The sequence below is a fragment of the Erinaceus europaeus genome, chromosome 16, assembly GCF_950295315.1.
Source record: "Erinaceus europaeus chromosome 16, mEriEur2.1, whole genome shotgun sequence".
Lineage (NCBI taxonomy): Eukaryota > Metazoa > Chordata > Mammalia > Eulipotyphla > Erinaceidae > Erinaceus > Erinaceus europaeus.
The window spans coordinates 73,510,413-73,582,501 of record NC_080177.1 but is presented as its reverse complement, the minus strand read 5'-3'; the positions used below and the strand labels follow the sequence as shown (position 1 = coordinate 73,582,501).

General features: G+C 41.2%; 1 protein-coding gene and 1 pseudogene across 5 annotated transcripts; both read right to left on the bottom strand.

Moving 5' to 3' along the window:
- Positions 1 to 21,038: 21,038 nt before the first annotated feature.
- Positions 21,039 to 60,305, bottom strand: BRMS1L (BRMS1 like transcriptional repressor). Of its 5 annotated transcripts, none has more exons than XM_060175436.1 (10): positions 60,037 to 60,305; positions 55,207 to 55,297; positions 49,718 to 49,845; positions 47,294 to 47,373; positions 33,795 to 33,891; positions 30,223 to 30,306; positions 29,338 to 29,402; positions 28,041 to 28,080; positions 24,488 to 24,635; positions 21,039 to 22,617 (listed from the first exon to the last, which is right to left on the bottom strand). In XM_060175436.1, exons 1-10 carry the CDS (start codon positions 60,176 to 60,178, stop codon positions 22,500 to 22,502), a joined length of 993 nt encoding a protein of 330 aa, XP_060031419.1. In that variant the 5' UTR covers positions 60,179 to 60,305; the 3' UTR covers positions 21,039 to 22,499. The 5 variants fall into 5 exon arrangements, with proteins under 5 accessions (XP_060031419.1, XP_007530309.1, XP_060031420.1 ...); XM_007530247.3 differs by having other exon boundaries at positions 24,488 to 24,614; XM_060175437.1 differs by lacking the exon at positions 60,037 to 60,305 and adding an exon at positions 58,175 to 58,236.
- A 10,783-nt stretch (positions 60,306 to 71,088) lies between these two features.
- LOC103119920 (histone H2A.V-like) lies at positions 71,089 to 71,987 on the bottom strand (annotated as a pseudogene).
- Positions 71,988 to 72,089: the final 102 nt, after the last annotated feature.

The window sequence follows — 72,089 nt, the reverse complement described above, 5'->3', positions numbered from 1 at the left end:
CAATAACCACAATAAGGATAAAACAACCAGGGCAACAAAAGGGAAAAATAAAAATAGCCTGAGGAGCAGTGGATTTGTAGTGCAGGCATGAGCCCCAACAATAAATAACCCTGGAGGAAAGAAAGAAAGAAAGAAAGAAAGAAAGAAAGAAAGAAAGAAAGAAAGAAAGAAAGAAAGCTGTGGTACATATATGCAATGGAATACTACTCAACTATTAAGAAAGATGAATTCACTTTCTTCAGTTCATCATGGATGGAGATTGAAGGCATCGTGTTAAGTAAGATAAGCCAGAAAGAAAAGGAAAAATATGGGATGATCTCACTCATAGACAGAATTTAAAAAACAAGAATAGAAAGGGGAAACACAAAATAAAATTTGAACTGGTTTGGTGTATTGCACCAAAGCAAAGGACTCTGGGGAAGGAGGGAAGAGAGAGCTGGGGGGTAGGGGGCCTTGAGGGCCACATGAGTACAATTTTTCATGATGGTGGAAAAAGACCCAAGATGGGGATGAGAGCATTTTGCAATTACCTATCATGGCAAGATAAAAAATTATACCCGTGTGCCACCAACTGTACTGTAAACCATTAACACCCCAATAAAATGATAAAAAAATAAATATTTCTTTTTTTTTTTTTTTTGCCTTTAGAGTTATTGCTGGGGCTTGGTGCCTGCACCACAAATCCACTGCCATTTTTTCCCTTTTGTTGACCTTGTTGTTTTTCATCATTGGCTGTGGCTATTATTCTTGTTGTTATTGATGTCGTTGTTGTTGGATAGGACAGAGAGAAACAGAGACAAGAGTGGAAGGTAAAGGCAGGGAGAGAAAGATAGACACCTGCAGACCTGTTTCACTACTTTTGAAGTGACTCTTTGCAGGTGGGGAACCAGGGGCTCAAACCTTGATACTTAGTCTGTCCTTGAGCTTTGCACCATGTACCCGACCCCTAAATATTTCCTTTTTATCACTGGCTTTTATATATAGTATATTTACACACTTTAACCATCCCATGTTTTCCTTAGAAAAGTCACTAATAAAAAATGCAGTTTGGGGAGTTAGACAGTAGCGCAGTGGGTAAAGCCACATGGCGCAAAGCTCAAGGACCTGTGTAAGGATCAGAGTTTGAGCCCCCGGCTCCCTATTTGCAGGGGAGTCACTTCACAGGCAGTGAACAGGTCTCCAGGTGTCTATTTTCTCTCCCCCTCTCTGTCTTCCCCTCCTCTCTCCATTTCTCTCTGTCCTATCCAACAACGAACGATAACAACAATTATAACTACAACAATAAAACAACAAAGGCAACAAAAGGGAAAATAAATAATTTAAAAAATTATAACAAAAAATGCAGTTTGGGGGACAGGAAGTGGCACACCTGGTTAAGCGCACACATTACAGTGAGCAAGGACCCAGGTTCAAGCCTCTGGTCCCCACCTGCACGGGGGAAGCTTCTCCAGTGGTGAAGCAGGGCTGCAAGCGTCTTGTCTATCTCTCTCCCTTTCTACCTCTTCTCCCTTCTCAATTTCTCTCTGTCTCTATCCAATAATAAATAAATGACTTTTTTAAAAAAAATGCAGTTTGGGGGCTGGGGAGACAACATAATGATTATGCAAATGGCTTTCATGTCTGAGGCTCTGAGGTCCCAAGTTCAATCCCCATCACCACCGTAAGCCAGAGTTGAGCCATGCTCTTGTTAAAAGAAAAAAAAAAAAAAAAACAAGCGGGAGTTGGGCCTTAGCACAGTGGGTTAAGCACAGGTAGCACGAAGCACAAGGACCAGCATAAGGATACCAGTTCGAGCCCCCGGCTCCCGTGCGACCCACCTGCAGGGGAGTCGTTTCACAGGCAGTGAAGCAGGTCTGCAGGTGTCTGTCTTTCTCTCCCCCTCTCTGTCTCCCCTCTTCTCTCCATTTCTCTCTGTCCTGTCCAATGACAGCAACAACAACAACGATAAAAACCACAACAATGATAAAACAACAAGGGCAACAAAAGGGGGAAAATGGTCTCCAGGAGCAGTGGGTTTGTGGTGCAGGCACTGAGGAGGAAAAAAAAATGCAATGTTTAAAATGTTATGGCGTTAAGAGGAAAAAGCAGTAGCTTAGAAAAGGAGGGAGAAGACCAGTGAAATAGCTCACTTGGATAGTGTATTGCTTCGTGATGTGCACAACCTAGATTCAAATCTGAAGAAATGGCTTCATTGGAGAAAACGTCAGTGTTGTGGTCGCGGTCTCGGTCTCTCTCTCTCTCTCCCTCCTTTGTCTCTATCTATAAAATAACAAAAATCAAAAAAAGAGGGTCGGGCGGTGGCTCAGTGGGTTAAGTGCATGTGGCGCAAAGCTCAGGGACCGGCCTAAGGATCCCCGATCCCCGGCTCCCCACCTGCAGGGGAGTCGCTTCACAGGCGGTGAAGCAGGTCTGCAGGTGTCTGTCTTTCTCTCCCCATCTCTGTCTTCCCCTCCTCTCTCCATTTCTCTCTGTCCTATCCAACAACGAACAACATCAACAATGGCAATAATAATGACCACAGCGAGGCTACAGCAACAAGGGCAACAAAAAGGGGAGGGGGGAACGGCCTCCAGGAGCGGTGGATTCATGGTGCGGGCACCGAGCCCAGCAATAACCCTGGAGGAAAAAAAAAAAAGGAGGAAGAAAGTTTACCAATGCATAGTTGGCTTATTTATACTAAGCATCTTTATTGAAAAGTAGAGTGTTCACTCCCTAGTTAACTACAGGCATTGTCAACAAATTTTCAAATTATTATCAATTATTTTTCTGATTCTTAACTCAAAAAAAAGAAAAAATACAATAAAGTTAAGCTACAGAATAAGTGTTCCTGTAAGTACTGCTACTGAAGGACATAGTCTATTTGATTTTAATCTGGACTAATAAATTTACTTCAAACATAATGCTTTAATTAAGCTATCTATTAACCCAACTGCATTCTATATTCTATCAGGATTACAGATTTCTATTGGGTTTTTAAGATCCTTTCTACTGAAAAAGCAGAGTGTTTTTATATAATCACTTCTAAAATCACAATGGTCTCAAGAATTTCATCAAAAGGCAGTAAGTATTCTCAAATAAATTCATTGTTCCAACTCACCCCCCTAAAGCTAATATTGGTTGGACTTTGGCCAACTCCTTATTTTTTAACTAAAGAAACCCTGTGGATATTTTAAGTTTAAAAAAAAAAAAAGGAAAAAAAGAGGCTGAGAGTTGAGTAGGTATTAGCTGTATAGCTATAAAATGAATTTTGGCAAAGCAAGTTTGTAATGTAAGGTAAAATATTTCCATATGTCTTTGAAACTTTTTTTTTTTTTTGCCTCCAGGGTTATAGCCGGGGCTCAGTGCCTGCACCACGAATCCACTGTTCCTGGAGACCATTTTTTCCCCTTTTGTTGCCCTTGTTGTTTTATCACTGTTGTGGTTATTATTGTTGTTGTTGCTGTCATTGGATAGGACAGAGAGAAATGGAGAGATGAGGGGAAGACAGAGAGGAGGAGAGAAAGACACCTGCAGACTTGTTTCACCGCCTGTGAAGCGACTCCCCTGGAGGTGGGAAAGGGGGGTGGGGGGAGGCACGCCGGGCCTTGCGCTTTGTGCCACGTGCGCTTAACCTGCTGCGCTACCGCCGGACTCCCATCTTTGAAACTTTTATTATTATCTTTATTTATTTGATAGAGGCAGTCAGAAATCGAGAAGAAGGGGGAGGGAGACAGAACGGGGAGAGAAAGAGATGACCTTTTTATTCCTTGCTAAATCATCTCGGAGTTCATAAACTGAGACCAACAAAACAAAAATCAGAGGGAATAAAAAAAAAAATGGCACAAATGGCTTTACTCATCTTAGGAAACAATTTGAACAAATAACCTAGACTCAAAGTCACTAGTGTCTTGGAATTCCAACATATAACGCCAAAGTGTCCCCTGCTGGCGGTCGGTTTTAACTACCACTCATCAGAATTTACCAAAATAATGTAGACTTCACTGGTACATATTAAACTTAAGCAGGTGACACATACGGAGTCAGGTCTGCATTTTCATGTCTATTCTCCAACTGAATGATGGAATCCAAACACCTCAAGTTAAAATATCTCTAAATAGTACAGAATCTACAGTTAAAAATTCTTTTTTTCCTACAAATATTTAAGCGTTACAAACAAATCTAAACACAATTTGAAAAGAAAATGGTCTGGTCTATTATAACTATTAAGAATGATTTACATTAAAAATAGCATGGTCAGCAATCTGGGGCTAAGTGTTGGGATCCTCAAGCCTAAGGTCCTGAGTTCAATCCCTACAAACACATGCACCAAAGGGATGTTCTGGCTCACTTACTCTCTCTCCTTTGCTCATTTTCATTAATAAACAAACCCTCTTTTAAAATAACAGGAAAAATGTTATTGCAAACAGTTGTTAATAATTCAGGAATAAATATATGCCACATGCCTGCACATTACATTTTCTAATGGTCAGAAACAAACCTATGGCCAGCAAGACAGCTCATTTGAAGGTGCTTGCTTTTACCATGCCTGCAACACAGGTTCATGTCCCCAGCACGAGGAAAAAGCTTAGGTGTTGTGTGTGTGTGTATGTGTGCATGTATGTTTCTCTCTCTCTCATTCTCTCTCTCTCTCTCCATCTCTCCCTTTCTATCTCAAAGGGTCAACCTGGAGCAGTAAAGTCCCAATGCCAATAAATAAGACTACTTATAGACATTGTAAACATTTTCGTGGCCTAAATTATATGATCAAAAATAAGAGTAAAAATGCTCATGTCCAACAGAGAAGCAATTACAGAAGTGAAACCTTCCACCATAAAGATCTTTGGTCCATAGCATAAGAATCCCCATTCAAGCCCCCGGCTCCCCACCTGCAGGGGAGTCGCTTCACAAGCAGTGAAGCAGGTCTGCAGGTGTCTATCTTTCTCTCCCCCTCTGTTTTCCTCTCCTCTCTCCATTTCTCTTTGTCCTATCCAACAACAACATCAATAACAATAATAATAACTACAACAATAAAACAAGGGCAACAAAAGGCAATAAATAAATATTTTTTAAAATTTTTTTAAAGATCTTTGGTCCATATTCCCAGCGGACTAAAGAATAGGGAAACTTCACAACTCTCTGTCTCTCTTTCTCTCTATCCCTCCTTTCCCTCTTGATTTCTGGCTGTCTCTATCCAGTAAATAAATAAAGATAATAATAATAAAAGAATATGGAAACATTCCAAATGAGGGGAGGGGATAGGAACTCTGGTAGTGGGAACTGTACCCCTCTTATCCCACAATCTTGTCAATCATTACTAAATCACTAATGGAAAAAAGAAAAGAAAAGAGAAAAAGGGGAGGGGAGGGGAGGGGAGGAAAGGAGGGGAAGGGAGGGGAGGGGAGGGGAGGGGAGAGGAGAGGAGAGGAGGGGAGAGAAGAGGAGAGGAAAGAAGAAGAGGTTAGGAAACATGCCTAATGTCAAAGGCAAATGCAGTTCAAGCTATGTGTAACTACAATAATTAAAATGCAGTTCAGGCTATGTGTAACTACAATAATTAAAATGCAGTTCAGGCTATGTGTAACTACAATAATTAAAATGCAGTTCAGGCTATGTGTAACTACAATAATTAAAATCAAGCTCCACCTTCTTCTGTCTCCAGTTTCAACCCCTACTATGAACTGAATGTTTATGTCTCCCCAGAACTGCCATATTGGAAGCCTAGCCCATTCCTGCAGTGCTATGGTATTTAGAGTGATGTCTTTGGAGGTGACTATGTCATGAAAAGACCCCAGAGAGTGGCCTCCCAATCTTCAGAACTGTGATAAGTAAATGTCAACTGTTTATATAGCAAAAAAAAAAAAAAGTTAAAAAATTATATGGAACAATTAAAACAAAGCTTGAATTTACTCTAATTGAATATCTTGTTACTATAGTATGACCATTAGGTTTAAAACAAAGTTAAGGACTGGAGAGATATTTCAATGGGTTAGGTTTGTGACTTTTCAAGTACATACCCCAGACTCAAACCCTAGCACTATATGGGAGGTACTATAACACCAGAAGAAACTCTGGTGCTAATCTGTATCCCTGTATCCCTCTCTCTTCTTCCTCCCCAGTGAAAAAGTATTCTGAGACAGGGAAATTGCTCATGCATAAGACCCAAGCTCCACAAATAAAAAGTTTAGGTTGGGGAGATAGTCCAGTGATAAAACATACATAATGTATTATGAGATCCTGTGTTTGATCCCCAGCACTTCAATAATAACAACAACAAAAACTGCATAAAAGGGCAAGGGAGAAAGCATAATGGTTATGCAAACAGACTCTAACGCGTAAGGCTTTGAAGCCCCAGGTTCAATCCCCAGTGGCGCCACCATAAACCAGAGCTGAGCAGTGCTCTGGTAAAAAAAAAAAAAAAAAAAAGGAGGGTGGTGACAGGAGGTGGTGAACCCAGTTAAGTTCACACATCACCAAGCACCAGGACCAGGGTTCAAGCCACCGCTCCCCACCTGCAGACCTGCAGGGGGATGTTTCACAAGGAGTGAAGCAGCAGGCCTGCAGGTGTCACTCTTCCTCTCTATCCCCCATTCCCTCTCAATTTCTCTCCTGTCAAATAAAAGAGAAAGAAAAAAATGGGAGTGGCTACATGGAGCAGTGGCTTCATGGTGCATGCACTGAGTATCAGCTATAACCTGGTGGCAAAAAAAAAAAAGAAAAGAAAAATTTTAAAGTAACAGATTCAAGCTTCCGTCCCCACCTGCAGTAGGGGGAGCTTCAGAAGTAGTGAAGCAGTGCTGCTGGTGTCTCTCTTTTTCTCTCCATCTCAATTTCTCTCTGTCTCTATCAAAAAGAAAATGAAAGAAGGAGTGGGGGATGGCCACCAGGTGTGGTAGATTTGTCTTATAGGCACTGAGCACCTGCAACAACCCTGGTGACAAATAAATAGAAGGACAAAATAAAATCTTAAAAATTCAGATCCCCAGATCAACAACTTCTAGACTGCCAATTAGTCCTGCACTATCGTAATCACTAACCTCCAATTAAAATATAAAAAGAAAAAATCAGCATCAATATTTCACACATTATCTACATACTTTGTTTTACGCACTTATACAGTACTAAACATAATACCTACCTATTTCAACTAGAGAGAGTACAGAAAGCCTAAGATTCCAAATTTTCATAACTGTTAACAATCTTGTGTCTATGTACTAAGGTCATTAAAACCTTACTATAACTTTGGATATAACCTATGAACTAGAGATGATGGACGTACATCCAAGGTAAGGAACTAACTCGAATCGAGTTTGTTTGTAAGTGCACTCAATCCAGTGCGCAATGATGCAGGTTCAAACCCCTGGTCCCCACCTACGAGTGGTGAGTGGTGACGCAGGGCTGCAGGTGTCTCTCTGTCTCTTTCTCACTCTATCTCCTTTCCCCCTTCAATTTCTGTCTGTACCCGGTAACAAACAAATATATATATATATATATATTTTGAAGCAGAATGAGCTAGAAACTAGCAGAAGAAACCATGGTGAGGGGGAGCTACAATGGATGAAGCCCTGGACTCGTGAGTATGAGGTCCAGATCTGACCCCCCAGCACCACATGTCCGTTACTGGTGTTCTGATGATGGCTTGATGACTCTTTTTCTCACTCTTTTTTATTAACAGAGAAAATAAGCCTTTTTTTTTTCTCCAGGGTTATCTCTGGGGCTCATTCCTGCACTGCTCCTGGAGGTCATTTTTCCCCCTTTGATGCCCTTGTTATTATTGTTATTGCTGTTGTATAGGACAGAGAGAAATCAAGGGAGGATGGTAAAACAGAGAGGGAGAGAGAAAGATAGACGCGGCAGACCTGCTTTACCGCTTGCAAAGAGACCCCCCCCCAGGTGGGGAGCCGGGGGCTCCAACCACGATCCTTGCGCTTCACTCCATGTGCGCTTAACCCGCTGCACTACAGCCCAGCCCCCGAAAATAAGCCTTTTTTTTTTTAGAGAGAAGAAGCAGACTTTAGATCAAAATCTCTAGTAAAATACAACAGAAACAAACACTTTCTTTTTTTTTTTAAATATTTATTTTATTTTATTTATTCCCTTTTGTTGCCCTTGTTGTTTTATTGTTGTAGTTATTATTGTTGTTGTCGTTGTTGGATAGGACAGAGAGAAATGGAGAGAGGAGGGGAAGACAGAGAGGAGGAGAGAAAGATAGACACCTGCAGACCTGCTTCACCACCTGTGAAGCGACTCCCCTGCAGGTGGGGAGCCGGGGTTCGAACCGGGATCCTTATGCCGGTCCTTGTGCTTTGCGCCACCTGCGCTTAACCCGCTGCGCTACAGCCCGACTCCCACAAACACTTTCTTAAAAAAAAAAAAATCATGGGAGATAGCGCGGCGGGTTAAGCACACGTGGCGCAAAGTGCAAGGACCGGCATAAGGATCCTGGTTTGAGACCCCAGCTCCCCACCTGCAGGGGAGTCGCTTCACAGGCGGTGAAGCAGGTGTGCAGGTGTCTGTCTTTCTCTCCCCCTCTCTGTCTTCCCCTCCTCTCTCCATTTCTCTCTGTCCTATTCAACAACAATGGCATCAGTAACAACAATAAAAAAACAAGGGCAACAAAAAGGAATAAATAAGAAATAAACACCAGAAAATAAATCTAAAAAAAAAATTTAAAAACGAATCAATGTTTACTAATTTGCTAATTGTAAAATTGCTATATTAAATTACCAGTTCTTTTTTTAATATTTATTTATTCCCTTTTGTTACCCTTGTTGTTTTACTGTTGTTGTTACTGATGTCGTTGTTACTAGATAGGACAGAGAGAAATGGAGAGAGGAGGGAAAGACGGGGGGGGGGGGGGGGGGGGGGGGGGGGGGGACACAGACACCTGCAGACCTGCTTCACCGCCTGTGAAGCAACCCCCCCCTTGCAGGTGGGGAGCCGGGGGCTCAAACCGGGATCCCCCCACCAGTTCTATTCTGATTAATAGTAACCTAGAAATTCTTTTTTTATTACCATTTTAATTGGGGAGGATTAATGACTTACAGTAAATACGGTTGTTGATATATGTGTAAAATTTCTCAATTTTCTGCAAAACACCCAACCCTAGGTCATCTTCCACCATCATGCAGGACCTGAAAGCCTCCCTTTCCCATAGAGTCCTTAATCTTGGGACATAGAAACTTTATTGATTATAAATAGATCTTTGGCTAACACACATATTGAACATAAAACTGGGGAAGCAGGGGGCTCATCAGGCAAATATAAAACTGTTTCTAGATACATCCCTTTAGAGCCCTTTGATCTGTATTGGAAGTTAGAGTGTTTGCTTTTGTTTAATTACATCACCTGTTTCTGTAGTAAATACAAAGCATATAATCAGTTGCAATGTTTCTGAACCTTTTACATGGGGAATTCTTTGCAGTTATTATACAGTAACAATCTAGTCCTTGCTTAGAACTTTATCTTCTTCATGAATATGCTTCAATCAGTACAAAGCACTATTAAATGCAACTGAAACTCTCGACAGCAATTTGAATAATTAGAAGGAAAAAAACACACTTTCTAAACTAAGCATCTAAGTCTTGTAGGAATTTACTGCCACCTTCAGGTCTTAATCCAAATGTAAAGATACTATAGCCTTTACATTTCCGGGGGGGGGGGGGGTAGCCCTTAATTAATAGAGTAGAAATACTAACGTTGATTTTTCTTTGGAAGGCCTGAGCTAGATCACAGTACAAACGTCTTTCATAAAATTCCCTTTTATCTCCTCTTTTATAATTCTTCTGTAACATGTCACCGAAAATCAACACCATCACTGTATTTCATCAGTCATTATAACTGTAATTCTATACTGGGAGCTCCCAGAAAACTGTGCAGAATATACTAACGTATCTTTCGGCTGAATGAAAAACTATTCATGAAAAACTATTTTAAATTTTTATTTATTTGAACTGGAGACATAGTTCACCGGGTAGGTTATGTCCCTTGTCATGCACTCAATCCAGATTCAAAACCCAGCACCATATGGGAAGGTGCTACGGCACCAGAAAAAGCTCTGCCTCTTTTTTATCTCTGCCTTTAACTCTGCCTCTTTCTGTGTCTCTCTAGCTGAATTTTTAAAAAATGGTTCAGGGAACTGTCCTATATCCTCAAAAAATAAATACATAAAAATAAAATTGTGTGGGGAGTTGGGCGGTAGCGCAGCGGGTTAAGCGCAGGTGGCGCAAAGCACAAGGACTAGTGTAAGGATCCCGGTTCGAGCCCCCGGCTCCCCACCTGCAGGGGCGTCACTTCACAGGTGGTGAAGCAGGTCTGCAGGTGTCTGTCTTTTTCTTCCCCCTCTGTCTTCCCCTCCTCTCTCCATTTCTCTCTGTCCTAACAATATCAATAACACCAACAATAATAACTACAACAATAAAGCAACAAGGTCAACAAAAGGGAATAAATACATAAATATTAAAAATAATAATAATAATACGGTGTCGGGCGGTAGCGCAGAGGGTTAAGCGCAAGTGGCGCTAAGCACAAGGACCAGCAGAAGGATCCCGGTTCGAGCCCCCGGCTCCCCACCTGCAGGGGAGTCACTTCACAGGCGGTGAAGCAGGTCTGTAGGTGTCTGTCTTTCTCTCCCCCTCTCTGTCTTCCCCTCCTCTCTCCATTTCTCTCTGTCCTATCCAACAACAATGACATCAATAATAACTACAACAATAAAAAAAGGGCAACAAAAAGAATAAATAAATAAAAATTTAAAAAATATTAATAATAAAATTGTGTGGAATTATATCCCTCTTATCCTATGGTATTGTTGATATTTTTATTTTATAAGTAAATTAAGAAAATAAAAATCAGATAGATGAGATGAGAGATGCCAGAGCAACTGCAAGGATCAAACTAGGAACCACAATCATGTAAAGCCCATGCTCTACTCTTCAGTGACCTCTGCAGTCATAAGCAAAACTGTTTTAAATGTTCCATTTACAGCATCAAAGCCCTCCAACCAATGGCAACCAGAAACACAACTGTAGTTTAATAACTGGGCTTCCTGGGATCAAGTGGCTCACCCCGTAGAGTGCACATATTACCGTGCACCAGGAGCTAGGTTCAAGTCCCTGGTCCCCACACTGACATGGGGAACTTCACAAGACCTAGAGAAGCGCTATAGGTGTTTCTCCTCTCTCTGTCTGGCTCTGGCTCTGGCTCTCTCTCTCTGTCTCTCTCTCCCTCCCTCCTCCTCTCTCTCTCCTCTCTCTCTCTCTCACCTTACATAAAAACTCACGGGAGTAGGGCAGTAACACAGTGGGTTAAGTGCATGTGGCGCCAAGCGCAAGGACCCAGGTAAGGATCCGGGTTCGAGCCCCGGCTCCCCACCTGCAGGGGAGTCACTTCACAGGCGGTGAAGCAGGTCTGCAGGTGTCTGTCTTTCTCTCCCCCTCCCTGTCTTCCCCTCCTCTCTCCATTTCTCTCTGTCCTGTCCAACAACAACGACATCAATAACATCAACAATAATAATTACAACAATAAAACAACAAGGGCAACAAAAAGGGAATAAATAAATGAATATTTTTAAAAATAAATAAATATTTTTTAAAAAAACAAAGGCAACAAAAGGTAAAAAATAAATAAAATTAAAGAAAAATAAACTGAAATCTTCATGCAAGCAAAAGTAGTTAATTTTCTTTATTAATAACCAAGTTCTTAGGAACCAGACAGTGAGCCAGACATTACAGTGAGCGAGGACTCAGCTTCAAGTCCCTGATGCCCACCTGAAGGAGGGAACTTCACAAGCAATGAAGCAGGGCTGCAGATTGTCTCTCTGTCTCTTTCTCTCTCTATCACCCCCTCCCCTCTCAATTTCTTTCTGACTCTATCCAATAACAAATAAGATAAAATAAAAAAAGATTTAAAAAAGAAACAAAAACATTATTTTTGAATTATCATGGAAATAAATGAAATATGTCTTTCAATAACCTTGTGAGAACAGGTACCATTAAGCCTATTTAAAGATCTGGTTTTGAGAGCTGTTAAGCATGATCTTTATTAGCAGATGACCTGCTACCACAAGACACGTTTCTAAACCAGAATTATGTTATTTCTCTACCCAAGAGACTACAACAATCTCTTGGCCTGCCTACACTTCAGACCTATGTTAAGAACATGGAAAAACAAAGGAAAAACAAACTCGAAAGATCTGTTGTTGCACAGTTTCTTCCCTTGACCATTTTTTAATCTTTGCTTTTTAAATATTTAATTTATTTATTAGGAAGTCAGAGAAAAACCGGAGCACTGATCAGCTCTGGGGTATGGTGGTGCTAGGATGCTGGGAAATTGTGCCGATGCAGCCACATCTGCCATGTTGTCCCCTCAGGCTACTGCTAGTTCCCTGGAGAGTTGGGACATTCTTGGAGTGCCTGTTCCGCCATGTTGTGCCCTCAGGGCATTGTCTATTTCCCCTTGATATTTGGAGTGCTTTGGTCACTCCTCCCCCCTCCCATTCTCACAAGAGCTATTATCCTATCCTGGAGTGCTATGGTTACTCCTCCCCCTTCCCATTCTCACAAAAGCCGCTCCTATAAAAGCCCTTCTTCTTCCGCACCTCGCTCTCTTGCCAGCACTCCACTTCAGTGTTCAGACGCAGGAAAGGTTACTGCATGAGTCGGCCATTTTCGCTACCTCCACGTGGCCCAACCTGCTTCTCTAGCACCCAACTCTGAGGTGCCAACACAAATAAAGATTTGTGTTCCCTCTTCGTTCCAGACCTCCTCTCTTTCTCCTCCACGCCCGCACAACAACACTAGGGATTGAATCTGAAATCTCAGAACCTCAAGTCTCAAAGTCTTTTGCAGAACCATTAGGCTATCTCCCAGCCCTCCTTGATTTTCAAATGTGTCTTTGAAAGAGAATATACTAGCTTCAAGTTCAGTAGCAAAAACATTCTAGATTTAGTTACTTTCAAGTGATAGATTAGACATATAATGATAGTAGATAATGATATACATTATATTTTTTTTCCAGAAGCATTAGCAACTCAAGATGATACTCAGTTTCAGAACATTCAAAATACAAGATCTATCAGGCTATTTTGCCTCATAAAAAAAAAAAAACATTGGGGGAGAAGGGGCATAGATGTACCTGCCAATGTCCAGGTCCAGCAAAAAGCAGTTACAGAAGTCAGGCCTTACACCTTCTGCACCCCATAAGGAATTTTAGTCCATACTCCCAGAGAGATAAAGAATAGGGAAGCTCTTTAGTGCTCTTCCCAACTCTAACACCATATTCCTAGGCAATCCTTTCAGGCCACCACATGTTTAGTTATCAGACTTGGTCATAAATTAGCAAAGTCATGGGCCCCTTAGAATACGCATAAAATAGAGTGGGAGGTATAGCATAATGGTTATGCAAAGAGACTTTCGTGCCTGAAGTTCTCAAGTCCCAGATACAATCCCCCACACCGCCATAAGCCAGAGCTGAGCAGTGCTCTGGTAAAAAAAATATATATATATATATATATATATATATATATATATATATATAAATAGTATATAAATATAAAATATATATATATATAAATAGTAGTTCCTTCCAATATGAAGACCACAAACCTCATCTTCTATACTCTTACCTTTAGGTTCCTGATTACTAAACAATTTTTTCTGCATTATATCTTAATGCTTTTCAGCCACCAAGTTGCAGGTGCTACCATAACACCAACCTGACTTCCCTGGGCAGACGACCTCAACAATAAGTCCTGAAACCCCACCTCTCCAGAGCCCTACCCCAGTATGAAAAGATAGGAACGGGCTGGGGAATGGATCCACCTGCCAACGCCCATGTCCAGCAGAGAAGCAATTACAGAAGGCAGGCCTTCCACCTTCTGCACCCCACAGAGATCTTTGGTTCATACTCCCAGAGGGATACAGAATAGGGAAGCTTCCAGTGGAGGGGAGGAGATGTGGAACTCTGGTGGTGGGAATTCTGTGGAATTGTACCCCTCCTATCCCACAATCTTGTCGATCATTATTAAATCACTAATAAAAATATATTTAAAAAAAAGAATGGGGGGGCCAGGTGGTGGCGCACCTGGTTGAGCACACATGTTGTAATATTCAAAGACCCAGGTTCAAGCACCCGGTCCCCACCTGCAGGGGGAAAGCTTTGCAAGTGGTAAATCAGGGTTGCAGGTGTCTTTCTGTCTCTTTCCCTCTCTGTCTTTCCCTTCCTCTTGATTTCTGACTGTTTCTATCCAATAAATAAATAAAGATAATAAAATTTTTTTTAAAAAAAGAATAGGGAAGCTACCAATGGAGGAGACTGAACACAGAACTCTGGTGGTGGGAACTGTATGGAATTATAACCCTGTTACCTTACAATCTTGTCAACCACAATTAAATCACTAATAAAAATTAAAGCAAAAAAAAATTGCCTGTCTAGAGATTTCTAATATATGGTTCATTCAAAGAGCAAACATATCAAAATTAGACACACACACACATATATATATGTATATTCCTTTTTTGTTACAAAAATATATTAAATAATGACTTTCAGTTTAAACATTACAAATCTGGACCCATGGCAGACATTTCAATTCTAAGTGTTATTATCACAGGCTGCCTAAGAGTAAACAGCCACCCTGGTTTAATAAACTGGCCAGAGTAACAGAGCACAAGCTACCTGCGGAACTGGAGGGGATGAGGGGTGAAGCAGAGCAAGTTGTAGGCAAGCCCTCCACAGCAACAGAAGAACGATGGGCAGAGCACCAAAACAAAAATAAAGTCAACGTAAGAAGAATCAAAGAATGTGTCCAACACAGTATCAGGAAGTGAAGTCATGCGTAAGTTAACTAAGACTGCCAAATTAAATACCATAAACAACAGAAATGGATTTCTCTTACCCTTCTGGAGATCAGACACGAGTCAAGCCATAACAGGTAGGCTGTTCTCCTTTCTCCTTGGCTTACAGATAATTATCTTCTTGCTATGGCCTCAGGCGGTCTTTCTTCTAAAAGCACACACCTGACGTTCAAATCTCTCAAATCTCAGAACTGTTCACAGTTCCTCCCCTTACAAGGAAATCGGTCATATTGAACAAAGGTCCAATTTAGTCTCATTTCAACTGAGCCCACCTCTTTAGACTAGGTCCTATCTTCAAGTATAGTCGCATTCTGAGGTACCGAAATGCTATCAGTTTGCCAGCGAGACAAGTCACCCATAACAGGACATAAAAAGTTCAGGTTTCCGGAGTCACGCAGTAGCGCAGCGCAAGGACCCGCGAAAGGATGCGGGTTCGAGCCCCGGCTCCCCACCTGCAGGGGAGTCGCTTCACAGGCCGTGAAGCAGGTCTGCAGGTGTCTGTCTTTCTCTCCCCCTCTCTGTCTTCCCCTCCTCTCTCCATTTCTCTCTGTCCTATCCAACGACGATATCAACAACAACAACAATCATAACTACAACAATAAAACAACAAGGGCAACAAAAGGAAATAAATAAATAAATATTTTTTAAAAGTTCAGGTTTCTGGGCCTTTGATGTAAAGGGCAAGTCCCTTGGCCACCGTGACCAGGGGAAGAACTGCCTCTATCAACTTCACCTGAGCTAACAAGCGCACTTCCTGTAGCACCTGAAAGGCAGGGCTGAAACTCTTCAAATTCGCTTTAAGCCACTTACTTTTACGAAAGACTTGCTTCAGTACTTTGTTTTCAGTAAACAAAAGAAATCCGAGGGGGGCTGAAAGGTAACTCACCTCTAGAGTGCACACTTAGCCTTTGTGCGCACCCCATAGAGGACCCGGTTCGCCGCAGCCAGGGCCTGGGAGTAACCTCACAGCGCAGCGCAGGGTCTCTGCTTCTCTCTCCTCCCTCCTCCCCTTCTATCTTAAAAAGGTATTTGGGGCAGTCGGGCTGTAGCGCAGCGGGTTAAGCACAGGTGGCGCAAAGCACAAGGATCGGCATAAGGATCCCGGTTCGAACCCCGGCTCCCCACCTGCAGGGGAGTCACTTCACAGGTGGTGAAGCAGGTCTGCAGGTGTCTGTCTTTCTCTCCCCCTCTCTGTCTTCCCCTCCTCTCTCCATTTCTCTCTGTCCTATCCAACAACGACAACAGCAATAATAACTACAACAGTAAAACAACAAGGGCAACAAAAGGGAATAAATAAATTAAATAAATATATATAAAAAAAGATATTTTGTTCTTGTCTCCAGGGTTATCCGTGGAGCTTGCTGCGAGCACTACAGAGCCACTGCTCCTGGCAGCCATTTTTTTCTATTTTGTTGTTGTTATTGCTGTTGTTGGATAGGGCAGAGAGAAATCTCCAGAGGAGGGGAAGACCGAGAGAGGGAGAGAAAGACAGACACCTGGGAGTCGGGTGGTAGAGCGATGGGTTAAGCGCACGTGGCGCAAAGGACAAGGACCGGCGTGAGGATCCGGGTTCAAGCCACCGGCTCCCCACCTGAGGAGAGGCGGTGAAGCCGATTTGCAGGTGTCTCTCTTTCTCTCCTCCTCTCTCCATTTCTCTCTGTCCTATCCAACAACGAAGCTAGACAATAATAATAACTACAACAATAAAACAACAAGGGCAGCAAAAAGGGAATAAATAAATAAATAATATTAGAAAAAGAAAAGAAAGACAGACACCTGCAGACCTGCTTGACCGCCTGTGAAGCGACCCTGCTGCAGGAGGGGAGCCGGGGGCTCGAACTGGGGTCCTTACGCCAATCCTTGTGCTTTGCACGTCCAGGCGCACTTAACCTAGTGTGCTACCGCCCGCCCCCTAACAGATTTTTTTTTTAATTTTTTAATTTTATTTATTCCCTTTTGTTGCCCTTGTTGTTTTATTATTGTAGTTATTATTGTTGTTGTCGTTGTTGGATAGGACAGAGAGAAATGGAGAGAGGAGGGGAAGACAGAGAGGGGGAGAGAAAGATAGACACCTGTAGACCTGCTTCACCGCCTGTGAAGCGACTCCCCTGCAGGTGGGGAGCCGGGGTTCGAACCGGGTTCCTTATGCCGGTCCTTGTGCTTTGTGCCACCTGCGCTTAACCCGCTGCGCCACCGCCCGACTCCCACAGATGTTTTTTTTAAGGAAGGATAAATGTCCACCAAGAGGGGGGGAATCATACAAAGCCACAATGAAGCCTCAGAAACAGGGAGGTGGGGGGAGCCGGGGGAGTCACATATTTGAACTCGTAAGACAAGTCGAAAATTGAAACTTGCCCTCACTGTTTTGCAGCAGCAGTTGGAGAGCTTGACGCAGCATAGTACAACAAGCTCTTACTCTGAGAACTGTTTTATTGTTTGTTTGTTTTTGTTTTTTGTGACCAGGCTGTCCCTGAAGTTCGTGCCTATAATAGGAATCCACTGACTTGATTACTGCGAGCAGCTTGCTTGCTCACTTGCTTTGCTTGCTTGCTTGCTTTGTTTCTTTCTTTTCTTAGGACAGACAGAAATTGAGAGGGGGAAGGGAGAGAGAGGCCTGTAGCACTCTTTCTTGAGGCTTCCTTCCCCACCCCCGCTGCAGGTGGGGAGCAGGGCCTTGAACCTAGGTCCTAGAGTTTGGTAATGTATGCACTCAACTGAGTGTGCCACTGCCCCACTCCCTGTCACTCCTGCTCTTACTAAATGTAAGTTTCTTTGACTTTCGTGTTATTTGGTACACTTACTAGGTTATTTTGAAGGTCTGAGAATGTTCACAAATATTTTCTTTTCTTTTTTGTTTTTTCCTCTAGGGTTATTTGTGGTGCCTGCACCACGAATCCACTGCTCTTGGAGGCTGTCTTTTCCCCCTTTTGTTGCCCTTGTTGTTTTACCGTTGTTGTGGTTTTTATTGTTATTCTTGTTGGATAGGACAACGAGAAATAGAGAAGGGAAGACAGAGAGGGGGAGAGAAAGACAGACACCTGCAGACCTGCTTCACCGCCTGTGAAGCGACTCCCCTGCAGGTGGGGAGCCGGGGGCTTGAACCGGGATCCTCACGCTGGTCCTTGTGCTTCGTGCCATGTGCGGTTAACCCGCTGAGCTACTGCCCGACCCCCACAGATATTTTCTATGTAGTTACCCGGGAGGTGGTGTGGTGGTAGGGAGTTGAGCAGGCAACCCTATCTGATCCTCTACATCTCATAGGCCAGTGATTCCCTGACTCTAGCTCCTTTCTCATTAATAAATGTTTTAATTTCCATATAAGCTCAGGGTGATTACTTACGTTAACATTTCAGCTGTGAATGCTCTATGTTTGGATGGGGAGCTGGGAGTTGTACAAGGAATATGCCTGTTCTCTAACTCCTTTGTAGCTTTTCTCTGTGTGTTGTTTTTCTTTTGTTGTTTTCTTAGCTATTTTAGATTCCTTCATCTTCAGCTATTAAAAGTTTACACGGCTGGGGGTCGGGCTGTAGCGCAGCGGGTTAAGCGCACATGGCGCGAAACTCGAGGACGGGCTTAAGGATCCCGGTTGGAGCCTCCGGGCCCCCACCTGCAGGGGAGTCGCTTCACAGGTGGTGAAGCAAGTCTGCAGGTGTCTATCTTTCTCTCCCCCTCTCTGTCTTCCCCTCCTCTCTCCATTTCTCTCTGTCCTATCTAACAACGACGACATCAATAACAACAATAATAACTACAACAATGAAAAACAGGACAAAAGGGAAAATAAATATTAAAAAAATTTTTTTTTTGCCTCCAGGGCTATCACTGGGTGCCTGCACTGTGAATCTACTGCTCCTGGTGGCCATCCTTTTTACATTTTTGTTGTTGTTGTAGGTAAAAACACTGTAACGCCTGAGGCTCCAAGGACAGAAATCCAATCCCTGGCACCACCACAAATCAGAGCAGAGCAGTGCTGGCTTAAAATAAATAGGGGCCAGAAGGTGGAATCCTGGGTTAAATGCACACATTACTATGCCCTAGGACCCAGATGCAAGTCCCCACTCGCAGGGGTGAGATTCACAAGCTGTAGGTGTCTCTCCCTCTACCTCCCCCTCCCTATTTGTTTCTAGCCAATAAATTGTAAATATGTATCTAGATCTATGTATGTATGTATAGATAGATATACAGATATATCCTCAGTAGCTTAGCTTATAAAAATGCCTTGGTGCAAAAAAAAAAAAAAAACAACCTCAGGGGTCCAGCGGTAGCGCAGTGGGTTAAGCCCACGTGGCACAAAGTGCAAGGACCAGGAGTAAGGATCCTGGTTCAGGCCCCCAGCTCTCCACCTGCAGGGGAGTCGCTTCACAGGGGATATAGGTCTGCAGGTGTCTGTCTTTCTCTCCCCCTGTCTCCCCTCCTCTATTTCTCTCTGTCCTGTCCAACAACGACATTATCAATGACAACAATGATAATAACCACAACAACAATAAAAAAACAAGGGAAGCAAAAGGGAAGAAAAAAATAGCCTCCAGGAGCAGTAGATTCATGGTGCAGGCACCGAGCCCCAGCAATAAGCCTGGAGGCCAAAAAAAAAAAAGCAAACCTCAAAGCCATATATATTTCTAATTGGCAAGAGACCACACAGTGAATCCTAATCAGTATTTTTATTCAACCTATACTCATCTTAAAAATTAATTAAAAAAATTTTTTTGCCTCCAGGGTTATTGCTGGGGCTCGATGCTTGCACTACAAATCCACTACTCCTGGAGGCCTTTTTTTTTCCCCTTTCTGTTGTCCTTGTCTTATCACTGTTGTGGTTATTATTGTTGCTGTTATTGCTGTCAATGTTGTTGGATAGGACAGAGAAATGGAGAGAGGAGGGGAGATAGAGAAGGGGAGAGAAAGACAGACACCTGCAGACCTGCTTTACCGCCTGTGAAGTGACTCCCCTGCAGGTGGGGATCCGTGGGCTTGACACAGGATCCTTATGCTGGTCTTTACGCTTTGTGCCATGTGTGTTTAACCCACTGTGCTACCGCCTGACTCCGTAAAGGGCTTACCGTAAAGCAAAATCTCAAATAATAGTCAAAATCCTGTTGTTCCTAAATAATTATCAACAAGCTATTTGGGCTTCGCTCAGTGTTGTTTGACTTCTGAGTAAAAATATGTTAGAACAATTGTTACATGAGGAAGGTTGCAAAGCAAAACACTCCGTAGCCAGTCTACCAATATGAACAATGAGAAAAGTGGAAGTATGGGGAGAGCATGTCATTACTGTTCGTTGATAATTATCGATGAGTAGATTCTTCTCTTAATGAAGAACAGTAGGAAGACATGGACTAAACATGAATGCTTAGTATAGGCCCATATATATTCACATTTTGCACAGGAGTCTGTGTAACCCGAGTCCCTGTCAGTCTGAGCTCGCAGTCCATGGTCACAGCTAGGAAGGGCCCCTTGAATTCAGCTGAAATAGACTTCCTAGCTTCTTCCCATCTGAAGACCCCTAATTTCATCTGCTCTATTCCTATCTTTGGGTTCCTGTTTTTTGAACCGTTTGTTTTATATCTTACTGCCTTTCAGCCACTAAAGTACAGATGCTACCATGATTCCATTCTGACTTCCCTGGGTAGAACACCTCACCAATGTGTCCCGAAGTCTCAACTCTGCAGAGCCCTACTCCACTAGGGAAAAACAGAAACAGGTTGGGGGTATGAATTGACCTGTCAACATCTGTGTCCAACAGACAAGCAATTACAGAAGCCAGGACCTTCCACTTTCTGCACACCATGAAGAGTTTTGGTCCATACTCCCAGAGGGATAAAGAAAAGGGAACTTTCCCATGGAGGAGATAGGACAGGGAACTCTGGTGATGGGAGCTATATGGAACTGCACCCCCGTTATCTTACAATCTTGTTAATCATTATTAAATCACTGATAATTTTTAATTAAAACTTTCTATTTCAAATTTGAGAACTTTTACAGTACATTTTTATTCCAAGTATAACAAGCATGCATAATTTTAATTAAGTATAACCTGGCTGTTTTAAATAATACCCAAACGTATCCTAATAATGAATTGCGGTCTAAGGAAATAAGAGACATTTGTCAAGCACTCCATACATATTAGTGTTAATTGTTCACATCCTTCTTGGAATTGTACAGGTTGGGAAGAGTAAAAGAGCATACACAGCAGTAGTTCCAGACACTAGAACGGACACTCAAACACATCTCTTTATTATATACTAAATTTAAAAATACAAATCTTATTAAAAATGTTTATGAAACATTGTATACATAGGTACTGTCAGATACTATCAGGTTATGACATTATGTACATTCGCTAAAGCTAATCAGAAACAGAACAAAGTATGTACTTTGCTGATAATGAATTTCAGAAGTCAAACATTTTAACATTTGGCAACTAAGGAGTAGTGAGTGATCTGCACAGGAAGATGTTTGCAGAGGTGAAAATATTGAGAAAACAAACAGAATAAGGCAGATAGTCCTGCCATGGATGTCACCCTCTGAAGTCTCCTCATAACAGAAGTTAAAGTGCACAAGACCACCAGGAATACTTGATTTGGTTGTACCCTAATACAGACCATAGCCAACTGGGTTGCCGTTTCAAGGGCTTCAATTCTTTGTATGGTTCCTGAGGTTTTCATAGTTAATTCTGAATAGGGCTGGGGAAGAGGGGCCAAGACTTACTGAATTGCACCAAGTAGCCTTAAAATGAAGAAACACCAGGATTAAAAACACTAATTTGGAGATAGTATATAGATTCAAGGAAATTATTCCTGTACATTTTGTCCTGGAAATTAGGGTAAGAATCTAGTTTGACATCTGGAAAATGCTTACTAAAAATCTGTTTCCCAAGGTCGGACATGTACAGCAAGTACCACAAATACTGTCAGTTACTGTCACCATTCACTTACAGCATCATAAATGCCAGGAATAAATACCTGTCCTCTAAAGATCCATAAGAAATAAAGTAAAAATATGTTACTACTTGACACTGATTTTGCTAATTAACATTGCGCATAATTTGTGTAAAAAAAATCAGTCACCACGATATAATCATGGAAGAGAAAAAGGAAAGCAGCTAGTCTACAAAAGTGCTCCTTTTAGCTTTCAGACTCAATAGCTTAATTTTGGTTAAAACAAGATTGTAAAATAAGGCCATCAGTTCAGAATAAGCTGATGCCTTTATATACACTCACATAGATATGGTGAAATTTCAATTCTGATTTAGCAACAATGGACTAGTAGTACAAATCATGTGTAAGAAACATTGTATCAGGCTTATTTACAAATATATGATGAGTGACAAAGACAGGATAAAAAAAGCAGATAATGCATTTATTGAACAACATAGTTCACTAAGGATAAAATGGATTTGCATCACGTTTTTAAAAAACAAAAAAGTATATAAGAAACCCCTACCATATATTCTTAGGTCATTGGACCTAAAAGGCAAATAAATGCATAATCCTGATTAAATTTTTACCATCTCTCTTAACAGCATGTCAGTGAGATCTACTTAGAGTATTACCTACAAATACAGTTTCTCATGATTCAATGAGAGCATTCAGTTATCAAATACATTTTTAACTCCATGGCACATCACACTTGGTAACACTAATAAGGTAGGTTTAGATAACACTTAAATCAAGATTATGAATGTTTAATGGAGTATTTCCCTTTCTGTAGTTGTGAAATGTAAAGCTTAGACTTGCTTCCATCAGGCCTCTTAAGCCAAACTTCATCATGGTTAATTGTTGTAATTATGGCACTGAAAAGGAAAAACAAAACAAAAAAACAAACATGGGTGAACAACTGAATTACAATATACATCCTCCACTCAAGAGGTGTAACTATGAAACCACAATAGCTGGACTGCAAGGGTACACGTAGGAACGTGTTACTTACTGCACTGTCAGCAGGGTATGCTATCAAAGATACCATACTCAGCAATATTTACTCTCCTTTCTCTCGACAGACTTGGAACCCTTTACTTTCTATTGTATCTATTAAATAGATCTCATTTTGACCTTACTGCCTAAGGAAAAAAAAAAAAAAAGAGTAGAGCTAAAACTGTACTTATATATTATCAGCCAGCAGTATCATATGTAACTTAGAAATTATTCCTGGGGCCAGGTGGTAGTGCAGCTGGTTGAGCACACATGTTGACCTAGGTTCAAGCCCCCAGTGCCCCCACCATCCCCGCATGGGGAAAGCTTTGCGAGTGGTGAAACAGGCCTGCAGGTGTTCCTCTGTCTCTTGCCCCCTTCCCTCTTGATTTCAGGCTGTCTCTATCCAATAAATCAATAAAGATTAAAAAATGTTTTAATCTTTTAAAAAAAATTATCCCCATGTGTTTAGATGAGGAGAGTCATTATGCATACTGTTCCTTTTATCCTCGTAGTTTAAGATGAGAGCAAGGCTTTTCATGCCTAAGGCTCTGAGACCCCAGGTATAGTTCTTGGCACCACCATAAAATGAAAATAAAATAAAATAATGAAATAAAAATATAAAATTACAATCCAATTAAAACCAATGTATTTGACAAACTATTATTCTATACTAATCAAAAATGCTTTACCATTGACATCTATAAAGAGGTACTCTGTTATTGTTTAAGGTTACTACTCTGAGAATTAAATTCAAGCCTACTGAAGGAGTGAAAGCAGTAATTAACACCAAAATTTAGTTAGTTATTTTTACCAGACCACTGCTCAGTCCTGATTTATGGTGGTAATGGGAGTAAGTCTGAGACCTCAGAGCCTCATGCATGAAGTCTTTTTATGCTATCCCCCCCACCCCAACACTAATACTTTAAAGATATATATATATTTATTTATTTATTCATTGGATAGAGACAGAGAAAAATCAAAATGAAAGGGAAAGATACCCAGTTAAGCACACATAGTACTATGCACAAGGGCCCGAGCACGGACCTGGGTTCAAGCGCCTGCTCCCCACCTGCATCGGTGAAGCAGGTCTGCAGGTGTCTTTCTCTCATCCTCTCAATCTCTCCCATCCCTCTTAATTTCTCTCTATCCTATCAAATAAAGGGGGGGGGGTGGAAGGGCTGTCGGGAGTGACAGATTTATAGTGCTGGCACAGAGTCCCAGCAATAACTCTGATAGCAATAAAAAGGAAGGGAAGAAGGAAGAAGAAGGAAGGAAGGAGAGAAGGAAGGAAGGAAGGAAGGAAGGAAGGAAGGAAGGAAGGAAGGAAGGAAGGAAGGAAGGAAGGGGAGGGGAAAAGAAAAGAAAAGAAAAGAAAAAAGAAAAGAAAAGAAAAGAAAAGAAAAGAAAAGAAAAGAAAAGAAAAGGAGAGAGAAGCAGACACACCTGCAGCATTGCTCCACATTCACAAAGCTTCCTCCCTGTAGATGGGGACTGGGACTTGAACATGGGTTCAAGTCTTATGCATGGTAACGTGAGCTCAACCAGGTGTGCCACCACCCAGCCCCTTCTCACTAATATTTCCCAAGGATTACATAACCAGATGAAACTTAGAAGAATATATAATTAGAGAAACTAACTCTATGATGATTCTTTACAGGCAATTTTTAATCTTGAGTTATGAAGACAGCAAATACTAACATGATATAAACTTCAATATACAGCAATGCTGAAATGCTGAAGGCTTTTTACCTTGTTGGACATTCATCTTTTTTATCAATACATATCGTTTGTCCACGTATATACCATTCACCATCATAATATAATCTTCCCTCTTCGGATCTGGCACTGTGCAGATGTTTCTCCAGTTTCACGGGGGCTAAAGGGATCAGTTCAAAGACTGTTATACTGTCAGAACAAAAGTGCACAACAGACAAATGGACACCAAACCATACATACATGTAGGAAAAAAAGAAAACAGTACAGATCTCTCTTAGAAAACAAAAGCAAAATCTAATAAAAATAATAGAATTTAGTTTCTTAATTTTTGTATACTTCACCAAGAGTTTAATATAACTACGAAAAAAAAAACTAAACTAAATATCAGAAACATAAGGATGAATATGGGATGATCTCACTCTCAGACAGAAGTTGAAAAACGAGATCAGAAACGAAAACACAAGTAGAACCTGAAATGGAATTGGCATATCGCACCAAAGTAAAAGACTCCAGAGTGGGTGGGTGGGTGGGTGGGGAGAATACAGGTCCATGAAGGATGATAAATGACATAGTGGGGGTTGTATTGTTAAATGGGAAACTGGGGAATGTTATGCATGTACAAACTATTGTATTTACTGTTGAATGTAAAACATTAATTCCCCAATAAAGAAATAAATTAAAAAAAAAAAACTAAATAATTCCTACTGCCAATTTTTTTTAGTCAGATTCAAAATAACAATTGCTCTTATGTCCAATGAAAAGTATACTTGCTAACATTTTTCTCTATAGATGTCTGACACTTCCAAAGAAGCAGAATTTAATACATTATTTCAAGAGTTACCCTGGTCTTTGATTCTTAAAAGGAAATCTATCATTTTTTTTTTCTCCATCATCACCAGGGTCGACTTTTACAGACAGACAGACAAAGAGATAGAGGGAAAACCACCTCAACAACTAAACTTCAAAACCCTCTTCCTTTTCTTCCTTCCTTTCTTTCTTTCCTTCTTTCTTTCTTTCTTTCTTTCTTTCTTTCTTTCTTTCTTTCTTTCTTTCTTTCTTTCTTTCTGTTTTTATTGCCACTAGGTTTATTGCTGGGTCTTGGTGCCAGCACTGTGAGTCCACTGCTCCCAGCAGCCATGCCCTATGCCCCTGCACACCTACCCCCCCCTTCTATTATACTTAATAGGACAGACTTAATAGGACAGAAAGAAACTGAGAAGGGAGAGGAGGACAGAGGAGAGAGAGACACCTGCAGATGTACTTCACATGAAGCATTCCTCTGCAGGTAAAGGGTGGTGGCTCAAACCTGGATCCTTGTGCATGTCCTTAACTGGATGTGCCACTGTCTGGTCCCAGAATTTTCATTTTAAAAGACTTTGTCATAAATTCATGTGGAGGGGAAAAATATTCTTTTTAAAATATATTTTTAAATATAAATACAAATATATATATTTATATATATAATTTTACATTTTATGTATTATATATGTGTATATAAATCTGTTTATTACTGGATAGAGAAAGAGAAATTGAGAGGTGAGAGAAGATAGAGAGGGAGAGAAACAGAGAGACATATGCAGCCCCTGCTTCACCACTCATGAAGCTTTTGCCCTACAGGTGGGGACCAGGGGCTTGAACCTGGGTCTTTGCACATTGTAACACGTGAACTCACCCAGGTGCACCACAGCCTGGCCCCCAGAAAAAAAGTTCTTTATGTCAAAAATATATCATAAAGTAAGCACCTCTTCACCATTCAAATGTCACCACCTCAGAAATATTTTACCCAACCAGCCTTTCTACATCACAATATTGTATTTCCTTCATAGCAGTTACTTCAATCTGTCGACATCTTAAATATCCATTTACATATACGTTCTTCTGCTAACCCTGAAGAGGCGTCAGGAGATCCATCTCTTACACCATTCTGTTCCCAGGGTGTCAAATAATGCCTAGTCTGTAGAGGGCATCAAGTAGTCACTCATTCAAGAAACAGTTGGTTTCTGAGCACCACCACACAAGAAAACTGCTAAGGATGAAAAATGGTAACTAAAGAGATGTGGTGTGCACCAATGAAACAGCTCACTTGGATAATGCCCTGCTTGGCCATGTGACAAGCCAGGTTTGAGTTTGGCTCCATTACTGCATTGAAGGAAGGAAGCTTCACTGCTCTGCTCGCTCTCTCTGTCTCTCTCTTTCAAAAGAGAAAAAAAAAAAAAAAAGGTTCTGGTGCTGGGGAGGTGTCTCAATCCAGGACTTGCAGGTACAAAGTCCCAAGTTTGGTCTCTGGCACTACATACGCCGGAGTGATGCTCTGATTCTCCCACCACCGCTAGTTAGAAAATAAAGTCTTGTAGGAAAATGAAAAGTTGAAAAGAAGGAAATGAAGATGCCTGCAGCCTGGAACACTGCTAAGAGTACACAGGTTCGGTTTGAGCCCCTGGTCTCCACCTGCAGGGGTAAAGCTTCACGAGCGGCAAAACAGTGCTGCAGGTGTCTCTCTTCTTATCTCCCCACTCCCTCTCAACTTTGCTCTGCTTGTGTCCAATAAATAAATTTATATATTTATTTCCACCAATAGCCTTGGTGGAAAAAAAAAAAAAAAAGAAGACCTTGTAATTTCACTTGTAGTGTCATTGATGAGACCACAGACTGAGGGTGCAATTTAGATGCAGAAGAGTTGGCAGCCCTGATTTTAAAAGTCTCCTCAAATTCCCTATTGAAGTAAAAATGTAAAGTCTGTAACAAGTCAACAACGTCACTCCTAGGCAACTATATAAAGAACATGAAAACACTAATTTGAAAGGCTCTGTGCACCTTATTTCAAAGCTACTCTACTAACCATAGTCAAAACCTGGAAGCAGTATAAAAGCCCATTGACAGATGAGTGGATAATAATGTCCAGGTCACATATACTCACTGAATACTCCTCAGCTATTACAAAGAGAAACAGTGCCATTTGCCACAACATGGATGGGACTTGGGGTGACTATGTAAAGGGAAAGACGTCAGAAAGTGAAAGACAATTAACCAATGTGGACTATAAGCAACCAAAGCAAACAAACAAATTATCAGACTGTAAAATGATGGTGATGGATGGAGGGGAAGAGAGAGAGAGAGAGAGAGGGAAGAGAGAGAGAGAGAGAGAGAGAGAGAGAGAGAGAGAGAGAGAGAGAGGGAGAAAGAGATTAGGGAGAGAGGTCATTTTGCAAGTTTGATGACACTAGAACTGGTGGTGAGTGTGCTGGGAGGACAACACTCTTGTAGAGATGTGAAACTATACTCCTAACCATATAGTACTGTGAAACGATGGTAAATCAGTAAATCAGTAAATACAAATAAATCTTGGGCTGGGGAGACAGCATAATGGTTCTACAAAAGACTCTCATGCCCAAGGCTCTGAGGTCTCAGGTACAATCCCCAGTACCACCATAAGCCAGAGTTGACCAGTGCTCTGGTCTCTGTCTCTCAGTCTTTCTCTGTATCTTCCTCTCACTAAAATAAATAAAATATTTTAAAATAAATAAATCTTAAAAGAGAGAGAGGAACATCATAGAAAAAGTTTCTGAACTCAGAGTAAATGACTTACGTTCTGTTTTCACTCTGTGTGGACCCAACGTAGCCATCGCCTTAATAATAAGAAAAAGAAGTCTGAGTTGACAGACTGAAAGAGTATCTTGGTGCCATATTTTGGTATGTAGCACTGCCAATAAGCTTCCTAACACAGTAAAACAAGTTTTCAACTGCTCTAGTGAACTGTTAACATCTTAGACCACAAGGAGTATACAAGAGCAACAATTTCTGCTACAAGTATTGTTGGGGCAAAAATAATCTCTAGTTCTGAACTAAGCTGTTTCTAAAAATGGAAAAAAAATTAATAAGAAAAAACAAGTATATTAAATAAGCCTGATTCCTTAATAATTAATGACAGGCTATAAGACATAATAAGGATTTGCATAACCCTTTTCTTTCCACAAATACTCACTGAATGCCTCGTGAGAACTGAGCTAATATAGCACCAAAGTAAAAGTCTCTGGGGTGGGTGGGTGGGGACAGTTCAGGTCCTGGAAAAGGATGACAGAGGACCTAGTGGGGGTTGTATTGTTATGTAGAAAACTGAGAAATGTTATGCATGTGCAAACTATTGTATTCACTGTCAAATGTAAAACATCAATCCCCTAATAAAGGAAAAAAATAAAGAAAAAGAAAAGAACTGAGCTAATGATTAGGCATGAAAATTTTTTTTTGTACACCTAAATAAATAAATGCTTTTCTGTACTTTTGCATGAATTATTAACTACAGGAAAAAATATAATCAAGCTACTGACAAATCTCTTAAAATAGTATTACAGGGATAGGGAGGTAGCATAATGGTTATGCAAAAGTCTTGTGCCTGAGGCTCTGAAGTCCCAAGTTCAATCCCCAGTGCCACCACAAGCAAGAGCTGAGCAGTGGTCTGGTAAAATAATAATAATAATAATAAACAAAAAAATTTAAAATTAAATAAGGGGCCAAGTGGGAGCATACCTGGTTGAGCACACGTGTTACTATGTGCAAGGACCCAGGTTCAAGCCCCTGGTCCCCACCTGCAGAAGGAAAGCTTCACAAGTGGTGAAGCAGGGCTGCAGGTGTGTCTCTCTCCTTCTTTCTCCCCCTCTGCTCACAATTTCTCTCTGTCTCTAGCCAATAATAAATAAAAATATTTCTTAAAAAATTAAGTAAAGTCCTGCAATCCACTAGTATTTGTATCAGTATTAATCACTTTAGAGATAAATACTGCAAAATAAATTTACAATGACTATATTTGCTGATGTATTTGCAAAAAGCCATAGAAGCTTAAAAAGTAGACTATGAAAATTTGCTTGTAGTCCACTGCTCTTTATTACCTTCCTAATTGTTGTCCAGTCTTCAAGAATATCAAGATCCTGTAGCATATACACTATATATGGACGTTAAACAGTCAAGGTCAATTTAAGTTAAGATTTTCACACTTTTTGGGTGGGTGGTTTCAGAGAATGATTTCTAGATGTAATCTTTTGGCATGTTGAATTATGACTTCAAATTATCCGTCAAAAACCTTAGGACCAGTGTAATTTACTTCAGTACTTCAGAGGCTATAGCCAATATAAACACTACTTTGTGGTGGGTGACAGAGAGAGATGTGTACCATGAGGAATGCTAAGAAGACTGAATGGATGTAACTTCATTTAAAGGCATTCCAATATCAACAACACTAAAAATGCTAAAGGGGCTGGGTGGTGGTGCACTGGTTGAGTGTGCATGTTACCATGTGCAAGGGCCTGGGTTCAAGCCCCAAGTCCCTATATGCAAAGGGAAAGCTTCACGAGTGGTAAAGCAGTGATGCCGGTGTATCTCTTCATCTCTCTCTTTCTATATCTCCTTCCCCTTTCAATTTTTCTCTGTCCTGTCAAATAAAAGAATGAAAAAAAAAAGAAATTGAAGAAAAAAGTGGCTGACGGGATCAGTAAATTCATTGTGCAGGCACAGAACCCCAAAAGATAACACTGGTAGCAATAAAAAATTTATATGATATGAATTTTCAAAGTTGAGATCTCAACCAAATTTCCCTCCAGTCTCCTGCTTAATTTAAATGATATCCTTCTGCCTTTGATTAACTTCATAAGTCATGTTTTGCTGGTTAAAGCATTGTGCGAATAAAGTCGATGTGTACAAGCAAAAGTTAACAAAAGTAAACACGGTACAAAGTCAACAGCCAGGCATTACAGAAAGGTTAAATTGGAAAAGGATATCGGAAACAACGACTGGCTTCTTTTTGTCAGGACTGAAAGGATCCTTCCTTTTCTTTCTTGACTGAAGCTCATCATTCCACAGTTCTGGGAAGAAATTAAAATTAAGCGTTAGCTGCTTTCTAGAAATTCAAAGGAGAAAAAAAAGGCTTGCAAAATTTCACCAATAACTATGCATATATACATATGACTGACTACATATTTGTAATTGTCCTCTGCCTTTATTAAAGATTAACTTGATAACTAATGATCAATAACTGATAAACATATGGCAGACACTTTTTGAAATGTGTTGTCTGATCTAATCCTCAAAGTTACCTCCAAGGTAGGTTTTCTTATTATTTCATTATGGACAGGAGACCAATCAAGAAAGCCTAAAAATAATAATAATTAATAATAAAAGAAAGTCTAAAATAAAACATAATAATAATGATAAAAGAAAGAAAGCGTAAAATAAGGCCTAGGAGCTGGTGTAGCAGGTAAAAGCATTGGACTCTCAAGCACAAGATTCCAAGCTCAACCCCTGACATCTCACATGCCAGTGTGATGCTCCGATGTTCCAGCTCGCTCGCTCTCTCAGTAAACCCATATTATTTAAAAACAAATAAAGAGAGTAGCAGCAGCTGCGTTTCTCTCCACTCCTCTCCTCTCCCGGTCAACTAGGAATATCAAAGGAGACCACCTGAGACCAAAACAAGACAGGACTAGAATGACTTTGGGAACCCACCACATAAAAAAACTGGTGAGTGCAAACACGCGGACAGCGAGGAGCCCAAAGGAGACTCCTGGGGTTTAAGCCCTTATCTACTCCGAGCTGCTGGTAACAGTCTGGCAGTCTGGCAGTCTGGCAGTTGTGGCACCACCTCCCGTCTGTTTTTGGTTGGTTTTTTTTTTTAATTTTTCTTTATATTTATTTATTTTCCCTTTTGTTGCCCTTGTTTAACATTATTGTGATTATTGATGTTGTTGTTGTTGGGATAGGACAGAGAGAAATGGAGAGAGAGGAAGACAGAGAGGGGGAGAGAAAGACAGACACCTGCAGACCTGCTTCACCACTTGTGAAGCGACTCTCCTGCAGATGGGGAGTCAGGAGCTCGAACTGGGATCCTTAAACCGTTCCTTGCGCTTTGCACCACCTGCGCTTAACCCACTGCGCCACCGCCCAACTCCCTAGTCTGTTTTACCAACAAAAAGACTGCCATGGGAAGAGAGGACTCCTGTAAGGCTCACCAAATGGAACTGCAGAAGTTGAAAAACAAGATCAGAAGCGAAAACACTAGGCAGAACTTGAAATAAAGTTGGTGCACTGCACTAAAGTAAAAGACCCTGGGGTGGGTGGCGGGGAGAGTTTGGGTTCTGGAGCATGATGGCAGAGGACCCAGTGGAGGCTGTAGTGTTAAGTGGAAAACTGAGAGGTGTTATGCATGTACAAATAATTGTACTAACTGTCGACTGTAAACATTAATTCCCCCAATAAAAATTATTTAAAAAATAAATAAAACCTAAAGTTACTGTTACTCAATGGTCACCCAACTAAGAGGTGATAGTGTTGGGGTGCGTGTCTTACCCCACTTACGCCTTCAGAGAAATAAAATGTCCAAGTGTAATAGTTACATATGCAAGAGCTATGTATGTAAGATAACCCAGTACATTTTCAACACAACATAGAAAAACATTCTCACGGGGCCAAGTGGTGGCGCACCTGGTTAAGCGCACAAGTTACAGTGCTCAAGGACCCAGGTTTGAGCCCCCGGTCCCCACCTGTAGGGGGAAAGCTTTGCAAGTGGTGAAGCAGGGCTGCATGTGTCTCTCTCTCTGCCTCTCTATCCCTACTCTCTCAATTTCTGGCTGTCTCTATCCAATAAATAAAGACAATAATAAAAAGAGAAAAACATTCTCACAAAATTTCTGAAAAAGTCAGTTTCATAATGGATTTTCCTCTGAGACAAAAAAAAAAAAAAACTACCTCCATGTAACTTTTACCCATTATGTTTTCTTTCTATGATACCAGAGAGAATGGTTTTTACTCCTTCTCTGTGACAGTCTTTCTTTTTATTTTTTCCCTGAATCATCCTATTGTGGGGGGTGGGAGGGTAGTTGTTAACAGTATAGTCATTGACATATGGACACAATTTCCCATCTTTCCATACTGCAAAACATTCCCACACCCAACTTAGGTCTCTTTTTATCATTTTGCAGCAAGACGCCAACAACCTCTTCAAGCCCTTCCCATCTTTTCCTCCCCCAGAGTCCTTTGTTTTGCTGCAGCAGACAATCTTTCAAAAGTCAGAGGGAAGATCATATACTACAAGTGTCTTCCACTAGTATTTTTATAGTAGCATTCTTAAGCTAATATTTACAATATGTAAAATTATATTTTTTCTAAAGTTATACTATTATGTTTTTAATGTACTTATTTATTTATTGGATAAAGAGAGCCAGAATAGAGAGGGAAGGGAGGTGATAATATACTACAAGTGTCTTCCACTAGTATTTTTATAGTAGCATTCTTAAGCTAATATTTATAATATGCAAAATTATATTTTTTCTAAAGTTATACTATTATGTTTTTAATGTACTTATTTATTTATTGGATAAAGAGAGCCAGAATAGAGAGGGAAGGGAGGTGATAGAAAGGGAGAGAAACACCTGCAACACCGCTTTACCACTGGCAAAGCTTTCCCTCCTGCATGTGGAGAACAGGGGCTTGAACCCCGGTCGTTGCTCATTCTAACATAACAGCTCAACTAGGTACGCCACCACCCTGTCCCAAAACTACACAATTCTTGAGAGCTTGTTTGGAGGTTCTAGCAGGGGAGCGCAGCTACACGTATACCCTCCACAGAAGACCGGTCCGTCTCTATTCGGGGAAGGCCGTCCTCTTTGACATAGCGCGCAGCTTCGGGAGGGACGCACATGGAGCAGTGAGGGAGGAAGGGGACACCCGCCTAGTCAGCCAGATCAGCCGAATCAACCTTGGCGATCAATGGGGTGACAGATGTCGCAGCCAGATCGCCCTCACATCCAAAACTACACTATTCTTTTTTTTAATAAATTGGGTTTTTTTTAAATATTTATTTTTATTATTTATTCCCTTTTGTTGTCCTTGCTGTTTTATTGTTGTAGTTATTACTGATGTCGTTGTTGTTGGATAGGACAGAGAGAAATGGAGAGAGGAGAGAAAGACAGAGGGGGAGAGAAAGATAGACACCTGCAAACCCTGCTTCACCGCTTGTGAAGCGATTCCCCTGCAGGTGGGGAGCCGGGAGCTAGAACCGGGATCCTTATGCAGGTCCTTGCGCTTTGCAGTACATGCGTTTAACCCGCTGCTACCACCCGACTCCCAACTACACTATTCTTATAGCTCCTTTCACACTTCTATTTTGTCTCTCAAGATCTGTCTGTTTTCTGTCTTTCTAAAGCTGGAGTTCAACTCAAAACAATAATAAAAAATCACCGCTTCTCTTCTAGTTTGGATACTTAATTCACATGACACGTGTGTTAGAAGACTGAGCCATTCCCAGATACTACAGTAAAACACAAATACAGCATCACTGAAGCATCAGTCCTATTACCTGAGGTGATATCAATGCTGTGCCTATCCTCTTCAAGCCTTCTTATCTTCTCCTCCAGTTCACTCTGAACTGTATCATACAGCAAAAGTTTTTCACTCTTAAAAAAAAAAAGGTGGCACATAAGTAGAAAGAAAAGAATCAGCCCAACTTAACTAAGATCACTAACTTAAATGACCTTAGTATCTGGTTCTTTTATTTCTTATTTGAACTTAAGATATTTTAAGATGAAGATTCAAATATATGAAAGCCATAAACCTAGAAAATTACACTCTAAATGCACATTTAAATGCATGAAATTAAATTAAAAGCATCTAATTGTATATGTGATAAGTGGTAAATATTTGCTTTATGAAAAATCACAAGAAGGCTGGGGAGGTAGCAATAGTGGCTATGCAGATGGCTCTCATGCCTGAGACTCTGAAGTTCCAGGATCAACACCCAGCACCACCAAAGCCAGAGTTGAGCAGTGCTCTGGTAAAATAATAATTGAATGAATAAATAAAATTAAAATCACACAGTACAGCCTAGGTAGTGGAAGATCACTGAAAACCTCAAGTATGAGGTTCCGAGTTTAATCCCTGGCACTATCAGTGCCAGAGTGATGCTCTGGTTCTCTCTCACAAATAATTAAAAAAAAAATTAGGCAGACAGATAGGTACTGTGAGAAGGGCAGCTCACTAGATAGGGTCTGTGCTCTGGCATGCACATGGTCCAGGTGTGAAGACCAGCACCACATGGAAGTGCCATGTGGCAAGGGCAAGCTCTGGGACTGTGATTCTGTCTGCCTGTCTGTCTGTCTATTTGAATGGAAATAAAAGGTCTGTCAAGGAGCAGTAAAATCACATGTACTAGGTACCCACTCAGTAAGAAAAAAATAAATAAATCTGGTAAGCTCCACGGCTTCTTTTAAATGTAAGCTGGTCCTACCTGTCATCACAACGAAGAACTTCTCCTATGAAGTACAGACTGAAATGGATCACATTTTCTCATCAGAACAATAGCTGGGTCTCCATCCCTCACTGATAGCTCAGCATTTTATTAAAAGAGACTAATCTATCAAAGAGAGTGATTCAAGTACAAAATGTCTAATCATTTCAAATGATCCAATTACATATTATTACAGCCAGATCACTCAATAAAACTCAAAAAGATTGAATGACTTGCTATGAGAGGCAAAAGTATTTATTTGCAGATCAGACTAGAACCGTGGTCCACTAAGTTTACTTTACTGATCTTTTTTATAACACTATATCCTTTTATATAAAAGTCCACAAAACACATATATAAATATAATAAATAGAATCACTGTATTAAAACATGATGCTAAATTTCTAACCAACCCATCTTATATCTAACATTACTTAGGTTCTTCAGCTATAGGAATACAACTAGAGAGTGGGGTAGATAGCATAATGGTTATGCAAACAGACTCTCATGCCTGAGGCTTTAAGGTCCCAGGTTCAGTCTCCCCATGTACCACCATAAGCCAGAGCTGAGTAGTGCCCTGGTAAAAATAAAATAAAATAAAATGTAACAAAAAAGGAATATAAGTAAATATGACTTGGCCTAAGCTTTCTACAAGAAATTATATCTAACTTTGTAACTTTATACCCCAAATCCCTGTAAGACAAGTCATATAGGGAACTGAAGCACATGAACTTGAAAATAGAAATTGCTAAGCTGTCACTAAGACTTCTGAAGAACTACAGTGGTTATGGTTATCCTGGGGGAGGGGGAAGGGACACAGTTCTGGTGGTGGGAGTAGTGGGGAGCTATGGCAGGGCAGGAGCTAGAGAAACAGTCAAGCTGGACTAAAACTGGATGGTGTCTCTGCACAGTGATCTCTCTGCTAACTTCTTCCCACTTGCCCACCCTGTCTTTGGCAAGGTCTTATGAATGTCCCAGCCTTAATTTCTATAGTATTATTATAGAATAAGTATAATATGTACAAGAACAATGAAATGTTATATGTTAAAGAAAAGGAGACAACAGGCTTCCATCACAGTTAAGACAGTGTGACAGCTATAAATAGATGCAGATTCTCCAAACAGATGACTCAACACAGAACAAGAGTGATACTGTTCTTTTCTTTTCTTTTTGTTTTTTGCCTCCAGGGTTATTGCTGGGACTCAGTGCCTGCACCATGAATCCACTGCTCCTGGAGGCCTTTTTGGTTTTTTTTTTCCCCCTCTTGTTGTCCTTGTTGTTGTAGCCTTGTTGTAGTTATTCTTACTGTTGTTCTTGATGTCGTTCATTGTTGGATAGGACAGAGAGAAATGGAGAAAGGAGGGGGAGACAGGGGGAGAGAAAGATAGACACCTACAGACCTGCTTCACTACCTGTGAAGTGACTCCCCTGCAGGTGGGGAGCCGGGGGCTCAAACTGGGATCCTTACACTGGTCCTTGTGTTTTGTGCCACATGTACTTAACCCGCTGTGCTACCTCCCGACCCCACTGTTCTGTTAAGACTAGAAGCTCAGTTGGCAAAAAATAGCTCACTTCGATAGTGCACTGCTTTGTCATGGACACAACTGGGGTTCAAGTCTGGCCCCCATTACACTGGAAGAACGTTCAGCGCTGTGATCATTTTCACTCTCTCCCCGTCTCATTTCCTTTCTCACTCTCTTTCTCTAGCTAAAAAAGTCACACCAAAGTAGTTAAGTAGTCCCTGTGATGAGAGAGAGAGAGAGAGAGAGAGAGAGAGAGAGAGAGCGAGAAAGAGAGAGAGAGAGAAAGGGAGAGAGAAAAGAAAAAGAGTGAAAAGTTAGGGTGGCCCAGGTGGTGGTGCAGTGGTACAGCTGCGGACTTGCAAGTATGAGGCCCTAAATCCTATCTCTGGTGTTGAATATGCCAGAGTGCTACTCTGCAGCCCCCCAACACACTCCAATTTTTGTTTTTTTAAGTTATGAGTGGACCTTAAAGTTTGAAACTTCAAAAAAATATTGTGGATGTGCTTTAAAGTATACAGAAAGGAGTGCTGTGAGCCCGGGCTGGTTTGCCAGCTCTCTTGAAGGGACAGTGCACTTCCTTGCCATGTGTGTGACCCACCTTCAAGTCAGACCTCACAGCATGGACAGACAGAAGCTTTGGTGCGCCCTCCCTCTCCTCTTTTCTTCTGCTTCTATTTTTAAGGGGGAAAAAATGAAGGGTGGTACACCCACTTGAGTGCACACAGTAACATGCCAAGGACCAGGGTTCAAGCCCCAATCCCTACCTGAAGGAAGGAAGCTTTATGAGCAGTAAAGCAGGTCACAGCTATCTCTATCTATCTATCTATCTATCTATCTATCTATCTATCTATCTACCTACCTACCTATCTAATCTTCCCTTGCCTTCTCAATTACTCTGTCCTAGCAAACAAAATAGAAAGGGAAAAAAAAAAAAAAAAAAAAAAAAGGAAAACAGGGCTACCTGGAGCAGTAGAGTCACAGCGCTGGAACTGAGCCCCAGCAATAACCATGGTGGCAATTAAAAAATTGAAAGAAGAGAAAAGAGGGAGGCTGCCTGAATTTAAAACCTCATTCGTACTTCTCCCCCCATCCCAATGCTACAAGACACTCCGAAGATTGCCCTGAGAAGGAAAGAACATCAAAGAGGAGCAGCTAGAAGACACGTGGTAAAGAAAGGGCATGTAAATCTCCTTACTTTGTTCCACGTAGAGGCCCTACATTCAATCAATAATTCAGCTCTTTAAGAGGACTATGTAAGGGGCCAGGTGGTGGTGACCCCAGTTAAGTACCCATGTTACAATGCACAAGAGGCCAAATTCAAGGTCCCAGTCCCCACCTGCAGTGGGAAAACTTCAAGAGCAGTGCAACAGTGCTGTAGGGATCTCTGCCTTTCTCCTTCTTTATCTCCCCACTCCCTCTCAATTTAGCTCTGTCTCTACCTAGTATATATATAAAAAAATTTTAAATAGAGAAAAAGAAAAATAGAAAGTAGTATGTATAGATTATTTCTGTCCCAGGACCAGCAACCTATTGGGTGATGTTTGTCTGTAATGACTACAATACGTTCCAATTCTATAAGTCATAGTGTAAGAAGAAGCTTTAAAAGAAGCACAATTACAACAGGATGTAGACATGAAAAATGTCTATTAAAAATCTCACTATTGGGGGGGTAGATAGTACAATGGTTATGCAAACAAACTCTCATCTTTCATGCCTGAGGCTCTGTCAAGTCCCAGGTTCAATCCCCCTCACCACTACCAGAACTGAGCAGTGCTCTGGTTTAAAAAAAAAAAAAAAAATCTCACTATTGGGCTGGAGAGATAGCATAATGGTTATACAAAAAGACTTTCATAACTGAGGCTTCAAAGGCCCTCAGCACTACTCTGATGTGTATATGTGTGTGTGTGTGTGTGTGTGTATACACACTCACATATATATACATACATATATGTATATATATAATATGCTTCTCTCTTTCTCTGTATCTCTCTCATTAAAACAGAATAAAATACATTTTTAAAAGAAAATATCACTGTTATTATTTCTCTTAAGTATACTTAAAAATCTCCTTTTAAGACAGTACTTCTAGATTAATTTTTTGTATGAGCTCATGCAAATGAAAGATTGAAAAAAATGCATCAGTCCTTTCTCCAAAACATCAATATTATGAACACTATTATACTTCATCTAAGTGTTAAACCTTTACTGGTAAGGTATATTTGTGTTTGGAAATACAGAAGTGACACTTGGGCATGAAATGGCCATACCATGTGTATAATGGTAAACATCTATATGTAACTAATGACAAAATTTTATAGCTTCTGGTAAAATAAAAATTTCTTTGCAGCTAAAAGAAAGAGGAGGAGGAGAACTTATAGTGACAATGTGGCACCAAGACCCCACATCCTTCTAGTCTCCACACCCAGACTGGGTGAGCCTGCTCAATATGTTCTTTCCCAGGCTGATACCTAATCATGTTTTTTATCGGAGCAGTTCAAGGAGTTGAGGCTCCAAGATTCCATTCTTGTACTGGTCTCACACTGGCCTGTGTCCAAAACAAACTCTCCTTTTGACAGTCCCTTGACTTAGGATAGCTCCTATTTCTCAACTGCCTTCAGGATCAGAGTCCTGGAGGAACACGAAGAGTAAAACACATTAAGAAACTATGTTCATCTTCATTTTTTATTAAATGTAGTACACTGGGTAAAAAGAACAGAATCTGTAAGCTCAGGGTCATGGAGACAGCATAGCACTGACACACTGGGTTTCCATGCCTAAGACCTTAAAGGTCCTGGCACCACTGTAAACCAGAGCTGAGAAGCATTCTGGTCCGCTCTCTTACGAAAACAAATCTTTTAAAAAGTAGAAGAGAAGAAAGGTTAAAAAGAGAAAAAGAAAAGGGGAAAAAAATGAAAGGAAGGAATATAACTCACCCAACAGAATACACACTTTACCCAGGTTCAAGCCCCAGCACTACATGGGAATCACACAGGGCACAGGGGAAATTCAATAAATACTGAAACTTTTCTGTGGTGTCTCTCCTTTACTCTCTCTCTCTCTCTCTCTCTCTCTCTCTCTCATTATATCTCTCTTTGGAGTTGAAAAGGGACAAAGAAAAAGTCTGCTAACAGAACATGGAGTCATGCAGGCACAAGACTTAGGTGTGGGCGGGAGAGGTAGCATAAAGGTTATGCAGAAAGTCTCTCATGCCTGAGGCTTTGATGTCCCAGATTAAATCCCCCACCACCACCATAAACCAGAGCTGGGCAGTGCTCCGGTTAAAAAAATAATAAATTAAAAAAAAAAAAAGATGGGTAAATGGATATATAAAATTTTAATTTAATATTTATTCATTCATTCATTCATTCATTCATTGGCTACAGACAGAAAAGAAACAGAGAAGGAAGAGGTAGAGAGAGAAAGAGAAACACCTGCAACACCTGTGAAGCTTTCCCCCACAGGTGGGGCCGGGGGGCTTGAACCCATGCCCTTGTGCACAGTAACAAGTGCACTCAGCCAAGTGTACCACCACCTGCCTCCCCCAAAAATTAATTCAATAAATCATGTAAAAAATAATTTATAAGCTCAGAAACAGAACCTGGTTTGTGGGCATTTTGATCTAATTTTAGATCAATTAAAAAGCTAAATAGGTGAGACAACTAAATTTAACTATATAGAGAAAAACCTAGAATTCTTTGCTCCACATTACACATCAAAGCAAACAGCTAAATTTACAAAATAAAATCTAAAAAAAAAATTAATACAGGAAATATTTGATGTTGGGATAAAGGAAGTCTTTGAAAACACAAAAATCAGATGGCAAAAAGAAGACTACTAACACATTTACTGATATAAAAATTAGAAACACATTTAAAAAAAAAGGACTAGAGTGACTGCATAAAGGCTTTTATGCCTGAGACTCCAAAGTCCCAGGTTCAATTCCCAACACCACCATATGCCAGAGCTGAGAAGTACTCTGGTAATAAACAAACAAACAAAAAGGTAAAAAAAAAATTACGAAAAAAAAATATATATTGCCACCAGGGTCATTGCTGGGGCTCAGTACCAACACATAAAGAATCTAGTGGTCTCCCCCCCTTTTTTTCCCCTTCTTTTATTTTATTTGATAGAACAGAGAGAAATTAAGAGGGGAGAGGGAGAAAGAAAAAGAGAGAGAGATACCTGCAGACCTGCTTCACAGCTCATAAAGCTTCCCCCCTTGCAGGTTGGGAATGGAGGCTTAAACCCGGGTCCTTGAGCATTTTGACATATGCGCTCAACTGGGTGCACCAGCGCCCAGCCCCCAAAAGGATAAAATCTTAATAGTCTTCATTGACATTAGACAAGTACACATAAATCAACAAGAAAGTTTGTTGTTTTTTGTTTGTTTTGTTTTTGTAACCAGGTCATTGCTCATCTCTGGTTTATGGTGGTGCTTGGGATTAAAACAGGAACCTCACAGGCTCAAGCAGGAAAGCTGTTTGCATAAACACTGTGTTATCTCCCTGGCCCCAGCAAGAATAGTCTGAGCACTGCCCAAACAAGCCAAAGAGAATTAAATGATTAAATCCTTTAATTTGTCAAGTATACTTTGAGGATTCTATAGCAGGGAAATTAAAACTTCTGCCAAAGTTGTATGTAAAAGGATGACCATAGTAGCAACACTCGTATAAAATTGGGTCCAAAGTAAAATCCAGTCGTAGAGTGGCGGCTACATGGATCATTATACATCTGTTCTACTGCTCTATAGACACTAAAAATCCAAAATTTGAAAAGAACATAAGATACTTAAGGTAGAAATGCAAGATGAGCCCAGATCACAAGCCATGTCTTACATAGAATGTAAAGAAATGTACCAAATTCATATATAAAGTAAATTAACATCTACAGTTATCAGAAAGAAAGACACACTCTCATGCAAAAATCCCTAATCGAGGCAACTTTACTAAGAGCCTATATTTAGAGTCTACAGGTATTATTACACTATGGGCACTTATGCCTAAGTGTTCACTCTGTAATATTTTGAGAAATCAAAGTATCACTTCCAAATCTAAAAAGAAAGAAAGCTAAATCTGGATAGGTAGTACAAGAAAAGATAACATAAACCCAAAACTGAGCAGTGCCAAAGTTAAAAAAAAAAAATTAAAGGAGGAAAGAAAGAGTATAAGAAGCTTACCAAAACTGAGAGTTTGCTGACTCAAAGGTTCATCACCGGACTGGGGAGATAGCATAATGGTTATGCAAAAAAGACTCTCAATGACTAAGGCTCTGAAGTTCCAGGTTCAATCCCCAGTGTAACCCTAAGCTAGAGCTGGTAAGTATTCTGGCAGATATTAAAAACAAGAGATCAGGAGGAGCCAGGTGGTGGTGCACCTGATTGAACACACATGTCACAATACACAAGGATCAAGGTTCAAGTCCTCAATCCCCACCTGCAGAGGGAAAGCTTCGCAAGTGGTAAAGCAGGGCTGCAGATATCTCTCTGTCTCTCTCCCTCACTATCTTCCCCATCACTCTTGGCTTCTCTGTCTTTATCTGACAAATAAATAAAATATTATTAAAAAAAAAAAAAAAGATCATCACAATCAATGAAATGAGACCAACACCAAGGCACACCATCTTGCTATGTCACAACATCAAGGATACAGAAAAGTTCTTTAACATATATAGAAGACTAGACTGGTGATGAGTGTTTTGCAGAAAACTGAGGCATTTTACACATGTACCAACAACTGTATCTACTGAAAACCATTAATCCCAATAAAAATATTTGTAGTCACCTCCCCAGTGTTTTATTTTTATTTTATTTATTTATTCCCTTTTGTTGCCCTTGTTGTTTTATTGTTGTAGTTATCATTGCTGTCGTTGTTGTTGGATAGGACAGAGAGAAATGGAGAGACGGGAAGACAGAGAAGGGGAGAGAAAGACAGACACCTGCAGACCTGCTTCACCGCCTGTGAAGCGACTCCCCTGCAGGTGGGGAGTCGGGGCTCGAACCGAGATCCTTATGCCGGTGCTTGTGCTTTGCGCCACCTGCGCTTAACCCACTGTGCTACAGCCCGACTCCCTGTCAAATATTTGTAGAAGAAGAAAAAAGAAAGCACGGGAGTTGGGCGGTGGTGCAGTGGGTTAAGCGCATGTGGCGCCAAGCGCAAGGATGGGTGTAAGGATCCTGGTTCGAGCCCCCGGCTCCCCACCTGCAGGGGAGTCGCTTCACAGGTGGTGAAGCAGGTCTGCAGGTGTCTCTCTCCCCCTCTCTGTCTTCCCCTCCTCTCTCCATTTCTTTCTGTCCTATCTAACAATGAAGACATCAATAACTACAACAACAATAAAAAAACAACAAGGGCAACCAAAAAGGGAAAATAAATAAATAAATTTTATAAAAAAAGAAAAAAGAAAGCACATATAATAGGTACTGTGCTGCTTTGCCATGGGCATGACCCAGGTTCAAGCTGGACTACCACTACGTTGAAGGAAGTTGCAATGCTATGGTCTCTTTCACTTTTTCTCCCTCTCTGCTTCTATCTAAAGTAAAATAAAAATAAGGCAATTTTAAAAAATAAAAATAAGCAAGAGGCTTCTAGTAAACAATACTGGAAGCTAGAAGACAATGAAATAAAACCCTCAGAATTCTGAGGACACTGCTTTGCTCACTCATCTAGAATTCCACTCTTGAGGGTAAATAGAATGATGTTTTTGGACAGGGGGCAGGTTGTGGTGTACCTGGTTGAGTGCACGAGGACCCAGGTTCAAGTCCCTGACCCACCTGCAGGGGCTAAGTCTCACAAGTTGCTGCAGGTGTGTCTCTTTCTCCCTTACACGGGGAGTTGCACAAGTAGTGGAGCAGTACCGTGGTGTTTCTCCTCCTCTCCCTATCTATCTATCTATCTATCTATCTATCTATCTATCTATCTATACTTTAAAGAAGGAGAGAGCAGAGGAGGGAAAGAGAAGAGGAGAGACAGACAGACACTCCCCAGGAATAGTAGAATCGTGCAGATATGGAGCCCTCTGTGATAACACTGGCAGCAAAAATGGATCAGTAAGTCCAATATATCTCTGACACTCCTACCTTCAAAAGGTAGAACCTAACTTCACAAATGCACATGACCCAGGTTCCAGCCCAATCCCAATGGCACTGGAGGAAACCCGGGGGTTTTGGTTTCTTTCTTTCTCTCTATGTCTTTCTGTCTCTATCTGAAAAAGTTAGTCTGAAAAGGTGAAGCCCTAAAGATGACTAAGTAAACAAACAAGCAATTGCAGAGCCTAGTATAAACTATTGTATTTTACTGTTGACTGTAAACCATTAATCCATCAATAAAGAAATAAAAAAAAAATGCAGAGTCTAATTCCTCTCCCCAAATTCCTGTCTACCAAGATAGGAAAAAAATAACAATAGTAAATGCTTACTTATGTTGTGACTAAGCTTTGGAATAATTTAATATAAAGCAATAGATTACCAATGGATGAGGTCTCCAAGACACTTTTGCTCAGGAAGCTATTCTACCAAATGCAAGAGACAAAATTTAACATAACAGGTAAGAGATAGAGAGGCATCTTCAGGGCGATGGTGAAGAGATACTCCATGAAGACAGAGATGCAGCTGATCTGCAAAGCATCTGAAAGAGGCACAAGGAACTGCACCCAGGAAGCATGATTCCAGAAGACCATGGGACTCAGTGGATCCTAGGTTAAGCAGTTAATCCCATGGAAAGCAGCATCGGTGGAGGCTTACATAAATGCACTGGAGTCTGGAGAAACTCAAGAGAAAACAAGCAAAGCTTAAGATGAACTCAAGATTAACCAAGACAACTGTACATGAAAGACAGTCTAAGCATAGGGTAAACTCTTGGCTTAGTGAACAACATTTATAATTAAAGTGAAAACGGGGTGGGGCAGTAATGCAGCGGGTTAAGCCCACGTGGTGCCAAGTGCAAGGACAGGCATAAGGATCCTAGTTTCAGCCCCCAACCCCTCACCTGCCCCCGGGGGGGGGGGTCGTCACTTCACAAGTGGTGAAGCAGGTCTGCAGGTGCCTATCTTTCTCACCCCCTCTGCCTTCCCTTTCTCTCTCTGTTTCTCTCTGTCCTACCCAACAACAATGACATCGATGACAGCAATAATAATAACCACAACAGCAACAACAACAAAAAAAGGGCAACAAAAGGGGAATGGCCTCCAGGAGCAGTGGATTCATGGTACAGGTACCCAGCCCCAGAAATACCCCTGGAGGCAAAATAAAATAAAATAGAATAAAATAAAATGATAAAGTGAAAACAGAAGCTGTCATATTACAATATTAGAAGACTAGGATGAGAGCAAACAGTTAAAAACCCTTAACTTCCTTAACAGGAAACAAACATACAGAGCAAGGGCGCCAAGGCGATTTAGATATTTATAACATCACTGTGGGCCATACAAAATTATCAACTTAAAAACTAGCACTTAACATTGCTATGAAAGAAACTCCTAGATTTATTCAATTCCAAGTCCTGCCTGTGGCTGACTTGGCAGGACCAGACCAAATGATTTCACAAGTCAGACATTCCCCACACCTGATTAATATCTAAAACTGTTACTATTTCAAAATATGAACACAAATTCCTGGAGCAGTAGCTAAAAGAGCTAGATAGATAATTACTACTGAGATGCAGAATTAAGAAGTGGGAGTGGAAATTGCTATTTTCCACCATAAGCTGTACCTTGGGAAATATAATACATAATACATAATGTTTTAAAATAAAACATGTTACAGTCATACAGGGGAATGCTCATAAAATATTGCCACTACAGGAACTTGTCCTACCTATAAAGTAGCAATGGTAGAAACTGCCCCCCTCTCCGAAGGGAGGCTGGGTCAGCCTGCTCTGCCACTCTAGGAAGAAGACTAGTCCTGAAGTGAGTGCAGCCTAGAGTGCTAGAGGGTTCCCTGTTGTGACCCTGGGCTTCGAGCTCAGACTCATAGAGACTCCGCTTCCTGTTACACCGCTTCCTGTGCTAAACAGGAATATATATGAGCCCTAGATCAGATTAATGGGGTAAACAGTTAATGAAATTTATATCTTTTCTTCAAATTTGGGAGCTATTCTCTGCCCTAATCTATCTTTCTAGCCGTATTCTCAACTCTGACACCATCTTCCCAGGCAATATTTTTAGTCCACCTGTATATTAGCTATCAGACTCAGACAAAAACTTACTAAAGTCACGGGCCCTTTGGAACATACCTAAGATAGACAGTGGCTGGGAAAATGGCTCAGTGGCTAGTATATGGGGCTTGCATGCCTGAGGTTCCCAGCTCGATCCAACTATGCTAGTGCTATAGAATGTGGTATATACAGTGGTGCTCTGGCTCCTCCCTTTCTCCTTAACTCTCCTATGTACAGAAATAAGAGAACGTTTTTAAATAGCTTACCTTTTTTTTTTTTCTTAGATAGCATAATGGTTATGCAAAGAAACTTTCATGCCTGAGACTCTGCAAGTCCCAGGTTCAATCCCCCACACCACCATAAACCAGAGCTGATAAGTTCTCTGGTAAAAGTAATAATAATAATAATAATAATAGCAATATCAAGTCCATATGGCACCAGCAAAGCCAATGTCAAAATCAAGCACACCAGGCAAACATCTAGAGGCACTAACAGCAGCGTGCACCGATCATGGGACCCATCGATAGTTGAGGAAAGAAGGCACATGCCGCCCCATGTTTCCAGAAGTCCCTAGTCCACAACACCAAAGAGCACACAGTCAGGCCAATGTACAACAGACCTCACTGTGCCAAAGAGGCTCCTATCACCTCCAAGAGCTCAAAACCACTATGGAAAGAACAACCCAGCCGGCCAGAGTTACCAATCCCAATGGCAAGCTGTGCAGTGAAGAAAATGACAGAGTCTATGTTGTGCACACCATGTGTGGCAATAAAAGTCGGCCATCTGACATCCCCCACCCATTAAAAAGAAAAAAAGAGGCTCTTATCAGGGAAATGTCAGATCAACTATTTTAATTAGTTGACAAAACAAACCCAAAAGCAAAAATTCATCACTGACAAGAAATAATACCCATAGACTCACAGTATGTGGGTAGTTTATAAAAATCAGGCACATAGATGTCAAATAAAAATCATTAAAGGGTGCCGGGCAGTGGGACACCCAGCCACATACTTATATTACCATATGCAAAGACCTGCTCCCCACCTGCAGGGAGATGCTTCACAAGCATTAAAGCAGGCCTTTAGGTGTTTCTTTGTCTCTCCCTCTCTCAATTTCTTTCTGTCCAATAAATAAAATAGAAAAAGAAAGAAAGAAAGAAGGAAGGAAGGAAAGAAGGAAGGAAGGAAGGAAGGAAGGAAGGAAGGAAGGAAGGACGGACGGACAGACAGACAGACAGACAGACATGGTTAGAGGAAGCAGTAAATTCATAGTGCCAGCACTGAGTCCCGGCAATAACCCTTGGGGGGGGGGGAAGAATCATTAAAGAACTTGTTCTTTTATTTCTACTAGTATGTTTATGATCTAGTATAAATTTAATGAAAAGTTTCCTATAAGATTAGCACTGTTTTAAAGATACTATTCAAAATAAACTGAACATACAGAAACCTACATCTATTTTTTTTTCTGTAAATACAGAATTCTGCCCTAAGATGTTGAAGTAAATCTTGTAAGTCAGAAATTAATAATATAGCATAACATTCTCACCATACTGTTGGAAGCACATTTTTTTAAACACTTAACTTGCACATCATACTATTATACTAATATCTTCAGTGACATCAGACGACAAAATTATCACAGAATAATTTTAAGGTAACATTTGTAGAGCTTCTAAAATCACCTCACTTAGGTTTTTACTATGGTCCTTTCTTTGTGTTCTATTTCCAATACAGCTTCCAGTGAAACTGTATTCAAAAAAAAAAAAGAAGAAGAAAGAAATCACACAGGCGATGAGCTCAAGTTCTATTAATCTTTTGTCATATGTTTATATTTTTAACTCCTGCAATTCAGAAAACTCTTGAAGAAATCAAATCAGCTTAAAAGTTAAGCAAAATAACGGTACCTCACAGTGCTGGCGAGAAGCTTGTATTTCACATTCATATTTGTTCTTTACAGATTCTAAGCAGAGCTCTCTATAGATTCCTGCAACCAAACACAGTTACTCTGGTTATGTCACCAATAAGGAATTTCACCATCACTTCCCTACAGGAATTTTCTTAATTGTATTTAATATGATGACTCAAGAAGAAATTGACAGGCGGTTCTAACCTTAACTTTAAGAGCTGGAAATAGCAAACAGTTAAAATACACAGATCACAGAAGACTTAGAAAACAGAGTTCATGTGGTCAGGGAGATGGCGCAGTGGATAAAGCATCAAATCCTCTAGCATCAGGTCCCGAGTTCAATCCCTGGCAGCACATGTTCCAGAGTGATGTCTGGTTCTTTCTCTCTATCCCCTTGTATCTTTCTCATTAATAAAATTTGGTGGAGAATGGTCAAAATGAAAAGAAGACTATTTTCCCATGAAGAACAATCTCTGAGGATTCCACTCAAATCTCCAGTTTCATTCATCACATATACTCCAAGTAACAACTGGATACAGAGCTGGCAAATAGATCACTTAGTGTGCTGTTTTGAACTGTGTGCTAAGCAGGAAGCTTCAATGCTATGATCTCTATTCATCTTTATTTCTCTCTCTCTCTCTCTCTCTGCCTTGCTCACTTTCTGTGTCTATCTAAAAATAAAAACAACAAAAACTGGATGCCACAATCATCAAAACCACTATTATTTAGCTTCAAAATGTAATCATTCTAAGAAAATCAAAGTAAAAATTGATATAACAAAATGTATGATGTTCGAGAGCTCCTAAGAGGATTTTCCTATAGAGGCTGGGTACTCATGAGAGCTGAACTTGGTGGCTGTAAGACAAAGTGTAAACAGGCAACACAGGCATGGCCATTTGAATGTCATCACAGAAACAGGAAGCAAACAACTCTAGAGGTACACACTCAACTCGGGGCCAGGGTTGGTCTGGAAATGTTATTCTTTCTTGTATAGTGAAAGGAAAGAGACAGATACCTGGAACTGTGCCATTAACAACATACTCACACACAAAACTCTTTGTGTAATCAAAAAATAGACATGCCCAGTGTAGAAAGGCAGATAATTGAATCCAGTAATATTCCTTAATATCCTAGTTTCTCTAGGTTCCTTCAGAATGTCAAATTAGGACTGTGTTCACACTTAAGAGTATACCAAGCCACTATGCAAAGATAGCATGAAGTGTCATATCATCTACACATTTAACATTAAAAAAAATACAATTTGTTTAAGGTTTATTTTAGCACAAGAAAAAAACCCTATTATCAGCAATGCCTTAGATATTACATAACCAGCAAGCATAACGTGAGGATCAATTAGCACCTCCAACACAGAAAATTAAGCAGCATCTCCACTAACTAGAGTTCAATATTTTTGTTAAAAAATAATAATTTTAAAATTCAGTACTGGGACCAAGAGTCAGCTCACTAGCAAGAAAAATGCCTTGCAAGGTACATGGCCCAGGTTCAAACCCAGGCACCACATGGAAGTACCATGACACGGGGGGAAGCTCCAGGGCTACAGTATCTCTCTGCCTCCTCCCCCCCATTTTACTTGATAGGACAGAGAAACTAAGAGAGAAGTGGGGCAGAGAGAGGGACAGTGAATGACAGAGACCTGCAGACCTGCTTCACTGCTCATAAAGCATCATCCTCCCTGCAAGGGGGGAGCAGGGGTTCACGCCCAGCTTTGCCATGGTAATGTGTGCGCTTAGTCAGATGCCCAACCCCTCTGCGTTTCTACCTGAGTGAAAATATCAACTTGAGAGTCAGTGAACTTACATATGAAAAGGTCCTGGCTCTAAGTAGACAAAAAAAAAAAAAGTATATGTATGTGAGTATATACACAAATATATTATTTCCAGTTGTCAGTCTATGAAAAATCATAAGTAGTTTTTATATAAATGCATCTCTGTTGAGTGCAAGGACATTCTGAGACTAAATCCCAGGCACGCGCAGAAGAATGAATTTAACCATACAAATAGAGCACATTCTCACTTATTCATAGTCACAAAGCTGTCTGAAAAATTAGTTGAAGGTTACTTCTATGATTTACAATGTTCTGACTAAATATTCTAATGTTGAAAAAAAAATAAAAGCTCCTGATCGCACTTACAGATAAGAAAATATTCAGAGTACTTAAACCTTAGTTGATCTAGCAGCTAAAATAAACTTGGTAGTAACAGTATCTCTTCATGAAAGTATCATGATTTCCGATTGTTTCCCATGTGCAGCAAAGAAAAGTAAGAAGTGCTGACAGTGGAATGTACTGGTCCTTGTAAACATATTGGTAATTCCAGTAGCAACTGACACATGACATACACCAATTAAATTATACTGAAAAGTTCAGATTCTACTAAATGGATAAGATATTGCACTTTCCTACCTGCTACCTTTGTACGAATTTGCATATTTTCTTGTAAAGTTGCCAGTGGTTCCAAATATTCTGGTGCTTTTCCAGCTATCACTTCTTGTAGTTTTGCATCCACCTGACTTAATCGTTCTTTGTAAAGTCTTAACAAAGCAAAAATCAATATTAACTTCAAAAGTCCAAGAAAGGGTAACAATGTACAATTTCTAGATGTCGATTCTCCCTAGTAGATTCTCCCTACTATCGAGTGTATTGTTTCACTAGTCACCAATGGAGAATTCAGTCACATTATTTAGTCATATATATACATAATCACAAATTTTTTCCTATCTTCGTTCAGATGTAGCACTCATTAATGGTTAATTCCCAATACAAAAACACAAGTAAAATAACAAGTTTGGGGCACTTTTAGTCTTTGTTTTAACTGCAGAACAATAAGCCAATTCCAAAAGAAAAGCTTATTTAACCACTAAGCCTAGGAGAAATCATTCTAAATAACTCAGTAACCATTCTAAATAGAATCACTAATTGTCAAAAGCAAATACTTGTGAAAGGGAAACCAAAAAACAAAACAAAAACAAATAAAAAAAGAAACTTGATTTCTCACCACCTTTCCTGAAAAGGAATGAATTTTTGAAATCTACTTATAATATTCACTACACTGAATCTTAAAAGGAACTTGAATGATGAATGTAAAAACAATCTCATCATCCCTAGTTCATCTGGACAACAAATACAGAAGACAGAATTGTGGCCTAGGAGGTGGCAATGAGTAAGCACTGGCCCCTCCAGCATGGGGTCCTAAATTCAATCCCTGGCATCAAATGTGCCAGCATGACACTCCGGTTCTCCATCCCTCTCTTTTCTTTCTCAATACCAAATACAACTTTAACTTTATAAGAAAATGCATTACTCACTGATTGGAGAAACAAGAAATATGGGGAGGAAATAGCAGCAGATGTCCACATATAAATATTTTCACTTCTCTTAATGTCACACCACTATCTTCAATTTGATTTGTTTGTTTGTTTGTTTAACCAGAACACTGTTCAGCTCTAACTTATGGTAGCAAGGGGGATTGAACCTGGACTGCGGAGCCTCAGACATGACAGTTTTTTGCATAACCATTATAGTATCTCTACCACCCAATACAGTAAATATTTTTTTAAACTTTATTTGATAGAGTGGAGAGAAATTGAGAAGGGAGTGGGAGGTGGAGAGGGAGAGACAGAGACAGAGAGACACCTGCAGCCCTGCTTCACCACTCATGAAGCTTTCCCCCTGCAGGTGGGGGACAGGGGCTTGAACCTGGGTCCCTGTGCACTGTAATGCATGTGCTTAACCAGGTGCATCACCACTTGGCCCCTATAGTATTTTTAAGATAAAAAATAATGTTGGTTAACAGCCACAATAATACACTATCATATCTAGATTAATTTTTTATAACTCTCAAGACATAATAATAAATAAGTGTTTAAAGCCAGAAAAAGCACAACAAAATACTTACATTTTGGAGAAGAAGAAATACAACTTTGGGCAAAATGCTAAAATTTGGTGTCGGGCTAACGTCACCAAATTGGGTACAAAGAATGACTATATCTGAAAAACATCAAATTGCTTCTCGGCCTTTTGGCTAAGATCAAGTGTGTAAACATCAAATTTACCTAAAATATCAATAAAGTATCCCTGCTTTCTCCCTGCCCCCCCCAAAAAAAATAAGTAGCATCTTGAAGAGGACTACGAACTAACTACCCTTTTAGAACAGACTCCTCATCATCAGTATGGTTTCTATAACCTTGGGATATAAATAAACTCATCAAAGGCAAGGGCCTTGTTGAGTCCCTCAACAGCAATTCATTACAGAGCAGATGCTCAATCAATGTTTGCTGACTGCTGAACACTGAGATAAATGCCAACTCTGGTGATAAAACTTCCTCTGTCACCTTTAGGAGGTAGAATAACTCACCACCACTTGTCAATAATATCACCACAACTATTCCAACTATGACTTTCCTGCCTTTTGAAAGCAGTGCTAACAGTACTACTGTGCCCTGTGGTGCTGGAACAGGAGAAACAGGATGCAGCTGTTAAGTCAGCACCATCACTAATCATCTTTATTATATCATTGTCTTTCCCACATCTGAAAGAGGATTTAAGATAGCTTATAGAGATATACAGTAAAACAAGGTAAAAATAACAAATAAGAAAAGAACAAATGAGGCAATTTTGGAGCAAGAGGCAAAAATAAGATAATTATAAGTGACGTGTGAATTTTGTTTTTCCCTCTAAAACACAGTTCTAGATACTAATTCCTTGAGAAAGAATCCTATTAAGTAATGGTAATGCGTCTACTTTTTATTTATTTATTTATTTTCCCTTATGTTGTCCTTGTTGTTTTTCATTGTTGTTGTAGTTATTGTTGTTATTGATGTCGTCATCATTAGATAGGACAGAGAGAAATGGAGAGAGATGGGGAAAACAGAGAGGGGAGAGAAAGACAGACACCTGCAGACCTGCTTCACCACCTGTGAAGCGACTCCCCTGCAGGTGGGGAGCCAGAGGCTTGAGCCGGGATCCTTACGCCGTCCTTGCGCTTTGCGCCACATGCGCTTAGCCCGCTGCGCTCCCGCCCAACTCCCATGGGTCTACTTTTAACACTCTCAGAGATTAGTGAATCTGGTAGTGGAAACTCACAAGACAGTGAGCCAAATGAAAGCAAAAATAAAAGCAGCAGCCAGTCCCAAATTGAACAAAATTAAGCTTATGCCTCAGTAGCTGTGAAGTCCTTCTATCTATAAGAGCTTCACAATAATTTTCATCTATTTTATATTTATTTATGAATGAAAAAGATGGAGGGGGGAGAACCAGACATCACTCTGATACATCTGCTGCTGGGGACTGAACTCAGGACCTCATGCTTGAGAGTCGAATGCTTTATCCACTGCGCCACCTCCCAGAGCACAAAATCTTATTTTTACATATTATTAACAGAGACAAAGAGAAACTGAGAGGAGAGAGGGAGATAAAGAGGGAGAGAGACAGAGAGATACCTGCAGCCCTTCTTCACCACTTGTGAAGCTTTTCCCCTTTGAGGGGACCAGAGCTTGAACCAGGGTCCTTGCACACTGTAACATGAGCACTTAACCAAGTGCACAACTGCCTGGAAGAGGAGGGGAAATCAAGAGGTCAAGCAGTGGCACACCTGGTGGAGTACACACGTTACCATGCACAAGGGCCTGGGTTCAAGCCCTCAGTCCCCACCTGCAGTGGGAAAGGCTTCAGGAGTAGTGTAGCAGTGCTACAAGTGTCTTTCTCTCTCTCTCACTCCCTTTCTTCTTTCTGTCCTTTTTTCCTCTCTGATTCTATCAGAAAGCAAAATGAAAGGAGGCAAAAAAAGGTGCAATGGAGTCATCCCATAGGGACCCAGCCCTAGCAGTAATTCTGGTTGCCCCCAAAAAGATCACAGGCAAGAGAAATAGCTCACCAGGCAGAGACCTGCCTTGCCAACATGAGGCCCAGGTTCAAGCACTAGCTCACCACATAGGGAGGGCTATGGAAGCACTGGGGGGAACGCCTGGTATTTCTCCTTCTCTGTGTTCGTTCGTTTTCTCTCTCTCTCTCTCTCTCTCTCTCCCTCTCTCTCTCTCTCTCTCTCTCTCTCTCTCCCTCAGAAGAAAAGTTGGCCCTAGGCAGTGAAAGAGCACATGTACAAGTCCCCAGCCATACCAAACAAGAAAATGAAACTACTTTTCGTAAACCAAAAATTAAAACTTTGGATGCTTTGAATTGTTTATACTACTACAGTATTGGTGTGCAGCATTATCTACACATTGATCTCCAATGCCAATGAGCGTTAAGATAATAAATGGGGGAGTCGGGCTGTAGCGCAGCGGGTTAAGCACAGGTGGCGCAAAGCACAAGGACCGGCATAAGGATCCCGGTTCGAACCCCGGCTCCCCACCTGCAGGGGAGTCGCTTCACAGGCGGTGAAGCAGGTCTGCAGGTGTCTATCTTTCTCTCCCCCTCTCTGTCTTCCCCTCCTCTCTCCATTTCTCTCTGTCCTATCCAACAACGACGACAACAATAGTAACTACAACAATAAAACAACAAGGGCAACAAAAGGGAATAAATAAATAAAATAAAAAATAAAAAAAAGATAATAAATGGAATAAGCTGTAGGATTTTTGTGGTAAAGCTAACCTGGCAATTTCAAAGAGACTAAATAGATTTCATCTTGTCTTTGAGCCTCTCTAAGAAGGGAGGAAGGGAACTAGAAAGCATTAACTAGCCAGAAGGTCAGTTTGTTTCTGCTTTTCTGTTTTCCTTTTTCTTTTTTCCTCTTATTACTTTCTTTTTGTTTTCGTTTTGCCAAAACACTGCTCAGTTCTGGCTTACGATGGTACTGAGGACTGAACCTGGAACTTCAATGCCTCAAGCATGTGAGTCTTTTGCATAATCATTATGCTATCTCCCTAGTCCCTATCAATTTCTAAATAATTAAAATATCCATGTTATTAGAAGTTTCTCTCTTTAATCTACAATTTCTAGCATGCAACTATACTCTACAAATTTGCCAGCAAATTCCAAAGGTAAAACTCTCCTTTAAAAAGTGAAACTCATCTCCGCCTCATCTGCTCTCGTCACAGAGGCTCGCTCACTCCTGTGCTGCCAACTCCACATAAGAGTCACGGCATTTGGCATTCTTACTCTCGAAAATTTAAATAATTCCCTTTATATAATTACTTACCAAAAGAATGAGTCAAACCAGATTAGAACCAAGAGTGAAAGAAACCAGGGACACCATTTTAATCACCTTTTAGAAATCTTATTATAGGGAGTCGGGCGGTGGCGCAGCGGGTTAAGCGCCGCACTTGGCACAAATCGCCAGGACCTGCGTAAGGATCCCAGTTCGAGCCCCCGGCTCCCCACCTGCAGGGGAGTCGCTTCACAAGCGGTGAAGCAGGTCTGCAGGTGTCTGTCTTTCTCTCCTCCTCTCTGTCTTCCCCTCCTCTCTCCATTTCTCTCTGTTCTATCCAACAACGACATTAATAACCACAACAATGTTAAACAACAAGGGCAACAAAAAGGAAAATAAATAAATAAATAAATAAAAGAAATCTTATTATACCCTCTCCCACCCCCAAATAAAACAAAATCTGCCTCACATTCTTTAGTTTAGAGCTAGGGAGACAGCATGATGGATGAGCAGAAGATTGTCATGCCTCAGGCACTAGAGGTCCCAAATTCAATCCCCAGCACCACCATAAACTACAGCTGAGCAGCACTTTGGTAATAATAAAAATAGTAATTGATTAATCTAGTTAATGGTAACCGAACCATTTAAAAAAAAAGTCTGAGGCCCTAAGTTTTATCCCTAGCACCAAAAAAGAAAAAAAAAAAATCTTTTAACAGAATCTTATCAACACTTAACATTATAGCTTAGGAACATCATTACCAAACATAGTAATTTCTGAGTGACAATAGCCTCCTGAAGTCTTACTTACTGATCTTTGAGATCGGTGAACTGTTTTTCAAGGTTAGACATTTCATCTAAACATTCCATTCTTCTCCTTTCACAATCTTCATCATCCATTTCTATCAATAAAAAGGCAAAACCAAAGGTAAAATTAATTTTATGTTCCAAATACACCTGAATCCTAATTCACATGGGGGAAAAAAAGCCTATAATATGAAGTTAGATAACTGTCTTAAGACAGCATAATGGTTCCGCATAAGATTTTCATGCCTGAGACTCTGAGGTCCCAGGTTCAATTTCCAGTATTACCATAAGACAGAGTTGAGAAGTGCTCTGGAATCTCTCGCTCTTTTTCATGAAAATAAAAATAAATAGGGAGTCGGGCAGTAGTATAGTGGGTTAAGCGAACTTGGCGCAAAGCACAAGGACTGGCTTAAGGATCCTGGTTCGAGCCCCAGGCTCCCCACCTGCAGGGGAGTCGCTTCACAGGCGGTGAAACAGGTCTACAGGTGTCTTTCATTCCCCCTCTCTGTCTTCCCCTCCTCTCTCAGTTTCTCTCTGTCCTATCCAGCACTGACGACAACAATAACTACAACAATAAAGCAAGGGCAACAAAAGGAAATAAATAAATATTAAAAAATAAAAAATATTTTAACATTTTTCACAAATCATTTGCACTATAGATTTTAAAATAAAATGCAAGTGCAGATTAAAACTACAGTAATCTCGACTTATTATTCACATTTTGTGTGTGTTTTTATTTTTTGCTTCCAGGATTATTGCTGGGATTTGGTGCCTGCACTATGAATCCACTGCTCCTGGAGGCCATTTTTCCCAATTGTTGTTGCCCTTGTTATTATTGTCAATGATGCTGTTGTTGTTGGATTGGACAGAGACATGGGGAGACAAAGAGGAGATAAAGACAGATAACTGCAGACCTGCTTCACTGCTTGTGAAGTGACTTCCCTACAGGTGGGGAGCCGGGGGCTCGAACTGGGATCCTTATGCTTTTGCACCATGTGCACTTAACCCGCTGTACCACCACCTGAGCCCTGTGTGCATGTTGTTTCCATTTTGTTCTAGTTTTCTTTATTATTTATTTTTTTGTTGCCCTTGTTTTATTGTTGTAGTTATGATTGATGTCATTGTTGTTGAATAGGACAGAGAGAAATTGAGAGAGGAGGGGAAGACAGAGAGGGGGAGAGAAAGACAGACACCTGCAGAGCTGCTTCACCACCTGTGAAGCGACTCCCCTGCAGGTGGGGAGCCGGGGGCTCAAATCAGGATCCTCACACTGGTCTTTGCGCTTTGCGCCACCTGCACTTAACTAATTTTAATTAGATAGGCAGAGAGAAATTAAGAGGGGAGGGGAGACAGAGAGGGAGAAAGCCACCTGTGGAGCTGCTTCGCCCACTTGTTAAGTGTTTCCCCCTATAGGGGGAAGCCAGAGGCTCGAACCCCTATCCTTGCATGGGTCCCTGCACTTAGTACTATGTGCGCTTAACTGGATGATCCACCTACTAGGCCCCTAAAGACGAATTTCATGAGGTTTGCCAAGAGATGGTCTCTTACTCTCATCATACTCCTATTTTTCCCTCTACCCAAATTACTGTTACTCAGTAAGAAAGTGGGAAACAAAAACAGCAAACTTTTTTAGGGAAATCATCAGATCTAATATACTTCACATATTCTGTTGTGACATTAAATGTATATTCGAAGTATCAAAATAACTCAGGTACAAACTGATGTTATCTCTTGATCTTTGTCGAACTAAAGTCAGATTGAGGTGAGAGCTGAATTACGTCCAGTTACTGTCATGTAACAAAGAAGTATATGATTCTTTTTTTTATTTTTATGTTTTTTATTACCTTTACTTATTTATTGGGTAGAGACAGCCAGATGTCTGGGAAGGAGTTGACAGGGAAAGAGACAGAGAGACACCTGCAGTCCTGCTTCACCGCTCACAAAGCTTTCACCCTGCAGGTGGAGGCTGGGGGCTCCAGCCCAGGTCCCTGCGCTTTGTAATATGCACACACAACCAGGTCCCTGCGCTTTGTAATATGCACACACAACCAGGTGCGCCACTACCCGGGCCCTATGAGTCTCTTTTATTTATTTTTAACTTGTGTTAAACATTAAACTTACTGTTGGAGCTGGAGATAGCTCACTAGGTAGGGCACATGCTTGCCATATGTGAAGCCCAGGTTCAAGCCCCAGCACCATATGGAAGGTGTGATGGTACCAGAAGGAGCTCATACAAGTTCCAAACTCTGCTGCTGCCTTTTTTGTTGCTCATCTTTTATACCTCAAGGCCTCATCCAATGAAACGAGTTCCTCAGTATTTCAAGTAAGCCTTAAGCTCTAACCTTTTTTTTTTTTAATATTTATTTACTTATTTATTCCCTTTTGTTGCCCTTGTTTTATTGTTGTAGTTATTATTGTTGTTGTTAGTGATGTCATCGTTGTTGGATATAGGACAGAGAGAAATGGAGAGAGAAGGGGAAGACAGGGGGGAAGAAAGATAGACACCTGTAGACCTGCTTCACCACTTGTGAATCGACCATCCTGAAGGTGAGGAGCCGGGGGCTCGAACCAGGATCCTCACCCTGGTCCTTGCACTTTGCGCCACCTGCGCTTAACCCACTGCGCTACCACCGGACTCCCAGCTCTAGCCTTTTTACGTCTTACATACTTCCTCCTCTAGCAACACCTGATCATCACCACCCCAACACAATTTCTACTCATTCCACAAGACAATTAAGGTGTAATCCCACATTCTTCAATTAGCTTTGGCTAAGCACTCTATTCTGAAAAGATTTTTTTTCTGCCTCTGAATTCCTACAAAATTGTTTATAGTTAAGCATTCAATTTGTCAGTTTTACCAAGTGATGTTTTATGATAGCTTTTTTTTTTGCGCTAAGATCAGGACTATTTGCTTATACTACACACTGAGTAGTGCCCAGTGCTACACAAAAATGTCACTCAAAAATACTTATTTTGGAATGGCTGCTTTATTGCTTGAAATTACATCCTTCCGTGAAGATTTTCTTTGAAATGGAAAACCTGAAAAGAAGGGGTAAGGGTGACAATGGACTGTCATCAATATCTCTTTAAACGATGCAAATCAGGCCAACACACACACACACACATACACACACTCATCTAGTCCTCATCATATGGATAAAAAGAAACAAATTCACATTATCACAAATTCTACTTCTTTTTCAGTAATCATAACTAAAAGTTTGCAAAACTGACTTTTGATAACACCCTACCCCCCAAAAAATTGTTTTTCAATGACGACTAAAAAGATTTGAGTGATCTAGTGGACTTGTTTGCATGAAGTCCCATGTTTAATGCCTGGCATTACATGTGCCACAGTGATACTCTGACTTTCCCCCCCCCCCCCACCTCTCTGTTACAGTAACAAAGCTTTAAAAAGAAAAGAAAAGGTGGTCTGGGAGGTATAATAGTAGCTAGAACCTAGAAGCCTGAGGTCCCCAGTTCAATCATTGGCATCTTATGTACAAGAGTGATGACCTGTTTCTCTCTCCCCTATCAATCATAAATAAATATGTTTTTGAAAGAAAAGCTTTAAAAAATTTCACAGCTGGGAGTCAGGCGGTAGCACAGCGGGTTAAGCACAGGTGGCGCAAAGCCCAAGGAACAGCAGAAGGATCCCGGTTCGAGCCCCAGGCTCCCCACCTGCAGGGGAGTCACTTCACAAGCGATGAGGCAGGTATGCAGGTGTCTGTCTTTCTCTCCTCCTCTCTGTCTTACCCTCCTCTCTCCATTTCTCTCTGTCCTATCCAACAATGACGACAACAATAAAAAAACAAGGGCAACAAAAAGGAAAATAAACATTTAAAAAAAAATTCACTGATGACACCCATCAGTCCAGTCTAAAAGCACACTGTGATTGATCGAAGACCAGCGCAGATGGTGGGCTCTTCTCAAATCTTTGGAAAAAGAAAAAGAAAAAAGTTCAGGGAGATGCTGCAAATGGGAAAGTTCCCAACTGGGGCCGGATGGTGGCGCTCCTGGTTGCGGGCACATGTTCCAATGCAAAAGAACCCGGGTTCGAATCTCGGTACCCACCTGCAAGAGGAAAGCTTTGCAATGCAAGTGGTGAAGCAGGATTGTAGGTGTCTCTCTTTCTCTCTTCCTCACTGTCTCTCCCTGCCCCCTCTTAGTTTCTACTGTCTCTATACAATTAACTAAAAGAAAAAGGAAAGAAAAGGAAAGAAAAGGAAAGCAAGGGAGAAAAGAAAGGGAGAAAGAAAGCTCCCAACTTAGCCTTCTCCAGAGCACAGGTGTCAAGTGACAGGCTGACCTGGAAGCGGAGGTTAACAAATAGGATCCAAGTCAGCCAAGAACCGGGACAAATACACCCACCCGACAACCCATCTGTGCAGAGAAGTTTAAAGAGTTGCAATAGTAAAAAAGAAAAGAAAAAAAAATGGGCAAAGAGGTCGGTGTCAGGAGAGAGGGGACATTTCCAAGCTCCGGCAGACCAGCTAGGAAGCTTTCGGGCTACGCGGAGACAGAGCCGCGCACTCCGCACGGAGGTCCCGGAAAGGGTCCCCCAGCCCGGGGATCGGTCCCGCAGCCGCCCGGGCCCCGAGCCAGGCCCCGCCCCTTCCCTCTCGCCCCGCCCCGCCCGCCTGGCCCCGCCCCTCCATCTCGCCCCGCCCCCTCCCTCTCGCCCCGCCCCGCCCACCTGGCCCCGCCCCGCCCCTCCCTCTCGCCCCGCCCCGCCCCGCTCGCCCCGCAGGACGCAGCTGCCGGGCGTGCGGAAAGCGGCCTGTCGCGCACCCGGCGCGGGCACGGCAGCTCCCAACCCGGCTGGGGGGCGCACCTGAGCTGTCGCCATCCTCGGAGACGGACGAGCTCTCCGTGTCCTCGTCCTCCGAGCTGCTGCCCTCGTTTTCGGCGTAGTCCACCTCCATCTCATCGTGGTGGTTCGTCTCCTTCTTATCCCCTCGGGAATGGACTGGCATTTTCCAGCCACGCCGTCGTCTCCCACTCCCGGCGCCCAGCCCGGCCACCGCCGCTCCAATGAAGGGCGCGCCGAACGCCCCCCGACCCACCCAGCGGCAGAGCTTGCTCGGAACCCACCGCGGCTCCGGCTCCTCCCCGCCCCCGGCCGGAGCCTCACAACCTAACCCGCAGGCCCTGCGGGGGGACCATTGCCATTGGCGGAGACGCTCACCCAGCCGGGGCGGGGCTTGTCCTGCTTCACTGTGGTTGGTTGTCCGTGATTACGGCGCGGCCTTCCGGTGTCTGTCGGGACTTGTAGTCCTGCCTGTGCAGACCTGCAGGGGCTGCGGGCTTCTGGGCTTCCAACAGCCCTGATCATTTCTTCCTTCTGGACTTCAAATCCCACAAAACGCGAGAGCTGACAGGCTCCGTCTCGGCTTGTAAACTAAACAGAAACAGACTGCCAGTTCCATCTGTCTAAACCCTCTTTCCCGCCAAATAATTGTTAAACCTCTTCGACTACCCAAGATCTTAGTGTCAGAGGTGAAGAGTTATTTTTACCTAGGGGAACTAGAGAACTTGCTCCTCTCCATAAATACCTATATTAACACAGATGAACTAATTCATCGAATTCGTAGCTACAAACGTTATCTTTCACATTCCGTGTTGCACGCACAAAAAATTTCAGAGTGGCCTGGGCAGCAGCAGAGTGGATAAAGTGTTCGACCCTCAAGCATGAAGTCTTGAGTTCAATCCCCGGCAGCACATGTACCAGTGTGATGTCTTTCCTTCTCTCCCTTGCTCTCTGCCTATCTTCTTCATGAATAAATAAATAAAATATTTAAAATAACAAAACATTAAATAAAAATAATCTTTAAATTGTTCTTGAAATTTAGGAAAGAATGAACTTGCGTCTGAACATAGTTCACTTAGTATTTTTTGACTTTTTTTTTTTTTTTGGTTTGTGGGATTGTTTTACCAAATATAACCTGAAAATGACACTATTGTTTTTGTTTGTTGTTTGCTTTGTTTCCGATTTATTTATTCTTATGAGAAAGAGTACAACGCACCACTCAGTTCTGGCTTATGGTGCTATCAGAACCTAGGACCTCTTGAAATTTCAGGCACGCAAACCCGGTGCTCTGCCTGTTATCTTCCCAACCACCACTGCTAGTCCTGATTTAACTTCAGTTTTCAATGAAAAATACACATTCGGTGGATGGGAAGATGGTGCGATGGATGGGCGTGCATGCTTGTGATCTCAAGTTAATCTCCGCATGTGCCTGAGTGACTCAGGAGAGGAATGGAACCCAATCTTAAGTGAGGGTGACTTAGTACATAGGCAATTAGAAGTTCTTTTTTTTTGTAAGTTTTATTTATTTATTCCCATTTGTTGCCCTTGTTTTATTATTGTAGTTATTATTGTTGTCGCTGTTGGATAGGACAGAGAGAAATGGATAGAGGAGGGGAAGACAGAGAGGAGGAGAGGGAGACACCTGCAAACCTGCTTCACTGCTTGTGAAGCGACTCCCCTGCAGGTGGGGAGCCGGGGCTCGAACCCGGATCCTTATACCGGCCCTTTCGCTTTGCGCCACCTGCGCTTAATCCGCTGTGCTACAGCCCGACTCCCTTTTTTAAAGTCTTTTGATGACGGTGATGGTGATTCATTAAAATTGTGATAGAGACAGAGAGATAGGGATGAGAGAGGAAAGACGAGAGAGAGAGAGAGAGAGAGAGAGAGAGAGACTTACAGCTCTATCTCACCACTGAGAAGCTTTCCCCTGCAGGTGGGCAATGAGGGCTCTAACCTGGGTTCTAGAGCATGGTAAATTATACGTATGTTGGTTGTGCCAACACCCGGACGTTAAGTTCATTTTTTTAATTGTAAAAGTTTATTTATTTCATATGTGATAGAGGGCAAAGGAGACAGCATAATGGCTGCGCAAATAGCTTGCATGCCTGAGATTCAATCCCACTCCATCATAACACAGAACGCAGGCAAAAAACAATAAAAGGTGATAGAGAGTGTTTTGTTTAAGAGCACCACTTTAATACATGCTATCTGCCGCACCGGAGAATCAAACCTAGAGCGATAGACATCCATTCCTACCTACCAGTTGAACTATTTCCTTTCTTTGGCCACTAGAAATCCTCTTCTCTTTCTTTCTTTATTCCTTCCTTTCTCTCTCTATCTTCTCTTTCTTTCTTTCTTTCTTTCTCTCTTTCTTTCTTTCTTTCTTCCTTTCTCTCTTTCTTTCTCTCTTTCTTTCTCTCTTTCTTTCTTTCTTTCTTTCTTTCTTTCTTTCTTTCTTTCTTTCTTTCTTTCTTTCTTTCTTTCTTTCTATTTATCCTCTTTGGGCTCCTCATAGTCAATCTGATCAGACTCTGAAGGAAAGCCAACCGTAATTGCAATATGGACCACATGGTGGCGCTGAGATAACAGCTGTACAACCCATAAGCTGTCAAAGCTGGTTGACCCAATCCAAGAGCTAGTATTAGGAAATTTTTGAAATAAATAAACAAAGTAGTGTACCAGGTGAAGTGCACATGCTACCATGCTCAAGGGCCTAGGTCTGAGCTTACACCCCCCGCACCTGCAAGGGGGACACTTAAGCGGTGAAGCAGATCTGCAGGTATTTATCTTTCTATCTCGCCCTTCGTCTCCTGTTGTCTCCTAATTTCTCTCTGTCCTATCAAATGAAAAATATAAAGAGAAAAAATGGAAAAAGTAGCTGCCAGGAGCAGTGGATTGATGTGCCAGCACTGAGTTCCTGGCATAACCCTGGTGGCATTAAAGAAATACATAAAAGTAAAATAGGAAGGAGACCATAGGCTGCAATACCTAATACATAATTCAGGATAAATAGTTTTAATATTCAAACTGAAGAGCCTTTAGGAACCAGCACTGACAATTGTATGAAGCCAATTTACGATAAAGCTAATTTAATAGGAATATTAGTGTCAATTGCTCAAGAATGAAACAATAAAAAATGCTTGAATTGGGAGTCGGGCGGTAGTGCATCGGGTTGAGAGCACGTGGCACAAAGCACAAGGACCAGCTTAAGGATCCCGGGTGGAGCCCCCGCTCCCCACCTGCAGGGGAGTCGCTTCACAGGCAGTGAAGCAGGTCTACATCTATCTTTCTCTTCCCCTGTCTCCCTTCCTCTCTCGATTTTTCTCTGTCCTATCGAACGACAGCAACAACAACAATAATAATAACGACAACAATGATAAAAACAACATGGACAACAAAAGGGGGAAAATGGTCTCCAGGAGCAGTGGATTCGTGGTGCAGACACCGAGCCCCGGCAATAACCCTGGAAGCAAAAAAAAAATGCTTTTCACTGATAAAATTTCTATCCTTACATTAATTTTCTATTTTCAGAAATCAGTTCTAGGATTAGTTAACTATAAATTTGACCTTGCTTCAGTTATATTATGGGACAGATTATCATGGACTTTTCTTCTCTTGAAAATTCACTGAGTTTTAAAAATATTTTATTTTAAGGAAAGTGAGATATACAGAGAGGAAGAGCAGAGCACTGCAAAGCTCAGGGTTATGGTGGTGCTGGGGATTGAACCTGGAACCTCAGAGCCTCGTGGAAGTCTGGCATAACCATTATTCTGTCTCCCCATTTCAGTTTTTTTATATATATGTCATGACTCAACATACAGAAACAATTATATGTGTGTGTATGTATGCATATATATAGCTTTTTCCCATTTTTCTTTCTATTTTATTTGACAGGACAGAGAGAAATTGAGAGGGGAAGGAGTGGGAGGGGAAATGGAAAGGGAGAGAGAAAGATAGACACCTACAGACCTGCTTCACTGCTTGTGAAGCATTCCTCCTACAGGTATTGAGTGGGGGTTTGAACCTGAACTAACTGGTTTTATGTATTTTTATGTATTTCTTGTCAGATATCTGACGTGCAAATAAATCTCCCCACGTGCTAAATTGCCTTTAAAAATATTTATTGGGGGTCGGGCGGTGGCGCAGTGGGTTAAGCGCATGTGGCGCAAAGCGCAGGGACCGGCGTAAGGATCCCGGTTCGAGCCCCCGGCTCCCCACCTGCAGGGGAGTCGCTTCACAGGTGGTGAAGCAGGTCTGCAGGTGTCTATCTTTCTCTCCCCTTCTCTGTCTTCCCCTCCCCTCTCCATTTCTCTCTGTCCTATCCAACAACGAATTGCGTCAACAAGGGCAATAATAATAACCACAACGAAGCTACAACAAGGGCAACAAAAGGGGAAAAAAAATGGCCTCCAGGAGCGGTGGATTCATGGTGCAGGCACCGAGCCCAGCAATAACCCTGGAGGAGGAAGAAAAAAAAAAATTTAGTTACCACCAAGGTTATTGCTGGTTCTTGGTTTCTATATTATTATTATTAGACAGGACAGAAAAATTGAGAGAAGACGGGGAGATAGAGAGAGGGAGAGAAATAGACATCTGTAGACTTGCTTCACTTGTGACGTGGGCCCCCTGCAGGTGGGGAGCAGGAGTTCAAACATGGATCCTGTGCTTGGTAATATGTGTGCTTAACTGGGTGTGCTTAGCCAGGTGTGCTACCACCTGCCCCCCGCCCCCAGTTTGCCTATGACTGCTCCATACTGGCTCCACCCCTAAAATTTCTCAGCAGGTTCTTTTTACATGTTGGTAACTAAAAGTACCAGGCATTCGTCTTAGAAGAAGAGTTTTTTTTTTCCCCAGTAGTTTAGAAATGAATTTTGTGGGACTCACACCTAGTCACACCTGGTCATATGTATCCTTAAAACACTTGCTTTGCCCAGGATGCAGGAATACTAAAATCTAGCTGGAGACTGAGGGTTGAGATTAAAAAAATAAAATAAATAAAAACTTTGACACCATCTCCCCAGACCTGCTTGTTAGCTTTTGGGCTCAGGCAAAAATTAGTAAAGTCATAGGCCCCTTGGAATATACCTAAAATAGACCTATTGGCCTTTTCCAAAATAGAGACCCCCAAATCGCGTCTGCTATATTCTTACCTTTAGGTTTCTGATTATTAAACAATCTGTTTTTGCTTTATATCTCAATGCTTTTTCAGCTACCAGGTTGCAGATGCTACCATGATGCCAACTTGACTTCCCTGGGCAGACAACCTCACCAATGTGTCCTGGAGCCCCAGCTCCCCAGAGCCCTGCCCCACTAGGGAAAGTATGGATTAAACCCATGAAATGATGTACTCTGAAAATATGCACTTTATTGTATGTCCCTGATTGCTCAATAGAGCTGTTTTTAGAAAAATATTTTTCTATGTATTAATGAGAGAAAGCGAGAAAGGAAGAAAGAAAGAAAGAGAAAGAAAGAAAGGAAGGAAGGAAGGAAGAGAGGAAGAAAGAGGAGAACCAGAGCTCCACTGGATTATTACTGAATTATTACTGGGGCTTGGCACGTGCACAATGAATCCAAATCCAAACTGAGCATACCGTTCCAGGGCTGGGACTCAGGACCACATGCATGCAAATCCAGCTTTTTAAAAATCTTTTTAAATTTAATTTTATTTATTTTCCCTTTTGTTGCCCATGTTGTTTTTATCATTGTTGTATTTATTATTGTTGTCATCATTGTTGGATAGGACAGAGAGAAATGGAGAGAGGAGGGGAAGACAGAGAGGGAGAGAAGCGACTCGCCTGCAGGTGGAAAGCTGGGGGCTTGAACCAGGATCCTTACGCCGGTCCTTGTGCTTTGGCCACCTGCGCTTAACCCGCTGTGCTACCGCCCAACTCCCCAGTGCTCCATTTCTTGTGCTACCTCCCCAGTAGTCGGCTTTTTACACTGAAAAATAAATTGTAGTTTTTTAAAAATTGTTGTTATTTATATTTTTAACCAGAGGACTTCTTTTAAAACTTATTTTGTTTTTCTTACATTTTATTTTATTATTTATTTTTTAAATTTATTTATTTATAAAATGGAAACACTGACAAGATCATAGGATAAGAGGGGTACAGTTCCCACCACCAGAACTCTGTATCCCATCCCCTCCCTGATAGCTTTCCTATTCTTTAACCCTCTGGGAGTATGGACCCAGGGTCATTGTGGGATGCAGAAGGTGGAAGGTCTGGCTTCTGTAATTGTTTTCCCACTGAACATGGGCGTTGACAGGTTGATCCATACTCCCAGCCTTCCTCTCTCTTTCCCTTGTGGGGCAGGGCTCTGGGGAAGTGGGGCTCCAGGACACATTAGTGGGGTCATCTATCCAGGTACCTCCGATTGGCATAATGGTAGCATCTGGAACCTGGTGGCTCAAAAAGAGTTAACATACAAAGCCACACAAATTGTTGATTGATCATGAACCTAAAGGCTGGAATATTGCAGATGAAGATGTGGGGGGTCTCTGTTTTGGAAATAGCTAGTAGGTCTATTTTAGGTATATTCCAAAGGGACTGTGACTTTACTAATTTTTGCCTGAGCCTGACATCTGATATGCAGGTGGACCAGGTTATTGCCTGGGGAGATGATGTCATGGCTGGGAAAAGGGCTAGAAAGCTGGATCATGGCAGAGAGTAGCTCCCAAATATGGGGAAACTGTATAAGTATTGTTGACTGTAAACCCCATTGATTTGATCTGGGGCCCGTATTCAGCATAGGAGCCTATGTAACCTCTGCATCCCTGTAGGTCCGAACTTGCATTCTGTGGTCATCAGTAGGAACATTCTGAGTTGACCAATTTCAGGACCCATCTTCTTCAGGTGGTAGATAGAGTATGTTATCCAACCCCCCTTCGGAGGATGGAACATTCTCTACCATCGTTGTAAAATTTTGTATTATTGATTTAATAATGATTAACAAGATTTTTTTTTCCCTCCAGGGATATTGCTGGGACTTGGTACCTGCACTACAAATCCATTGCTCCTAGAAGCCATTTTTTTCCCTTTTGTTGTCCTTTTTTTTTTTTTAATTGTTGTTGTTGTTATTATTATTGCTGTCATGGATGTCATTGTTGTTGGATAGGACAGAGTGAAATGGAGAGAGGAGGGGAGATAGAGAGGGGAAGAGAAAGACACCTGCAGACCTGCTTCACCACCTGTGAAGCGACCCCCCTGCAGGTGGGGAGCTGGGGGCTCCAACTGGGATCCTTATTCTGGTCCTTGTGCTTTGAGCCACGTGTGCTTAACCCACTACGTTATCGCTAGAACCCTGATTAACAAAATTTGAAGATAGTAGGGGTATAGTTCCCATCATCAGTGTTCTGTGTCTCATCCCTTACATTGGAAACTTCTTATTCTTTATTCCTCTGGGTGTATGGACCAAAATTCTTTACAGCATGCAGAAGGTGGATTGCTTTTCAGCTGGACATGGGCATTGGCAGGTTGATCCATATCCCCCTCCTGTTTGTCTTTCCCTAGTGGGGTAGGGCCCTGGCGAGGGGAGACTTCAGGACACGGTGGTGAGGATGAGCCAGACAGTTTGTGGTGGTGCTAAGAACTGAACCTGGGGGACAGAGGTGAATGGTGGTGCACCTGGTTGAGTGCACATGTTACAGTGCATCCCCTGGTTCCCACCTGCAGGGGGAAAGCTTTGTGAGTGGTGAAACAGTGTTACAAGTGTCTCTCTGACTCTCTCCCTATCACCCCCTTCCCTCTTGATTTCTGGCTGTCTCTATCCAATAAATAAATAAAGATAATTAAAATATACTTAAAAAAGAATTGAACCTGGAATCTTGGGTCCTCAGGCATGAAAGTCTTTTGTGTAACTATCATGCTATCTCTCCAGTACAAATAAATCACCATTTAATTTTTTTTTTACCTCCAGGGTTATTGCTGGGGCTCGGTGCCTGCACTATGAATCCACTGCTCCTGGAGGCCATTTTTTTCCTTTTGTTGCCCTTGTTGTTTATCGGTGTTGTTGTTGCTATTATTATTGTCGTCATTGTTGGATAGGACAGAGAGAAATGGAGAGAGGAAGGGGAGAGAAAGAAAGATACCTACAGACCTGCTTCACCGCTTGTGAAGCGACTCCCCTGAAAGTGGGGAGCCGGAATCGAACTGGGATCCTTCCTCTGGTCCTTGCACTTTGCGCCACCTGTGCTATACCCGCAGCGCTTGCGCCGGTCCCCTTCCTTAAATTTTTTAAGGTACTAGAGTGTGAACTATATGTTCACATGCTGTAGTTTTGTGATTTTCCCCATGTTCTCTACTAATTTTTAAAATCTGTGTCTTAATTTTCTCTTTGACTTGTGAATGCTGTGTTTGAAGAAAACTCATCTTTAAAGTTTTTTTAAAGACTTGTTTATGCATTTATTTATAAGAAACAGAGGGAGAGAAAGAACCAGAGCATCACTCTGACAAGTGCATTGCCAACATGAAACTTAGGACCTTAAAGTAAGGATCATCCAATGCTTTATCCATTGCAGTACCTCCTGGAATCCCATCCTTAAAGTTCTTTAGATCTGGGGACAGGTGGTGGCGCACTTGGTTAAGCGAGCACATTACAATGAGCAAGGATCCAGGTTCAAGCCGCTGGTCCTCACCTACAGGGGGAAAGCTTCATGAGTGGTGAAGCAGGGCTGCAGGTGTCTCTCTGTCTCTCTCCTTCTCTATCTTTCCCTCTCAATTTCTCTCTGTCTCTATACAATAATAAATCAATAAATAAATCATTAAAAATAAAATATTTTGAAAAAAGTTTGTTAGATGTTAATTTTCTCTGCAATTTTCCTCTCTGTGACAGCATGCTTTTAGAACTCATTTAGTTGTACAAGATCATATTAATCAGGAGGGTGTGCCATACTCCACACATTTCTTTCTTCTTTTTTTTTTTTTTTCATTTAAGATTTTTTTTTTGGGCGGGGGAGACAGCATAATGGTTATGCAAATAGACTCTCATGCCTGAGGCTCCTAAGTCCCAGGTTCAACCCCCCGCACCACCATAAGCCTGAGCTGAGCAGTGCTCTGGTGTTTCTCTCTCTCTCCTCTCTTCATCTCTCTCAAAAATAAAATTAATTAAAAAAAATTTTTTTTTTACTGAAACGGAAGTTTTTGTAAGGTGTTTATTTAATGACAGAGAGACCACAGTATTGCTTTAGCATAAACAATGATATATTTTCCCATAACAAATAAATCTTTTTACAACTTGACTGCGCTTCTCTATTTAGTATTTGGTTAGTCATAATTATTGACAGATGCAAATAAAATTATACAAAGATGCCAGTTATTTCTTTGTAAGCTAAATAATTATAATAATATTGATAATTATTTATAATAAATATATAATATATTAATAATATATTTATAATAATAAATATAATAATATTTCAGGAAAACTTGAATTTTTTTTTTTGTAATCATGTTTCTTTTTTTTTTTTTTAATTTTTTATTTAAGAAAGGATTAGTGAACAAAGGCATAAGGTAGGAGGGGTACAACTCCACACAATTCCCACCACCCAATCCCCATAACCCACCCTCTCCCATGATAGCCTTCCCATTCTCTAGCCCTCTGGGAGCATGGACCCAGGGTCGTTGAGGGTTGCAGAAGGTAGAGGGTCTGGCTTCTGTAATTGCTTCCCCGCTGAACATGGGCGTTGACTGGTCGGTCCATACTCCCAGTCTGCCTCTCTCTTTCCCTAGTAAGGTGTGTCTCTGGGGAATCTGAGCTCCAGGACACATTGGTGGGGTCTTCAATCCAGGGAAGCCTAGCCAGCATCCTGGTGGCATTTGGAACCTGGTGATTGAAAAGAGAGTTAACATACAAAGCCAAACAATTTGTTGAGCAATCATGGATCCCAAGTTTGGAATAGTGGAGAGGAAGTGTTAGGGAGGTACTCACTGCAAACTCTAGTGTAATCCTGCTTTCAGGTATATATTTTGCAGTAGTTTATGGATACGTGTGAACATAAGCTCTCTCTCACAGAAACTGTTGTATGTCTAGGTTATGGGACTTTGTTAGAAAGTGAACTACCTGAGATGAAATTAGAGTGTACTATAAAAGGAAAGGTCTCACCCGAGTAATGAAGCTGAAGGGTTGTCATTCCACACGTGAAGTCTCTGGATACATTCTGAGGTGAAGCATGTTGAGATGGCAATCGTTGCTTTGGTTAGGTTGTGATCGGCGGATGCAATATTATTTGGTATGGATTGGGAGATGCATACGGGAAAGTGAGCCCTATCCAAGGGTGCCAGGACTGGGGGAAGTAGGGGCTCTATAGTGAAGATGTGAGGTTCCTGCTGTCTTAGGGTTCAAAAAGACAATCAATAGTTAATAGTTAATATTATATTTCAGGAAAACTTGAATTTTAATAAAGTTATTGTTTAAGAACATTAGTTTGAATGACTAACTGAATTGCTGTCTTCTAAAATGTGGGTCCCCTCCCCATCTTAGGGAGTGGACCTTAGGTTACCTGAAATTTTGTCTCTTGCTTAGTATCTCAAAATTCCCACCATTTTAACTACACCCAATGTAGTCTTAAAAGTTTCTAAAAATATTCAGATGGGTGGGGTGGGAAAATTAAAGCATAGTTTATTGTGCTGTCTTAATAATCTTTGTGAATTTCATACAAATGTTAACAGTTCAGTATTTACAAAAAGTATGTATTGTGAGTATGTGAAGAAATATCGGGAAAGCAAAGACTTGTCGTGGTGGGTGTGGTGTAGAGCTATACTCATAATATTATGATCTTGCAAACCATGATTAAATCCCTAATACAGTAAATTAAAAAGAAAGAGAAATGAAAAATCTAAATATTAGCAAAATGACATCTGTAAGATAGACTAATGATGTTATTGGTGTCAATACACTAATGTACTCTTCTGTCATTTTATGTTACAATAAAATATAGGTATTGGATTATACATTAATACACACATTTTTCCATAAATGTCTTTTCTTTTAAAATTTTTATTAGGAATTTATTTTTTTATCAATTCCATTTTTGTATAAAACACACAGGAAGAAACCTAGCCAATCAACACACAACTGTTGCCACACATAAAGGTACTTTTATCAAACTTCCAGTCTAATAAATTTTTTTTATCATGTCTACAGTAATTGTCTATGCTTTTCAATTTTTTTTTTTAACTCTACATGTCCCCATTATTCTGTTCCAGTAACAGTACAATGATGGGGAGGAAGAAGCTTGGTTAAAACAACTCTAAGCTGTTTTCTGTTGTCCTTTCTTGCCAATCAGAGACTTGTGGATGTGAGGAATCACACCACCACCTGCTATGGTAGCTTTGATGAGAGAATCCAACTCCTCATCTCCACGGATTGCAAGTGATCCGCTTTACTTTGAGATCCTTGGCAGTGAGGTACTCCAGAATGGCGGCGCTGTACACTGCAGCAGTGGCACTGATTCTCCCATGGCTCCTGGTGCGAATTTTTAGCTGTCTTATGGATATGACTCACAGGAAACTGCAGCCCGACTCTCTGTGAGCGAGACATTGCCTTGACCTTGGCCTTCCCACTGTCTTTTCCAGCTTTGCCTCCAGCCAAAGCCTTGGCTGCTCCAGACCTCGCTGCCACCGAGCTGCCACTGCCGCCGCTGCCCATCTCACAGCACCAGGTTATTAGGGATTTAATAATGGCCAACAAGATTGTGGGATAAGAGGGCTAACAATTTCACACAATTCCTACCACCAGAGTTCCACATCCCATGCCCTCCATTGGAAGCTTCCCTACTATTTATCTCTTTTCTAATCACTAAGTGTAACATTCATTTAGGCAAAATCTAAGATTCACCCAGAGATAGAGTTCCTAATAAAACATACATACGTTATTTTTAATTTCTTTTTTAATTTTTTAAATTTATTGGGAGATTAATGTTTTACAGTCGACAGTAAATAGGATAGTTTGTATATGCATAACATTTCCCAGTTTTCACATAACAATACAACCCCCACTAGGTCCTCTGTCATCCTTTTCCAGGGCCTGTACTCTCCCCACCACCCACCTCAGAGTCTTTTACTTTGGTGCAATACACC

Coding starts and splice junctions, on each gene's coding strand:
- BRMS1L (XM_060175436.1), bottom strand. CDS start 60,178: ATGCCAGTCCATTCCCGAGGGGATAAGAAGGAGACGAACCACCACGAT. Junction 55,298..60,036: donor CGAGGATGGCGACAGCTCAG/GTGCGCCCCCCA, acceptor TTTTATTGATAG/AAATGGATGATGAAGATTGT. Junction 49,846..55,206: donor TTCACCGATCTCAAAGATCA/GTAAGTAAGACT, acceptor TGCTTTGTTAAG/ACTTTACAAAGAACGATTAA.